Genomic DNA, 72,089 nt, shown 5'->3' on the forward strand with positions numbered 1-72,089 from the left:
ACATGTTGGTTCCACTCGTGGATGTTGGCATAAGGATGTGATTGCCCTGGAAAAGAACCATTGTGAAATATATCATAATTATGTAGTATGTAATTTCATGTAGTATGTTTATGGAGGTTTTTAAATATCGAAAATGGCCAAATCTTAACTAGAACTCGCTGATAATCACATACAGTTTTTATCACTGCACACATAAATGGGCATGTGGGACTACACAAAGATGTTTGGTCCAAACTAATTGTATTCATTGAATAAGATTTGAATAGGAATCCTTTTTCAGATGACATTCCTACTGTGGTATTCTTCCATAGGAGAATGAAAAGGACGATAAAGTCGTATAGTTTGGTCCTGTACCCCCGTTCAAAATGGTCGATAGCAGCGCCCCTGGATGTTGGCAGTGTTGGGATACCTTGACCCTGGGAATCTAAGCACTATCCAGAGACTCGAGAACACGTCTCTGCGCTGTACCCCAAGACATCAGTCTTCTGGATGGGATACTGTAGCAGACGTTAAGTAGTCTGTGGAGGAATCGCTGGTGACGTAGGAAGGAAGAAGTGCCAACTGGACTTTAACAAGAAAGAGGATATTCTGAATCAGCTGCAGCTCGTTGGCGGGAAATCTCGGGGGTGCATTCCGAGCCATGCTGCCTGAAGGTCAAATGGAATTTCTCACTCGAAATTTACATATGTCGTTGAATATTAGAGTACTAAAAACTATTGCAGGAATCTTTAATGTGATAGAAAATAATTCAGGTTTGGCCAATAAAAACTGCAAACGGCTCCATCCCATCCTCTTTGCTCCATAAGGAGAAGTAACCCCAATGAATATTGACATCACTCGTTGACTTCCACCATATCTGAAAAAAAGTAGTAAGACGAAGCGCGGTATATGTTCATACATTCAGCAAAAGTCTAAATTTCATGTATAAACGTTCATATATTAACGAACAAAATATGAAGAAAAACAAAACATTACCACAAAAACATTTTTTTCTTTAGGACTTCTGATTTTTAAGTCTAGGGATAAAATAACTGCATGTGAGAATGTATTGACTGTTTGTATGTAAAATGCCTGTCCTTAACTTTTTACAATGATCGATTATTTCCTTTCTTAAAAATGTGCTACTCTCTAAAAATGATCCTAAAAGGGGTCAAGCTAGCCTTGCCACTTCTTTAGCATCTTCTCGGGTGCTGGCATCAAAATATAGAAATGTTAAAGGTGGATAATTTTTTTTGGAGGCACTAATGACCAGTGCTCCCTTTTGGAACCTGATATTGGCATAACTTCAGTTCAAAACGAGATAAAAAAAAACAGTTATTGTCACATGTATTTCTTCGGAATTGTGTCCCCATTTACAAAGTCCCGGATCCACACTTGATAAAATAGCACTTTCAAAAGTTCTATTAGTTTACGAACTTGCAGAATTTGTCCATGGTTCTGGATAAAATGGGAGTGTAAATGATAGGCTATAATTGTAAGTTTATCTTTGCGTGCGAAGGTTCATTCCGACAGAGGATATCGCCCACCAACGACTTGCTGCATTTCAGGAGGAAGACAAAATTCTGGGGAAGAAGTAGAAAGACAGACAGACGGAGAGAGAGAGAGAGAGAAAGAGAGAGAGAGAGAGAGAGAGAGAGAGAGAGAGAGAGAGACTCTTAGGTGGAAGGCAATATCCTTGAGGAGGTTCATGAAAGGTTGAAAGGAAAACCCATACCCACTTCTCAAAGTACCCCTTTTCTCTTTCCTATCACGTGCTACCGAATGAACTACGTGTACTTTGGAGGACCAAACCCTCCTCCTTGGCAATGCAAAATAGAGCATGCTTGCAGTCAGAGTGTTGTAAGGTTTTTGTGAATAAACTTCATCCTACAGACAATGGTGAATTAAACATGATAAATGTAGTTATAGACTTGTTCACATTGATTTCTATCATCACAGCCCATCTTTAGTAACAGGCCTACCACTTATCATCTCTCACACTCTCTCAATGTCCAGGAGTGGAATTCCACTTTCGGGAGGGGGGGGGGGGGGGGGGGGGTCATGTAAGGGCAATCCAACCCTTGTCACAAGTTGGTTTTTGTATGAAAGCAGAAAAATAACAGAAACAGAATGAAAAAAGTTTGAAATGAATCGAACCAACAGTAAGGAAGTTATTAACGTTTGAAATAGGAGATCTCTTAGTCTTTGCGAATCTCAAATTGGTAGGTTGGTCAGTGGATTGTGACGCGTAGGACGTGGATAACTCTCCCATTGCCGTGTACAAACACATCAATACTTTCTGTTTTTCTCGTAAGTTCCTTCTCCCCTGGGACACTACTCAAAAATATATTATAGATAGCAAGTATCATAGGTCCTCTAAAAATAATAGACCCTCCTGAGCCATTATCTTTAGTCATTTTATATGTTGGTACAAACGGTAAAGTAATCCGGCGGTACAACCCATTAACATTACCGCTTCAGTCAATTTGAAGTGCCCATACGTACAATGATTACTACTTTTAAAAAAAATCATAACTTTGTTATATTGAGTCAAATTTAATTGAAGCCTTTATTAGTTTGCTTCTCTGGTTGTCCTGCTTTCTTTTGGAGTAGTTGTCTATTTAGGTTAGATTTTCCATTAAGGATTCCTGTTTGGAGTGCAATGTCAAGAAAAACACAGAAAGAACTGTGTATTTATGTTGTTGATGACATTGCGAGTTGATACCGCTTTTGCGAGTGATATCCACTCGTAAACGATATATATACGGAGCGGATTCTAGTGTAATTTGGAACAAATGTAACTCAAGAGGAAAGCGGCTAGACGGATAGGAACATGTGTATCTATCTGACCCAGACGCAGCGGTGATATTTCTAGCCCCCCCCCCCCCGCAAATCAATGAATGGGAAACCGTTAGAATACAGTACGAAGAATATCCTCGAGAGCATTTTGATCTTCTTTCTACCATTGCTCTTCCGTTAACAAAATTAGATTGAACAGCTTAGAGTGCGTTTATGGATTATTATTTTGTCATCATGTTCACATTGGCAGACCTTTCCTGCAACACGATTGCCCAAACTTTCGAGAAATCAGCCTAGGGGCAATACCCTACTGCAATGCCTGTATAAATCATGGTTGGGTTACGTGACATGCCACTGTCCATGCCTGCCTGCACTAATTGAATTCCAAACTTCAACCTCCCTGGACAAAACACTATACCTAACCCTGATTTTAAGCGAACATTCACCCAAATGTTACCTGAACGCCGTAGCTTTGACGAATTAAGGCCACTGTTCCAATTGTCAACATGTAGGACTATACATTCCGATCCCATGTCCATTCTGGAGCAAAATTGTGAAATGCAACTGGTTAATGAATCATTTAATATGAACATTTTCCTGCAAGGTGCTGGCAAAAAATCATCGAAATAAGATTGGAAACGCTCAATTTTGTTCCTTTCTTGGATAAGGTAGAAAAGTGACATTAATTCGAACATTTTATGACTTTTTTTAATGACTAACGATTACATTGATAATGCTAATATTATGTTCAATGTCATTATCACTCTGATGTTTAGCTGGAAAATGTCATTATTTTCATTTAATTTCATTTATCTATCGACTTTATAGGTCATTCTTCACATGGCTATGCCCATCATCTTCGTATTTCTATGAGAACTTTCGCTCCGTTTAACAAAACCATCTTCTATACTTCGAGAAAAAAAAAATATCATGTAAAAGTATGGGCCTACCCCGTTTCAACGGCTAGACACAAACATAGTTGTACTGTCGGCTCTAGACTGAACACGCCAGATGTCTGTATCAAATAACAACATCAGTACCATTCACACAGCCCGTTCATGACAAACGTAATGAACTTCAATTTCCAGACGATAGCATGCCCTTGCGATTAGGCGAGAGATTTGTGCAAGTATAATGGCGCGAACTACATGTTTTCTCTAATCAATGTCCGACTAATACTTCCTCTATTCCGCAATCAATTTGTTATGTCTGTACAATTTTCACCACTGTTGAGAGAAGTTTTCCAGTTGCATGAAATACATACATGTAAGCTTTTGAACACTACACTAGTATACATTATGCCTCTATTAAAGTTGCCTACCACCTGTCTTTCTTTAGTCATACAAGTTGCAGAGTGGCGAATCGACCGATTAAGAAACTTTGAAAGTTGGCGATGTGCATGACCGCTAGACGGAAATGGAACTGTCACGCACGCGCGCGTTATCATTTCACTAACCAATAGGGCAGCCTCGCACAATTCAGCGGATTAAATACTTGCACAATCCACACAGACGACACACGACTGGCACGAGCGCGCAAAACTTCTTTACGTGCGAAAGTTTGTTGTCGCTGAAACTCGTTAGAGATTGGGGAGGGTCGGGTGATGTTTGATCTCGATCTTCATTCTATCTCGGCCAGTCTGACAATTTGCTGAATGTGTTGACTTTTGTTTTTTTTAACCTGTGCCAACCACCTGGCATTGGCAGTCATGAAACATTATGGTGGAGGATATCACTGAGCTTTAGCGACGACTAAATATCACTCGAACTCAACTGACCAAATTCGTGATTGGATAATACTTCTTGTGATTTTTGGATTGACTTTTCGGTGTTTTGTTCGTAGAGAAAACCAGAAGTCTTGCTCCTGTGAGCTTGTGTTGAATAGCAGCTGATCTAAAGATGGATTTACAGGGACTCTTGCGCTATCCAATGCGGATTGTTATTATTGGCTTTCTTCTCTATTCGTCACTATTTTTAGGTGAGTATTTAGGAATGTCGTTATTTATCTCCTTTCTCATCGATGAAATTAATGATAATCCTTTGCATTTTTTTTTTCTTCTCTCTTTTTCTGTTGTTTATAAAAAAGTTATGCTGTATCTTTGTTGTGCTTGCAATTGAACGTTATGTACGATTTCAAACTTGTCACCACTTTTGCGTAGAAATCATTATTTCCATTATTTCCTATGATTTATGATGTCTAAATGACACAGAATTCTCCCTCTCATCTCTCTCTCTCTCTCTCTCTCTCTCTCTCTCTTACACGTATTCCCAAGAATGTACTATAGCCTGTGAAGTTTCACTATTCCTTTCAGTTATAATGTTTGAAACGTTTTTTGATGGAAGTTAGCAAAAACGATGTTCAATATATCAAAAGCATTATTCACAAAATATATTTAATTTCCTTTTATGCGTTGGTTATCTTGTATCAAACTGCATACTTTGGGCGTAGGCCCCACCTCGAAATGAATTGCAAAATCAGTCAATTACCTTGGACAAGATACTCACAGTTCTAAGATGCTGTGAAGTTTTCCCTGTTTAGAAATGATCAAGTTACAACTTACAAGAGAGTCCTGATAATAATCACGTTACTTACTTGATATTTTCCCTTTCTTTTTGTAACAGTCGTCAAGGATTTTGGTACATGGAGAATGTTAAGTATTAGGCTATGTAAAAGATAAATAGGCCTAGGCCTTTATCCATAATAAGATCCGGAGGTGCACTCTGTTTCACGTTCATGCTATTTTCTTTACTCATGTAAACAGGCTGAATGTTATAAGTAAAACGCAAACGTCATCGGTCTTTGTAATATTTATTTTATAAGGACTGCCACATTCTGCCGTATCGCAAACACAGTAAAACTGTTATAAAAAAACATACCACTGACTTTTTGATGCGTTGGTTCGCGTTAAATTGGTAACAAAACAGGCTTAATTTTGCAGAAAATTCTCATAATAAATATGATCATTGAGTGAAACCAGTTTGTCGGATGTGGGGAGCGATAGCCGAAATGCCAATGTCATTTCTGATAAGAATTTAGTCTTTCGTAAATACCAGGCAGTTTGAATATCGATCATCGATTGAGGATGATGTCCTTCACTAGATCAAGGGATATATAAATGAATTTGATTATCGAAACTATTGCCTATGTTCATTATTCCTAAATTGTGTATGTGGGTGGTGGTGTGTATGTGTGCGCGCGTGGGTGTGCGTGTGTGTGTGTGCGTGTGTGTGTTCGTGGGAGGTATTTGCTTAGCTATTGAAACAAATGTTTATGCGGAAATTGCCTCAAAAATATGATTTTGACGATAAAACACACAATATACTTTTATAATACAACAATATACGTCGCTGTTTTCACGAAGTGACGGTTACGACGTTACGATTTTCCTCACTACCGTCACTTCGTGGAAACAAGGACAAATTGTACCATATCTTCTTTTCTTTGCTTTCATATTGTACATCTCATGTAATTCAGCCCGTGGGCCACCGGATGGATATAATGTTGTATTTGGAAAAAAACAAGTTCTGTAGTGTGTTCTCCATTTATCAATTTTTCATTAGCAGGTTTCGACAGCTTCATTCTGATGTATACGTATTCTATGTAGTAAAACGAGCGCAAAGACTTTATAGAAATCGACTCAAGTGCAATCTCAAACCATATTGTAGGCATGTTGCTTATAGAAATCATGTTCGGGTTGTAAGCAATTTAATTTTCATGTTCGCAACATATAAACAGACAGCACTCGGCTGGGAAATTGCCTGATGCTGATCATATTAATGTTTTGAGAATCTTTGCAATCTTGTTCATGTCGATTACGTTAGTAATTCCTAAAGATTTGAAAGGCTCAAACAGGGCCAATAATAATAACACACAAACACAATCTTCGATCGAAAACTGGTGTTGGGGTGCCTTTGCCTTTGACATATCCGTGTGATGCCTAAGTCACATCGCCAAACCAAGTCCACGTCGATCCCATACCGCTCGATTCTTTCCATTGGGGGTATTGTTCGGTGTGTACAGTTGTCAATATAGTGTTGGTTTGGTTGGTGTGACTGAGGTCCCAATGCACCCCATGGGGAGAGGGATCTGCCCCCCCCCCTCCCGCCCCTCCCCCACTAAAGTCACCATCTTGTATAATATCACATGGGAGATTTGGAATGAAGACACACAGCACACAACAGATGGTTAAGGTATCACTGCCGAGTAGTTTCCAACGGACGTGATGCGGTAGGCACGCCTGGTATGCAGGACTTGAACTTAACCTCTAAAGCTCCCAGTTTAAAACGTGATGATGCTATACTCGCTTCGCGCATGTTTGAGAAAGTGAGATGCGATAGACAAGTTTAAAGGTAAAGCCGGAAAGTAGTCAAGCGAACATTGTGACATAAACTGTCCGGAAGCAGCTAGGAAAGATTAAGTTTGTAGTGAATACATTTCAGAATTGACACTGATTGATCAAAACAATCAGAAATGGACGCAGTCTTGCTTAATATTACATTGACTGCACACCGCAAAGGTATATGGGACTACAAACACATTTAACATGAATACTTAGTTTAAGCTTTCCTTTTTTTTCTAGTCATATTATTTCAAATATGAGGGCTTTTGTAGAGCTGTCCTTTTTCAAAGGACTTTATTTTGTTTTAAGATGTTCTCTCAAACTGGCCTAAAGCGAAAGAATGTGAAAGCTCACGAAGATTGCTCACTCTTACCAGATCACAACGTTCTCTTTAATAGGAAGAAGAGGCCTGTTCGTTATTAGATTGATGGTATCTAGTTGGTAGACGGACAATGTGAGACTCTTGCTTATGGCCTTTGTTTGTGTTGTTGCTACTGCGACAGTCTTTAACGTTACAGAGACCTTTTCATAGGCCTATGATGCCGATATCTCAATCAAAGATATGGGCGAGTAGGTCATACTCATTGACTTATAAAGCACAATTCGTAGTGAAAAATATGTGCTCTTGTTAGATAGATAGATAGATAAAGAGTCGGAGAGAGCGAGAGAGAGAGAGAGAGAGAGATGGCAATATATAGATAGATAGATGGAAATAGAAAGATAGATATATAGATGGATGGATGGGTAGACAGGCAGACAGATGGATAGATAGATAGATAGATAGGTACAAGATATAAAGTAACATTTGAAGTAAAAGAGAGTACGCCCCTTTTTCTGGAGATTATAAAACAGCGCTTATGACATCAGTATACCAATGACATCAATATAGCAATGTCACTTCCTTCCACATATTTTTTTGTTATATTTCTCCTTTCCCTGATGACATTATAATGGTATAGTTATGTCGGTGAAGAAGACAAACTTATGTTGCGTTTATTTTTCATTCTATTTCATTTTTTGAGAATACGGCAGCAAAGTTTATGACAAGGATTAATCTTTCTTAGACTCGGAAACTATCAAGAAAAGAATAAATAATTGTTGAGAGTCTCGACTCGTGCTACTATTCGTTCCTTTAAAAGAATATGATATTAATCGTATGCATCTGGTCGATGTGGGTATGAGCTATAGGGGGTGTATAATGACCACACCTATTGTGACGTAAGCAATTCATGAAATATGTACGTGGGCTTGGTATATTTTAGTCCCGGGTTCTCGAGGGTACATTTGTACTACTGATATATGTGTGTATCATCCTTTGGTTCAATGATGTTGATAAATTCTTTAAAAATACATGTCATTCTTAATATCTCACGTTTAATAGAACATGAATGGAAAACACGATCTCAAAGACTTTAAAAAACCAAACTAGACAATGCAAAAAAACAACCAAAGAAAAAAAAAAAAAAAAAATCAATATAAAGAAAAAAGCAAACAACCTAAGACAATGTTAATTGAATTGTTTAGCGCTTTTTGAATGCCGATGATTTCTACAGGCAATTTCATTTCATTTCATTTCATTTTTATTTTTTCATTTCTAACAGAATACGATACATAATAACGAATACAATGTAAAATCTATACAGAACAGTTACGTTTGTAATAAACAAATCTTAATAGTTATTTATACATTTGAGTAAGACAAAAATTGATTTTATTTTATTTATTTATTTTTGTATTTTTTAAATATAAATTTAACTGCATTTATATTTTGAGGAAATGGAGAGGTACACTGAAAAGCAATTAAATGCCCCCTACAAAACAGTAACATTTGTAATAAACAAATCTTAATAGTAATTTATACATTTGAGGAAGACAAACAAAAAATTGCATTTTTAAATTTAACTGCATTTATATTTTGGGGAAATGGAGAGGTCCTATGACATAGGCAATTTAATTTACCCTTGATTTGGTTCATTGACAGCCTTTCCGATAGTGCTAGAAACATTTCTAAGGACTGGGTGAAGATTTTTTGGTGGCAGACACTTGGAAATTCAGTCACATCAACCATTCAAAACACATCTCAGACTCGTGCTTCTGCCTGGCTTTTGTTTCTGAACCGAGAAAGTAAAATTGAAAACCCAAGTCACACGAACGGGATCGACACCATGGCCCTGTCTTGTAAACAGTTGCGATTAATCGCAGCTGTTTGTAAGAAGGGGCCCACTGACCAACAACAGACCAGACAAACCTTACCTTCCATGGACAAGGATCGGTCGGTTTGGAGTCGGTGAACAATGGAGTCGGCTCGGCTGATTGTAAATAGTTGCGATTAATCGCAGCTGTTTTTTAAGAAGGGGCCACTGACCAACAACAGACCAGACAAACCTTACCTTCCATGGACAAGGATCGGTCGGTTTGGAGTCGGTGTACAATGGAGTTGGCTCGTCTGATTGTAAATAGTTGCGATTAAAGATAAACTTGAGTTCTGGTCATGCGATTACATTGTGAAAGAAAAGGTGTGGAATGCATCAGAAAAAGTTGATCATGTAGCATGTAAGTATTGGTGTGCACTGCAAGGTTCTAGAGTCATCAAATTCATAACAAATTTGGCTCAGTCTTGGTAAAGTAACAAGCACACTACACAGAAAGATGTATATGGGACAACACAAATGGTGTCGGGGCTGGTACTACTTGATTTCCTTATCGTTCTATGCTCATTACTCAGCCAGTATACATTTTCTTCCAAAATTGTTTGGCACATGACATTTATTTGTAATCTTGAACATTCAGTGTATGTTTCGTTAGATTCTGTGAAAATTGATTTTCTTTTTTTAACCAGAACTAAAGTTTATCTTTAATCGCAGCTGTTTGTAAGAAGGTGCCACTGACCAACAACAGACCGGACAAAGTACCTTCCATGGACAAGGATCAATCGGTTTGGAGTCGGTGAACAATGGAGTCGGCTCGGCTGATTGTAAATAGTTGCGATTAATCGCAGCTGTTTGTGAGAAGGGGCCACTGACCAACAACAGACCAGACAAACCTTACCTTCCATGGACAAGGATCGGTCGGTTTGATTTGATTTGATTTGATTGATTTGATTTGATTTATTTATTTCTGTTTGATTTTCTTTTTCTTTTGCATTTTTACAAATATATAACAAACAAATATTGCAAATTTACACATGACAAAAGAATAAATGTAGAATAAGGTAAGGCTGGGTGTAACTAATCGAGAACATCAAACAGGAGGGTTGACAAAATAAGCAAAGCTTGATAGTATGACTACCCTCAAAGGATACATAATAATACAAATATGGAGGAACAAAATATTGGTAAAAAGGGGGAAAAGACAGAAAAAAGAAGAGAAAAGAAAGAGGGGATGCACATCAATATTCACAGACCTATGTGGAAGTTGGATTTCAAATTGATATATAAGGTGTTCAATGGAGTCGGCTCGTCTGATTGCAAGGAGATCACGACATATGTTTTTCAAATACTTTGTACGGTCTGTGTGTCATCTGTCAACTATATCGCACGTTTCACTAACCGAGCGTGAATTTTTTTCATAAGCAATCTCAAACTCATATTTCACCTTTTTTATGTTCATTTTACAACGTTTTTCTGTGAGCAAATAGTAACATTTTTCGCATTATCGTGTTATTACGCTAAAGTCACCTTTTGGGCTAATTCGGATTTTATGTAATCAAAATGCTCCTTTATTCTTGACCGGGAAATACTTCAGATCAATGGATTCTGTATAAGTTATTAGGGAAGAAATGAAAACTTGTTGAATCCTAGAAATGTCGAACTATCTGAGAATATTAATATTATTTCAGTCATTCATGCACCTGTTTCCTCAGTATTGTTAACACCCACGCGAAAGCATCTTTGCAACTGAACCTTTGTCTCTATCACCCGTCATTATTTCCCATTCCCTAAACGCATTTCATACGTCAGTGAAACTGGACAATTTCCTTTTCACAGTGTAGGAACAACAACAAACCTTCTCACATCATGAACCTCATCGAAAGTCCGGTAATAAATAGACAAAACAAGTCTCACCAGATTTGAAACATCAAAACCTGCTTCATCTGCAAATAGTGTGTGCGTGTATTTCACTTTTCGTCCGCGGATAACTCGAATAATTATGCTAGTGATATCAACAACACAGACATGTTTCCGTATCTTATTTGCTATCATGATTTATACTTTCCTCAAATATTGTGAGCATGAATGATATTTCCTCCTCAGTAAGTTTCAGTTTCTATGTATTCTACCTCTCTCAATGTAACATGTTATAGTTCGGCTCAGGGCGTTCTTCGCGAAAGGGGGAAATGGGAGGGGGGGGGGGGCTAAAACGCTTCATATGATTGGCGCATTGTATTTTCTATATTAAATCAAATGATTTCTATACACTTCAGCAATTAGTTAATGTGTAGTGAAGTGGTCACGGATGTTGATCTTATACGAAATTTATTTTCCTTAATCATCTATCAAGGGCGTCAGTCAGATGATGAATGCGGTAGAAAAATACCCCCCCCCCCAAAAAAAAAGCACGCAACAACAACAACAAAACGAATATAGTAGAAGAAACTGATATCACAAAAAAAAAATCATCTCATTTCCCATAGTTTTCCTACAGTTATTATCTATAGCGTAAGTTTACTTCAAATTTGGTATTCAATAGCCAAAGGCGTATCAATAAACACAGAATGCATTACTAGTACTATGATTTCACATACTACTAATCTTATGAGGCCAAGGGCGGTCCTAGGAGAATATATATCTATATAGCTATATATTCTTTGGAGGAGGAGGGGGGGGGGGCTGTAGCCTTCGGAAGACATTTGGGTTTTTTGCATTCCGTTTCTACATTTGCCTTGCTTAAATTAATTTCTAATCAGTAAACATTATTGGCCGGCTTGAACATTTGGGAAAGTAGGTGGGTTTGACCCCCCCCCCCCCCCTCCTCCCCCCTCCATCTCCTCTCTCTGAAGCTTCCACTACATTGTATTGTAACCTTTGAAGAACAATCATCCTTGTGATCACCTCATGGTCTGCATTCCTTCATCGTTGATTACCGAGCTCGTGTTAGTCATCTCCAAACCGCCATATGTCTTCCAATTAAACCGAATGGGAAAAATGATATGTCATCGTCGCTCATCCATACACCCCATAACATCGTCAGTCGTAAGACCATACCACCTGCTGTTCACAAACATACACAAACAAAATCAAAATATTAAAGTATCTCAGAGGTGTCACGCCAAAGCGCCCAGTGGTTCATTCACTTGACTATCAACTAAAGGGTTGCGGGTTCGAATCCTAGCGACGTCGTTTGGAAAGACCACTCTCCACACAGATGTAAGTGTGGACCCGATGTACTACATCGCTACATCTCTTCACAAGCTATAACATAAGCCAACATGATTATTATTCATAACAAAGTTGTCCATGTGCGCTTTTAAAATAGTGATTAGGCGGGATTCTTGCAGTGGACGAAGAAGTGTACATATTCAAATAATGATCGACTCATAGAACGCTGTCAACTTTGTGAGTTAATTGTTTCTCAAACAAAAACAAACAAACACAAACACAAAAACTACCAAAGACCAAAACAAATTATGAAACTAGAGCATGGACAGGACTTGAACATGTCGAATGCACTTGGTGATTATGATGTACATGTAGAATATAACAAATTTAATATTTTAACAAAAACTTATCTGTAATGACCTGGTGTTTGATGAGTTAATTCAGTAAATTTCTTCTTACTTTTGAACATTAAATTGTGTTTGTGTAGCAATAATTAAAGTCTCCAATGAATGATTTGATATTATATGAGTTATCTAATTTAACTTGATACCTTTGAACAAAGAACTTATTATGTCGACACCCATCTCGAACTACACAAATTTAATATGTCATCGCTTGCATCATTGTTTCCTGGCACACAGGTTCATGTTGTTCGCTTTGGCGGATTTAGTTGGTGCTTAAATGAAGTAATAAATGAATTCCGTCGCCAATATGCCCTAACATTTCTTCATCTGATGATTATGTTATTCAACGTATAGTCTGACACTGGTCAGGGTTTGATTCTTCAGAACTGCATAAGGCTTTCTTCTATTACGTCAATCAAGAGTCTCGGGTTGATTAGCGGTTTCCACTTGCTGACCACGACGCAGTGTGGGACTAATTCAGTTTCTTGCCATGCCTTTAAAGGTACTATGTCCCATTTGCAGGCCAAACAAAAATGAAAAGGTTAAATTCCAACGGCATTTGAAAGACAATACTAATTTAGAACTTCCCTCTAAACGAAAGGGCTTGAAAATGGCTTTTTGTGGGATAATAACGACCATTAGTTGTCGAATCGACTTAAGTGATTGCAGTCACCTAAGCAATAGTCTGATTCAGACCTTTTTACCGACTGGTCGTACGTTTTGTGCTGCACAAGATTCAATCAGTTTAATTTTGGCCATTATATGTAGTGGGTTTATGATGTAGACAAGTACCCGTTACAGCTCATTTAATGTATGTTATTACCAAAGAAAAAAGATGTCAGTCAATCACTCAATATTGTCTGACAGTGAAGTCTAGAAGGTAAACGGGTTTCCTTGCATAATTCGAATACTAGGACACTGCTGATGTTTAAATTTCACAGATAGGACATATTAATTCCTGCAAATTTCTATAGAATTTGATGTTGGCTGCAAACGGGACAGAGTATCTTGAAGAGAAGGTGGAGCTCTCGTAAAAGTGAAAAATTATTTGTAAGCTTTCTCATTCTTTTAATGTCAAGGTTGGAAGAAAAAGTCTAAATAAAAACTTTCCTCCTGAAAGAGATTGCTCTTCAAATGCCCTCATACTCAGCTGAAGTGTTTGGACCGAACAGTCATGCCACTTTTTTGTTTAGTTCCATATACCCATGTCTGCGTGCAACCTATGTTCTTTTTCAACAACAACAAAATCGTCAATTTCTTATCACCTTGCTCATTTCGAAACCTAACAATAGGCCTATACTAATTCCTATATGCACCTTGTAGTACATAATTAACCTACTGAGATAGCCTCCTGATTGTTTCATAAGCTTATCATATAACATGACCAAAACTCAATTTTATCTTTAAACGATTTACATGTTACCTTCAGCTAAAAAACAACAACAACCTAATCATGCATGATCTAATTGTACAGGTATATTGTTTAATGCTCTGGCCCTCTAGTGAGGTGATTAATATTTCATAACTCGATTCCCCGCACTTCATTTATAATCTAATCAGGCGATAAGTGATTTGAATTAATAGTATTAAATGAGGCAATAATTGCAACTAGGCGCTAGTAGAAAACATGATAGGTGGGTGGTAAGTGTTTCGATTGTTCAAAAAGTTCTGATTAAATTAGACGCAAAAATAAATTTATCACACCAGGGGATCTTGCAAGGTGAAACATTGATGACATCAAGCGAACAAAGAGATTTGGAGAATGCTTTCTTCGAGAACGGGAAGTATGGAATTACTAGCTTAACATGAAGCCAAGTTAATCGCTCAGCGGTATATAAGATGGCTTGAATTATTGCAAAGTATCCAACGGAGGGATGAAGCAATTGTGAAATTAATATTTTATTTAAAAAAAGAATTCTCACGAGATTGTAATCATTGTAAGTTGTTTGTGCTTCATTTGTAGGGAGGAATCTTTGAATTAATTTGGGGTTCTGGTGGAGAAATTTCATTTTGAAGGAAAATATTAAATTTTCGGTTGTTTCCATGTATCAAGAGTCTTTCTAACTCAGAAAGACTCACGCAGAAAATCACACCTTATATAAGGGCAAATATTTACAGATTATACTGTTTGACAAGACTATAAATTATGATTATGCATCGAAATAATAGATCGTTTCAAGGGGAAACCAGTGTCATATTTCATAGCATAATTATGAAGAGTCTCACATTATATTCTTTCATCTGTGTACCAGGACATTGCAGCACAATAATCAACGAGAAAGCGCTTAAAGTAAATTTATCGTAAAACAAATGATTTTCAGTTCTCCAACCATGCGTGACCTTGATTTTCAGTTGATAACTTTCAGAAACTGATAATATAAAGGACAAAATGTTTAAATAATGTAAAACAACAATACGAAGACATGAGTTGCGCACAAGCTCGCGATTGCATCAACACACATGAGTAAACGTTGATAATCAAACTATGAGAGAGTATGATTTTTTTCAATGCATTCATAATAAAATTGATGGTCTCGCTACTCTCCTAGTGTACCATCTTAAAGATTGACATTCATCTAAAAATCACAATATAAGTATGATACAAACGTAAACCAATTTGCCAGGTGAGAGGATTCGTGTCGGATCATAAAGGGATTCAAAGGGGATTAACAGGGGGTAAACGAGGGCACCTTGCGGTAGGTTGAAAATAAAGAAGTGGGTATAAATGAGTCAATGATTAATCATCAAAAAAACAACATCAAGACGATCAAGATACCTGGCGTTTTATCTAGAGTTAGCGTTCCTACATTTCTAATTCTGCAAATGAATAGCTCCAATCTTTTTAAAACTATGTAAGCGAATTTAAAATAGTTCTTGCAAATGGGCCGATACGCGGAATAAGTTCACTAAAGATTATAAAGTATATAATGCACGTAAGCAAGTTAGTAAATCAGATGTAAATACTACGAATTTGCAGCACTTCATTTTTTCAACAAAATACCTATACATTAACATGGAGACTTAATCCTGTCACTCAAGTCTCCGAGAAAATTCAATCACATTTCTGTAGAATAATTTACCCGACACTTGAGCAGGTGTGAAACAAAGGAAGCCTTGAAGATTATAGTGAACTTTACTAATAGTAATTACTTGTGATCTTAGAACCTGCAGTATTACTCGTCTGGCGAAAGATCAATTTGTAATTACGATGACTTCTGCTGGGATAAGAAAAAACTCATGGGGCTGAGAGGCCAATAAACTGAAGGTTTTGTTCTCGGAGATATTCTGGAAAACTTTTATAGTCAGAAGGTACTTTTCGGTCTGTTTAGTCGGAACCGAGACCGAGATCGAGAGACCACACCGAGGAAAGGTTCACAAGAAAAACAACTGAAAAGCACAAAGTTTTCGGTCTCTTTAACCGTTTTGCAAGTGATTGGGAGGTTCACTATACAGTTGTCTTGGTAAACCCTTGATTGCTCGATGTAACAGAGCCTAGGGGCATTTCCAATCTTTCAATTTAATTTAATTTCGATTTTTATCATATTTTAAAAAACATGACGAAAGTCTGAAGACTAACATTGTCATATTCACTCTTTTTTGTTTAATTTGAACAAAAAAAATCAACACGAAAACCCAACAACTCTGAAACAAGCTTGTACAAATTTAAATTGTCATCTGATTATAGTTCTAGCACGGTCCGGAGATGATATACTGATATAAAAATTTAAAAAACGGCTCAACGCAGAATTGCAGAATCTTGGGTAAAGGGCAGAGTTCCATGTCAATGCGTAACAATGGCTGATTTTTTTTGGAAAAATGGAAACTAAGAAAGAGAGAGAGAGAAAAACATAGTTTGAAGTAAGTGTCGGTCATGCTAAGTCGGTTGTTTTCATCAGCTAACCAGCGGTATTTTCTCCCCCACAGTCCCTGGGCATTCTACCAATCAATTTCCGAGTTACAATGACAATGACGAACGGCGTAATATGGGCAATTTCCTCGGCAAAATTGATACCTGTTTTCAGACACATTAACAGCATCACGTGGGGTATTCCCACACGTCTAGGCGGTATGCTGCAAAGGCTTTGGTTTCCAAAGATATGCGTGTCATTACTAATAGACGTCAAGGTGCTCCCTTATTTCCCTCGTAATTAATTGTATTTCTGGAGCATTTCATACAAGTATACAGTTTCGGCCGATGGTGTACAGCTTGCTTCTGCACCAAATTTCCCTACAGACGCTCGTTTTATGTTTTATAGCTGTATCGTCGGCTGGATTTGAATAATAATGATAATACTGATAATATCCTCCGTTTCTAAAACGCCTTTTCTTGATGTTGATACAAAGCGCTTACAAAAGAACACAAATTCATTCCAATTCAAGAGATTCAAATTGTTTATGAACTCGTCTTCAACTCGTAAGTATAAAAGTCTCCTCGGAAAAAAACCCTCTCCACAAGTCATCATCTTCTTATCAATTCTAAAAGAAATTTGATGAAAAGTTGGTCTAGCTGTCTAATTAGCCTGGGGAGGTCCGATTTGTATGTGGGGTTCAAAACAACTTTGCGTTTATCATCTGATTCTGGCTGTTTATGATTTATCACCTTAAACATTTGCCTGAAAGACGTTTGAAAACGCTGATTCTAGGCAAAAAATGGGATAATAAGAGTGTAATTTGGTTTTAAAAGTGCTATCACTCAAGATCCTTTAGAAGGATGATCTTCCATGAAAACCCTATGATGGGTGTAATTCGCCCTCCCCTCCAATTGTCCCCACCCACCTCAACTCTTTGCATCAATATCCAGTCCTTCAGACATATATGTCACACTCGCTACCACCAAAATGTATAACGAGACAGCAAATAAAGGGTTTGGAATGGGGAGGGGGAGGGGGAGGGGGAGTGGGGCAGGCGCGTACACAGGGGGGGGGGGGGGGGTTTGGGGGTTAAACCCCCCCTTTGGTAATTTTTTGTGTGTAAAGCCCCCCCCCCCCTAAATTTCTCTAAAACCCCCTCCTTTTGTTTTTTGTTTTTTGTTTTTTTATTTAAAAAAAAATATATATATATATATATATATATATATATATTCCCATGGTTGACCTAAAAAAGCTGACCTAACCCCCCCCCCAACGGAGCAAAATGTCAAATGTTCAAATTTCGAGACCAAAAAAAAAAAAATGTGTCCTCTTACCCCCTCCCCCCCCCCCCCCCGCTTATTCAGCGGTCGGCTGTGTCGTTGCGATTTTTTTGGGACCAAAAAAAAAAAAAGAAGTGACCTCTTACCCCCCCCCCCCGCTTATTCAGCGGCTGGCTGAGTCGTTGCGAAATTTTCGGCCCGATTTATAAATGTTAAACCCGCCCCCCCCCCCCCCCTTGAAAAAATCCTGCGTACGCGCCTGGAGTGGGGTAACATCTGATGCCTTAGTACTAACAAAAGTCACATGACATGTTAATCAATGAGCTCGAAATTGTTTCCAAACATTTGGGGACACTATAGCTTTGGATTTCCAAGGAGGCTGAAGACTGCTGAACTGAAAACCTTGTCCATAATTCAAGAATAATTAAACTAACGTTCTCTCCTTCCGTGAGTTGTTACATTTTGAGTAGAACTTAAAGGTAAAGACCAGTATTGGAAACGCCCCAATTTAAAAAAATGAAATGGAAGCTCTCATTACCAATCATGTGAAAGAATATGTTTTGACTAATACATGATGATAAAAAATTTGCCGGGAAACCGCCTACTAATTTATATATTTGGTAAATTTGTTTCTCTCATGGTCTGTGAGAGATATAGGGTAGTCCCATATACATCTTTCTGTGTATAGTGCTTGTAACTTTACGAAGAATGGGACAAATTTCTTATCATTTTGATGATTCCAGAACCTTGCAGATGCTAGATGCTAGACGATCAACCTTTTCTGATCGATTCCACAACGTTTTTTTCACAATGCAATCGCATGACCATAACTGGTCTTTACCTTTAAGTAACTTATGAATAAACAATAGTTTTGATGGTTCGTTGCAAAATAACGTACCGGACCATTCTTTTAAACGAAACAGTCAGTAACGAAAGGAGGGGGTGACCTGACAGCTTTTACGATTGTTTCTCGACATAGCAACATCACATGCATGCAACGTCCCCTCAGAAGAGATATATCTTTCATACAGTGAGCTCAGATGGGTTTATGCACAGGCAAGTTCGAACTATTTTGTCCCACGCATTACCTACCACATCTAAGCTCTGATAACTTCATAAATGTGATAACCCTACAAGAATTTACTTCAAATAGATGATGTCATAATTGTAACTTTACAATGCTTATAAGTTGTAACACATGGGACATCAAATGAACAAATACCTTGGACTTGGCAACGTAATATAATCGTTCTTATTTTGTGATCTAAGCCAAATGGTTGCTCAGGTTTGTGTCTCAGTGGGCCGAATATTGTATACCTCCATCGTGGATATGATATCGTCCAAAAATTAGTTTAGTCCGAGTTACGGGATGGTAAACGGGAAGTTTCCTGAATAAATTACTGGCAAGGAAGCCTATGGCGTAACGGGGCATCACATGACCACTATGTGCCTACTTCATCCCCAGTCGGTGGACTCGGCAACGGGTACATCCTTGCTGCTCAGTCCTTGACCAACTAAAAATGGTTTGGGTGTATGCCAAGTGAAATTTGAAAACATCTTTCACTCCTCTCTCTCTCTCTCTCTCTTTCTTGCCCCCGCCCCTATCCCCTTCTCGTACTCTTTTTCTCTCCGTCTATGTCTACATCTCTCTCTCTCTCTCTCTCTTGCATTTGTTCACCACTGGCTTTCATTCGTAGGTAATTAAGTATTGCATTTTGAGAGAAACTAAAAATGATTTTTTTTTTCTGTGCTGGCTGTTGATGTAGTAGATGCGTTCTGGACCAGCAAAATACATGTATAACAAACTTCTGACATCTCGATCGAAATTGCGTTTACAAAAAAGAAAAATCGCGTCTCATATTTATACACGTTGGACTACTACTTCGATTTTAGTAGCTGTCTGCTCATTTCTCATGTCCAATACATTTGCTTTCAAAATCGTTTAGAAGATATACTTTATATGTCGTAAGACCATTACGAGCAAATTTATCGTTTGATTTTTTTTCTCTCGAGCAAGTGATTGTACCTTTAATGTTAAATGCAGTGGATTTGTAGACGGTAATTTACCCAACAGATGAGGAGAATTACACTTCACTCTATTTTCGTATCATTGCATTCGACACTTGCCATTGCTGTCTTGGGATTTTTAATTCCTTTTCAACATGTTAAAAAGTTATTTCCCTGTAAATTGAGGCAATATCTATTTTTTTATATTCAAAATTCACTTTCCTTCCCTCTCTTTCTTTCATTTCTATTACTACGTACTGATTCTGTTTCTCCTAATCCGTCAACTTTAATCTTTCTCTCATTGGGATACTTTCAACATGTTTTCAATTTACAATAATCTATTCTCGAGATATTCTACTCTTCTTTCCGCTGAAAACTGTTTACACATGTTGTCTTGTCAGATAACGTTTTTGTAAAAATCTGTCTTGAAAGCTGCGATGCTTACTATTTCTTTGGGCATTTTCTAAATTGTTTTGAAAGTACTTTAAAGTGATGTAAGATGTGTTAAAGGCAACCAGACGCAATCGTTTTTATTGAAGTTTCCTTCTTACCTGAGGCTATTCATATTATTACCTTGGTGAATAAAACATTTGAAGAAAGATTTACAAATTCAAGAGGTTAGAAAGAATAACTGAGTTCGAAATTATTATCAGATGAACGATGTATCCTATCATAAGCTCATTTAAACAAAATCTTAAAGGCCCACTGCACTACTTGTAGCTACTTGCGCCCTCTATATAACAAACAATGCCTAATCGGTGACCATTGGTCCCCTATGATCCTCTTTTTCTTATGTTAACTGAGAGCTGAGTTAATGAGATAACCACCTGTCCAGTGACCTTGCAGGCCGGTGTAATCCCTCCTGTAAACTATGGCAGATAAGCTTTAAAGTTAAAATGAGTATGCATGGATAATTATGTACACCAACAATGTTTGGTACTAGAAAAATCGAATAAGATTGGGAAATATATACTTTACCAAGACTTTCAACTTTCTTGCAATTTCATCCTATAGGCACGAAGGAATAAACTTTAGTTTTTTGTTCAAATCATTTTTGAATACTACTAATTAATATAATTATTTAATCGTTTAAACAGTTCATGATGATAATGATGCGGGAACGCATATCCTGCTATATTCATGTAGACTGGTATCACACGTGAATTTGTAAATAACAGGATTTTAACACCTTTAATTTGTACATGCAATAACTTTTGAAACTCCACTTTGCTTTAAAAGATGGGGCATTTTGATTATTTAGTTGTTTATCAAGTTAAACAAAAATACATCTGACATACTAACGTGGGTTTTGTTTCCTGGGTAGATTAGTTGTAAGGGGGAAAAAAGAATTGGGAAATGATTTTTAACACCCGATCGCGTTGTGAATTTTGGAGTTTGATTTCCTCTGCTGTCAAATAGCAGAACACTGTTTTCTAGTTAATGTTTGATTCTGGATTTTATGTATCATATCCTTTAAATGGCTTTGAAGCGTATTGTTGGTACCAATATTTATTCTTGACGCATAATAATAACAACAATAATTTTCAGCGCAGGATGGAGTCGAGGTACGCCCCCCCCCCCTTATTTGAATATATATTATTTGCAATATGTATTTACGTTAGTTGGGACTAGCCAGGTACATGGAACATTCTGTTCCCTTCCTCAGCAGGGAACTCCATACCTCATTTAAACATTATTCTATATTTTTCATTCATGGACAATCCTACCGAGCGCATTTATTTCTTTCTGGATACGCCAATGAAAAATCATCAATTTAGAGTGTTATCAGAAACATGATCACGATGACCAAACACTGTCACAGCATTATTTCTACCAAAAAATTAAATAATTAAATCTAATCATTTTTGTATTCAAACAGATTTCGAAAACAAGTGAAACATGCCTGAGCCAAATATCTTTATAAAACACAGCCCTTGAAAATGTTTTAGATGATTTGACATTCTGCAGAATTCAGCCATTTTCATTTTCATTTGATTTTTTGTGTGAAAAAGTGCCCCCCCCCCACATACACACACACTCTCTCTGTCTCTCACTCTCTCTCTGTTTCTTACTTTTTGAACGACCTACAACCCATTATTGTTCATCACACTGACTTGTAATCACATTATATTAACAAAGTCTGGTGTAGGTGAACATTTAAGAAATCAGTGAACATCCGAGATGATTTGTAAATCCTTGAAATAACTAAGAAGTTCCGTTGACGAATTGATTCATACAAAATGCTCTAGCATAGAAAGCACAAAGATAAACGAGTAAAACGGAACAACGTGATATATATGTCTGCAGCTGCATCGTACATCGACATGTGCGCAGCGCATCTTAGGGAGAGAAAGAAAGAGGGGCCTCTCACTCAAAATAGATCAGACAAGAGGCGTCTCTAAACGACACCCAGATAATATTAGCTTAATCAACGTTGATAGTAATGTAACGGTATAATATACAAATATACACTGTCCTGAGAGGTTCTGGTTAAAACTATGCGCAAGAGGTGACTCCAATAGTAAATGGTAGTATTGAAGTACCTCGAAAAGAAGGCATGGTTTATTAGTATCATATCATTCTTTAAAATATATATTTTTTTTGTAATGATTACAAATAAAAACGAATTATTCAAATAAGATTTGAAGAAAAAAAAAAAATCGACAAAAAAAAATCAAAAAAAAAAAAAAAAAAATCAAATCAAATTTGAAAAAAAAAAGAAAAAAAACTCCCGAATAGTACTTTCTCAGAGCAACCTTAAAATAGTTGAATTATTTCTGGTCATGTGACGAGCTCTCAACCAATCAAAAGCTAATCATTTTTTGATGCAGGATATAATATTGTTTTGCACTTTAAAGCACTTGTTAAGCTTTTAAAACTTATTTGGATGACTTGTGCATTAATTTTTTTTTGGAAGGATGATTTCCAATTAACATTGAATCCTCTCCGTGCCATGGGCACAAATTTACGCCAATTTAGAGTTAAAATATGAACCTAAGCAGGAACCCACATTGTGAAGTTGATTCCAATGTAATATATTTCATGCCCAAGTTGACATTAGCACAAGAATGTTACGAAAACAAATTAACCTTCGTATGTGTAGGTTTCATTAACATCTAATCAAAAGCTTGATGGCGAAGAAATGGTTAACCGAAGGGATCATCTTGAATTATTTCGATTCGACATTTTCTTATTTATCCATCGATCATAAATATTAGTCTGCGTTTACTAATACCTAACGTCCATACTAACATGGTTTTAACCATTCAACAATGCCTTAAATACAGAAGCAAATTTATTTTTTAAAAATGAAAAATTTGTATACATTGATACAATTTGAGTTATGCAGCGCTGCAACAAATTATATAATTATTGCAAACACTCTTTTTTTCTTCTTTGAAAGCGAAATGCTTATTTTTAGTTTGTAAAGACAATAATATATAGATACATCAAATTCATTTCAACATCGTATTATAAATAATTAGATTTTAAACAAAGACTTCAACCAATCTTATTGGCTCATTACCTTGTATGATCGATGTATTGACATTTCAATTGACTATATCACTGATTATTAAACAGTACCTCTAAAATTAGGCTTATAATTTAAAGATGAATCATTTAGATAGACTAACCTTAGCTGCTGGTGAAGGGTAAAGTAAAATTTACGATTTTCCTATTATTCATTTGACCCCCTCATGATATACTTCTCAGAACAATGGAATCAAGGACGAACAAGTCATTAATTTAGGAACAGATTTAATCCTTAGTATTGCGTGTCATTTGAATCATCGCTTTTCAGTAATTTCGGCATTTGTCATCCGAATAAACTCCGATCTATGTCTTGGCTTATCAAAGTGGGGCACACGAAAGGAAAGCTTTAATTCTGACATCACTCGATGCCTCGACAGAAATACAAAGAATTCTTGCAATGAGGGAGAAACATCGACGAGATCATCCAGCCCAAGAATTAGTTAGATTATCCCCGACTTATGATCTCAATCTTCGATTTCTTGACAAAACCCATGAAGATTTTCATAATGTCGTCATAGAGATTCTGCTTACAAGACAGATAGACTGTCACTTCGTTTGTAATATCCTGTTGCACTTAGGTTGATATACTGGGCGTGCATAACCCCTTTTTATACCGTGTGCTCGTAAAATGTAAAAGCACAATCATACAATGTCAGTTTAAAAAAAAACATTTACAATAGTTTTGATACATGTCAAAATAGATACTCGTAGAAAGGATGGTGAATTTTTTTTCCCACAAATTAAGAATAAATGTGCAAAACTTATTTAATGACGGTTTAAGAAATCTTCACGAGTGAACATTGACGATTAAAAATGAGTTCAGAGTGTACCATTAATGGTTTGGGTATATTATGAATTTTGATCATTAAAAAACGTAGGAGAGTTGTTCAGCACTGGACAGATACGGATAAAATAAAGTGTTTGGGCCTCCACCCTGTAGGTGATAACGTCTGAAATACAATGTCTTCTCGTTTTTACTTCCAATATCAAAATTGACAAAATGTGGGCGTTATTGACGCAAATTTATTTGGTGTTTCTGCCTTCACAGAACTATTGTCGCTCCATATTCTGGATATTGTGGTTGGAAGATGGATTCATTTCGTAAAATATAGGTTAAGGATTAGGGTTGCAATCGGGTCTTTAGGTTAGATTTCGGTTTAGATTTAGTATTACGTCGATGCAATTGGCCCATGGTTGAAGTTGAAATGCGCTCAGTATACTACATTGACCTAGGAAATATTGGCTAGTTGGTTTGTTTTACCTGACTGGTAAGAAAGCATGTGTCTGCTTGTAGGGGACCGACAGCTTTAAATACTCTCTGAGGGACTTTGCAATGAGAATTGATGCCTCATCAAAGGGCATGTGCGTATTGTCGCGAGAACATCGGACATCCCAATAAGCATGATGAGGCAGAGAGAACGCGCCTTTAAACCCGGATCAAAACTATATTGTTTTTCACCAACAACAAAAAGATGATGGTGGGACTTAATGATGAGTCGTTCAAGGTTTTCACCGCGAGTGAGTAATCAGATGCTTATATCGAATCTTACGATTGCGCGTCTCAATATACTGAGATTATGTACACAATAATGACAGAAGGATTTACCCCCTTATTAGTCTTTCCTCAGTTTAAGATGTTCTGTTTTATATATTTTTTTGCGTGTGCCACAAAATAACAATTTACTCTCCATTTTTTTCAACACCTACTAACAGAAATTTAAAACAATTTCTTTGCTATTTCGGTTATAACGCTGTGATCTGTTTAGCGTTTTGAAGTTTAGTCATTATTACAAAAAAGAAAAGACATTCTTCGGAATATTGCAAAAACAAAAAACAAACAAACAAACCTAGTTTTGCCGTGAGGGTCCAACCTTGAAACTTGGATCGTAGAGAGAATACAAGGACTTTCTATTTGTTCTCCCCATTTCAAAAGGGGGTCATTGATATTGTTTAATTTACTTTTGTGCGAGGACACGTGTTATAACAGGCATTCTAGGAGAGGTGCAAGAGAGTGACTTTTTTAAAATAATGAAAAAAGAAAAAAAAAGAAAGAAGAGGTGAGTGCGTGTGTGTATGCGTGTGAGGGAGGGAGAGAGAGAGGGGGAGGGGGAGAGAGAGAGGGGGAGGGGAGAGAGAGAGAGAGAGAGAGAGAGAGAGAATGGGTAGGGAGAGAGGGAGGAGATAAGGGGGTGAAAGGGAAACAGGGAAAAAGGACAGGAAGAAAGAGGTATTAGAGAGGTAGGGGGAGAGAGAGAGAGAGAGAGAAGGGGGGGGGGGTAGAAAAGGGGAAAGGGAGAGGGGGAGGATAGAGAATGGGAAACAAGAGATATATAGACAGACTAAAACAGGGCAACAGGAAACAGGGACAGAATGAAAGAGGCAGAGAGGTAGAAAAAGAGACAGAGAGAAAGGAAGAAAGAGAGAGGGGAGGGAAGAAGAAGGAGATAGAGAGAGAGAGAGAGAGAGAGAGAGGAGAATGGCTTGAAAGAGAGATATAGACAGACTAAAACAGGGAAACAGGAAACAGTGACAGAAAGGAGTAAAGAGGTAAAGAGAGATAGAGAGGGGGAGTGGAAGAGAGAGAGAAGAGAAGACGGAGAAAGAGGGGGAGAATGGGAAGAAAGAGGGGGAGAAAGAGAGATATAGGCAGACAAAACAAGCGAGACAGGAAACAGGGACAGAAAGAAAGAGGTAGAGCGGTAGAGAAAGAAAGAGAGAGAGAGAGAGAGAGAGAGAGAGAGAGAGAGAGAGAGAGAGAGTGGGGAGAAAGAGAAATGAAAGGGGGAGAAAGAGAGAGGAGAAGGGGGAGAAAGAGAGTGGAGAAGTTGGGGAAAGAAAGTTTTAGACAGACTACAAAAGGGAAACAGGAAACAGGGGCAGAAAGAAAGATGGAGAGAAAGGGAGAGAGAGAGAGAGAGATAACAAAAACTGAGAAAGAGGCAGATAGGTGAGAGTTTGTGAAACTAATTATGCACAATTTCTTCTCTTCTTGTCTCTAAAATACTCCCTTCTCGTAAATTTTATCCTAACCAGATGACAGGAATGATAAAATGGTGAGTTTGATTGAGACAATGATTCCATGAAGCTAAGCCATTCACGCAAGGAATAATAATAACAATAATAATAATAATTCAGTTCTTGTATAGCGCATATAACATCTCTATGCGCTTCCGAAGAGCTATGAAATGTATTACCCTTGCTTTAGCTCCGGCAGCCTTATCAGCGCACAGTGCATTTCAAGGAATGATCCTACCAAGAAGTCCTACCAGGTACCCATTTACCTCACCTGGGTTGAGTGGCAAATGCAGATCAATGTCTTGCCAAAGGACATTAGTGCCGCGGCGGGACTCGAACCGCGGACCTTGTGATCTTGAAATTTATGTCGATGAAACCCTCAGCACTATTGTCTAAAACCTTGTGAACTTCGCGACTTTTTTTGTTAACCTTGTGGTGGCAAATTGACATATCTCAAGGCAGTTGTTGTTGTTAATTTGGACAATGTTTGTCCCTCTTCCCTATTCAAAATATTCTAGGCTATGGTATTGCAGCTTTTATGAAAAAGAATGTCATCATAATAATAGTTTATCCAATGTTTATCATTCTTTTGCATGTATTTCTTTTAAATAATGTTAACAGAGCTCATTGGAAGACGTATGTGTGTTTCATATACATTTACTTTATTCTAAATCATTTTTCATGTATTCTTTGTCTTACATTTAAATAATTTTTGTGGAATTGTTTGCAACTGAGCTGAACAGACTTTTATATGTAGCTTGAATGACTGAAGTTATACCTCACAATCCTTGCATGAACATGAATATTAAATATCCCGGGAAAAAAAGTCAAAATCGAATTAAATTGAATTAAAAAAAATATAAAAAAGCATTTGTAAAACTTGTTATTTAAAATCCGTTGATGACCTGGTACATTACCAACTACAGGGGCAACAGTTGTGCAATCTACGGCTCAACTATGGTTCTAGATCTTACTTCAAGGGACATTTACATTGACTATGCTATGTTCTCAGGTTAATTTGAAGGTTTGTGACTAATGGTTCAGTCAGAATTACATAGGACTTTAAAGGTAAAGACCAGTTATGGTCATGCGATTGCATTGTGAAAGAAACGTTGTGGAATCGATCAGAAAAGGTTGATCATCTAGCATCTAGCATCTGCAAGGTTCTGGAATCATCAAAATGATAAGAAATTTGGCCCATTCTTTGTAAAGTTACAAGCACTATACACAGAAAGATGTATATGGGACTACCCTATATCTCTCACAGACCATGAGAGAAACAAATTTTCCAAATATATGAATTAGTAGGCGGTTTCCCGGCAAATTTTGTATCATCATGTATTAGTCAAAACATATTCTTTCACATGATTGGTAATGAGAGCTTCCATTTCATTTTTTGAAATAGGGGCGTTTCCGATACTGGTCTTTACCTTTAAGTTCATCTCACGTTGAGTGCTAGGAAGAAAGACGGAGGGTAACAAGATATCTAATTAGGGGATAAAATTGATAACCTACTTTCCCTTTTTTCCAAAATAAGAACATAACCTTCGCGCTTGATTTGAGATTGAGGAAGGCGAACAAAAATATGAGGATGGAACGTCTTCCCTTTCTGCCCTCCCATTTCCATTTGGTAGACCTTGGGGGCCCCCGGATAGGTCAGACGGAGAGATAGAGAGAGGGAGAGAGAGAGAGAATGAGAGATAGAGAGAGAGAGAGAGAGAGAGAGAGAGGAAGAGAGGTAGAGAAATGATAGAGAAAGTAGTCACGGTGAGAGGGGAAGATATATAGGAGGTAGAGAGAGACATAGAGAAAGACAGGGGAAGGGATTAGAAGAGTAGATCGAATGAGGGAGATTTATGGAAGGTGGGGAGGGGGACGAGGTGACAGTACTTGACTTTGTTCGCTGATTGATTCTTGAACAACGTTTCTTTTAAAATTTTCTTTTCAATAATTTTTTCCTATGCAAGAAGGTGAGATGAGAGAAGATGTGATGAAAACAAATTCTTTGTGTGAAGTTACTTCGTAAATTTGGATATGTGTATATATTTCGAGACTATTCAACCCAGTTTGCAGTTTCATAGTTTTCCGAATAGGCCTATTCTACATGTTTGGTAAAATTATAATAATTTTGCATACATTGTATAACATTTCTCGGTGTGTACACGGATTACTACATGGATTATTCCCAAAATTGTTTTATTATCACCGTGACAAGTGAAAAGGAAAGAAAGCCATACCGCTATTGACCTTTGATAAAAGGTATATAGAAGATGCAAGTGCAACATGTCACCTCAGAGAATATCCCTAATAACAGATTGTTATGTAGTGTAGACACAGCACGGGAAAGCTCAATATAGCATTATTCGGAAAAGGGTTCTTCCTAAACTACCTTGGGTACTTCAGTCGCAGACAGATGTATCAATGATTTGCCTTTCTCTTATTCTTGCAGTTATTGTTCCACTTCTCCTTCTTACTTCTTCTTCTTCTCGTTCTTCTTCTTTTTCTTCTCTTTCTTCTTCTTCTTCCTGTATCTCAATTTGTTTTCTTTCTTTCTTTCTCCCTCCCTCTCCCTTTCTATTTTATTCGTCTTTTTCTGATGTTGGTTTCCATACAGGCTGAGAATAACGTGAATTTAAACACTATTATTAAACCTATAACTTAGTGTTGGCACTTTAAAATGGATGACAATTAATGAAATTAACGTTAATATATGATATTAACGTATATACCTACATGTACATGATATTCACTATCCAACCTTCCATCCATCCGTCTGTCTACCTGTCTGTGTCTATCTTTTATGTTCCTATATCAGTATGTCTGTAAGTCTACAATCGTATCCCTTTCTCTTCCTCTTGCCCTTCTCTCTTTTATATCAATCATTTCGATGAAGGTTTAGGGGCGTTCTCTAGCTGCTGGCTGAAGACCCGTGGGTGGCAGGCAGGTTCCGCCAGTGGTTTCCCGTTCACGACTGGGTGCTTTCCGCTCTACTGCTTTACTGCGTAATACATTTACAAGAAGATGTCTAAAACCATTTAAATATGTCAGTCAGCTGACAGCGTTTCTTGCAGATATTTCCCTAGCTGCTTGTATTGTTTCTTCTTTTTCTCTCCTTGCTCGCCTGAAAACCTTCATGTGGGCTTCTATAGCCAAGCTTTTACATAACCAATATTTGCCTCCATGGTGTGCATAGATACATTCATACCTCGTGCGAATGTATTTATAAATCCATGTACTCATATAGGACGATGAGAAAAAGTTATAAATTAATAAAAAGGACAACAATTGTGAAATGGGACATTAACAAAACGAAAAGATTCAAACAAAGTGAAATAAAGTATTAGGGCAGAAAAGAAAGTACTTACTTTTTTAGCTCATCGTTTGACATATTTGAGCTTCTTTTTTAGTGTGTGTGTCATAAATAGTTTTAAACGTTCCTTTAGATTGTTTTTATCGAATTTGTACTCAGCAACTTGAATATCATATTTGATTTATGACGTATATATTTGTATATATTTTGTTTTGGTATTATGCTTATTCTTATCTTCTTAATGTGATGTTTATTATGTACTTTCTTTAGGGGTCAACGTTCAGCAAGGCTAAATGCTCCTTTTTGTTGACCCCTCATTCGACATAAATTTGCTTTCTGAACTTATTTCCTGTTAATTTTATTGTATTATTACTATCTGTAATGTTACCCTTCTACATGTATTGATGTATTTTCAATTTTTTTAAATACTCTGTATGTTTTGTATATGTTTTTTTTTAATGAAGAATGAAATAAATACCATACCGAACCATACCATAATTATCATTAACTAGCTTGATCGCTGTAAAGAGAAAGAGGAAAGTGATTGTATCCGGTCGGAATCAATTCACTTCTTGATTAGGGGTGTTAATTCATGACAAATCATTCTAGGATTAGTGAGGAATATGATGGGTATAATCAGTTGATCTTGATCAGTAAAACGTCATCTTCTCTCTAATTGACATTTTGTATATTAAATCAATTTTGAAATCATGTAAGTTTGTTGTTAAACGTATAGGCATTGAAACTGGAGGAGATGGTCGGATAATTTATATTAAATCTGCTTTTTTTCTTGTTCTTCATTTCGAACATATTTTAGTTCATTTCCTTTCTCCCTATTTTGCTCTTTTTCATTTTTTTCTTTTTTAATTACGTAATTCTACTTCTTCCTCATTCTCAATATTTTATTCAAATAATCCCCCTCTCTAGGGTTTTTTAATATCCTCGTATTTTACTCCAAACTGTTTTCAATAGGGCTTAATTAATTTCTGATTGTCTTGCGCCGCCTTCGAATTTCTGCTTCTTTTCTTCTTCGGATGTTTCTTAATATTTGATCTTTTAAAATTACTCCATTCCATCAGTAATGACATTTTAGTTTGTTTGCATTCTGTGAGTGTGTCTGATTTTATTGCCACGATTTTAAAGCCAATCTGTACTAGTGTACATGAGGGATTAGACCACCCTGCAAGGTCACTGGACAGATGGTTATCTCATCAAATCAGCTCTAAATTAACATAAGAAAAAGGGGGTCATGGGGGAGCAATGGTCACCTATAACCCATTTTGTTATATAGAGGGCGCAAGTAGCTATAAGTAGTGCAGTGGAGCTTTAAGCAAGGAAATCATCTACGAATGAATACGTTAATCAGTATGGTTTGGAATATGCACAATTATAGAGGGTTTTCCAAACTTGAGGCCTCTAAAGCAATATCCTGAATAATTTAGGTAAAATCTTTTATTTTTGTTTCTCCTTTGTCAAACAGAAGTATCTTCGCAGAGTGGAACTGCCAGTTTCTCACGGACTACCATCACATCCTCCAGAAGAACAATCAGCCGAACAAGAACGACCATCGTACGGAGCAGGCAACGTAAGTTGAAAAGGCCGAAAAGATTTGATGAAAAGTAGATCACACATTAAAGGTACTATGTCCCATTTGGAGGCCAAAATAATGAAAAGTTTAAATTCAAACGGCGTTTGAAAGATAATACTGATTTAGAACTTCCCTAAAAAAAGGGGGCCTAAAAATGTCTTTAAAATAATGACCACTAGCAGTTAGTTGTCGAATCGACTTTAGTGATTACAATCCATTTAGAAATAGTCTGATTTTCAGACCCTTGTACTCAATGGTCTTGCGTTTTGTGCTGCGCAAAGATTCAATCAGTTTAATTTGGGCCATTACAAGAAGTGGGTGATTAACGTAAACAAAATTAATGCTCATTTACCCTTTTCAGCTCATACCAAAGGGAAAAAGTCAGTCAGCCACTTAATAGTGTCTGACAGTGAAGTCTAAAATTAAACGGGTTTCCTTGCATAATTTGAATATTAGGACACTGCTAACGTTTAAATTTCAAAGATAGGAAATACGTGACATATTCATAGTTCCTGCAAACTTCTACAACATTTGATATTGGCTGCGAATGGGACATTGTACCTTTAAAAAAACAATGCATTTATATACTCCACGTAAATTTTTCTTGTAAATTGCGTGAGTAATTTTTTGGTATAACTCCTTATCATATTGGTTGTGTTGTAGTAGTTTCGCGTGGTGAGAGCGCTTCCCACTGATATTTGAAGGGGAAACGTTAGTTATTGCTTTAGCAATATTTGAGAATCTATTCATCAAGTAAACGACTCCAATCCCTTTCGAAAAAAGAGAAGATTCCCAGGATTGTCAAAATCCTTGCATTAGACACGGAAAATGTAGTCTTCTTGATGGTTGCTGTTTTGAAATAACCTAAACCCTAAATAGGTTACGGCTTAACAAAATAAAATGGGATAGGCATCGGAGGAGGTGATATGTTGTTTGGACTTCCCGCAATTGATATTCACCGGATCCAGATGATACAGCACATTGCAGCGAGACTGGTCACTCGCACTCCACGCCAACAAAGTATAACTAGTACTCTTAAGAAACTACACTGGCTTCCTGTAGATAAGCACATCATATTCAAACTCTTATTAATTACATTTAAAGCAATGTAACACAGTTCTTTCCCTTCATACCTGACTGATTTGCTCAAACAATACCAGCCACCCCAAACCCTCCGTTCAAGCAATCAAGCATTTGTGTACCAAAAACCAATACTATATTCTATGGGGGCAGATCTTTTGCAGTTGATGGACCAAAACTTTGGAACAATCTTCCCAAATTCATACGACAGGCACCCACTTCTGCAACGTTCAAATCTTTAATAAAAACGAAACTCTTTGGCCTTAATTAATTAGCTTAAACTATCCTTACTTACGTTATTTGTTTTGGCCATGTAAGCTACCTTTTTATTATGTTATTTACTATGTGAAGTTAGTCATTTCAGTAGTTATACGATTTATATATTTATCTTTGTTGATTCCTTTTATGTACAGCGCATGGAGAAACTTGTGTTTATTATGCGCTTGTATAAATATTGTATTACTTTTATTATTATATGATTCTAAGTTATTCAGCAAGTTTTTATTGCGGAAAGGCAATATTTGTCTCTTCGGCCTTATCACCAAAGTTACAATCTTGTTTGAGCTGATTTACTTTCGATTACGTTTGAAAGAAGAAGGCGACAAAACCACAAGAGTTTTGTCGATTCTCTTCGAGATAACCGTCGACTGATCATATCCAAAACAAAAAATAAGGATTATACCATAAAAGGTCGACATATTGCGAATAATATGATATCATTCTGAGGAAATTTCTTTCGATTTGTTTTGTTTTCGGAATTAATTCAGAATTAGACACATATGGCCGTTATCCGGTTATATGATTGTAAACATGTGCTATATTTAGTGTGGTTTTCCATTTAAAAGTAAAGACGGGGGTTTCTTTGGGAGTAATTCGATTTACAGCCAGAGAAGATCTAATTCGGCGGAGATATTAGACTTAATCTCTGTTTTTTGGTATCTTCATAATCACAATCCGAAATTATTTAGGCTTAATCTGGACGCAAGCCTTTTCAAAATGTTGTTTAATTCAATCGCATTTGGAAATAGATGGTCGGTTCAAGTACAATCTCTCTGTCTGAGTTTTCTTGTAAGTCGAACACGAATACGAATATGAATATGAATATGAGTATGAATATGAGTATGAATATTGATATGGATAGGAATATGACTATGAATATGACTATGAATATGAATACGAATACGAATATGGATATAGATATTAATATGAATATGAATTGGAATGTCTTTTCGTGCCAATGAAACTTCTATACACTTGGCTTTTTTTATTTCTTCAAAGAAAAGCTTGTTTCCAAAATCCGTCATATACCTAGACAACTAATATGACGTAAAACAAGCAACTATTCTGACCTTCTCTTGATCGTATCAAACTAATTTCTATAGCCGCCTTCTCAATTACAGACGAGCAGCGACAAAAAGTATTTGTCTAGAATTATAGATTAATAACCAAGTGAAAAGAAAGAGGTTAGTTTCATACATGCACCTCATAAATGAAAGGCAAAGCCTCGGAAGCACTTGATCAGAAACAAGATATGGATTTAGATAAGGATTCGAGGTGTCCTTCAGAAATGACGAACCCGTTTGGCGAAGCTTTAAAAAAAAAGCGCAATGTTTGTTCGATAGAATAAATGAAAAATGGTTATTATAACCCGCTAAATACATAAATTACATTATACACATTCCCCGCGTATTTTAAATTGTTAAAGAGACCGTTCCAGATTTTGTTCGATGATTATGCATCTGTAGCCTCTCGCTTTTAATAATATCTTTAACTATCCTACACCCACCCCCTCTTCCTCCTCTCTTTTCCTACAGGTCGATTAATCTTCTTCTTTATCATTGCCTGCCTCCTTCTCTCTCTTTTCTCTCTCCAATTTACACCCACTGCGCTATCCCATTGATTTTTACAATCATGAAAATGATATGACCGTAATCCGGCAAATTAATACCCAATATACATGCTCAATCTAAATCATTTTTCCTTTTCTTCCATTTTGCGTCTTACAAAAAGGTATACCGTCGGGCATGGCTTCTTCAGACACTCGACCCTGCTTGCGACCACCGACTCTAACTGGTCTGATCCAGTTCATTACGGTTGATCAGAATGCCAACATCACCGAGAATGGCAAGACCTTCCCGGCTGGAACCGCCATCACGCATGCGTGTCAAGACCCCGGAAGGGCTCGACTCTTCGGGTCAACGACACGGACCTGTATTTTAGGAGTATGGACAGCGCCCGCACCAACATGCCGTAAGTCTCTTGATATTATAGGCGTTGTGGCGTGCGCCTGTAATCCAGCTAAAAAGTGGAAGTTACAAACTGATTCAGCCGAGGACGCAGGTTCGAAACTGAGTCACGTCTTTCGGATGGTGACGTTTAAAGGTCGGTCCCAGACGTAAATAATCAGATCTGATTGATACACGTCTGTAAAAACCCAATACACACACACACATTATAACATTTGAAAACAAACAAAGATATAAAACAACTTAAAGGGTTTATACTAGCCTGGTGAATACAGAATAAAAACCAAGGAGGTATGAATCGAAATAAAGAATTCCATTTCTCCATTTCAAAAGCGATACGTCACTCACTTTATAACCCTTTGGACATGAACCTATAATAGGACAGCAAGCTATACCAGGGCATTCTGACATTTTTGCGATATTTTGCCGAGGTCTCTCGAGTAACCCAGAAATGGATATCATAACAGGATATCGTGACATCAAAGGTGTAGAAAAATATCTGAAAATATTGGATGAAAGAACAGCCGTTCCACTTAGTTCCCAAAGCTTATTAAAGTTTGATTAACAAAACATTGGTCTGTTTGAAGTATAGAGAGAGAGAGAGAGAGAGAGAGAGGGGGGAGGGGGGGGGGGGAGAAATGTCGATTGTGTTAGTATTAATGATACCAGTAATTTTCAATTTCCAGAAAGTAATATGCATCGTCCAACAATCGTCTTTAAGAAGGCGAGGTTAGCAGGAAAGTGCTTCACGTACGAAGAAACTAAACATATAAGAACCTCACATTAATTCAGACGCAATGCGGAAACAATAACTTCAATTGCTACTCGTTATCCGTCACGCACCAGACAAAAAACAAACGTTAATTCATAAACATATCCGCCTCATACATAACACCCATGTTTCATTCAACAGATTTGGTAAGAGAATAGAGAGTTTGATACACTTTATATTACCACACATGCTTCAGCGACAATGCCTTTGGGTCACTGCTTCACCAGTCAAAATTCTCTATTAATCTATTAAAGCTAAAGACCAGTTATGGTCATGCGATTGCATTGTGAAAGAAACATTGTAAAATCGATTGGTAATAAGAGCTTCCATTTCATTTTTTGAAATTGGGGCGTTTCCAATACTGGTCTTTACCTTTAATCGGGGACCACAATACTTACATTTAACTTTAACTCTGACCCTAAACCTACTCTCAAACCAAATCGCCTAATTAACACTACCACTACATGATTTTAGATAACATCGAACCCGGGATTCCCCGACGCCATGAAGGTTATTGTTTATAACTAATGGCCTCCCTCCCTGTTTTTTTACCACAATTTCGTCCAGTCATTGCTAGAGGAACAACGCCTTTTTAGTTTTAAGAATGGTCCTTTTTTTCCCAGGGTCACCCAGAATGTACGAAGGGTGGTTCACGATGGCGGACCTAGGGGAACACCAGGGCCACGTGCCCCATCCCACCAAAAAAAAAGGGTAAGGGGGGGGGGGGTCATAGAATTTTGAAAATAAAAGGACACATCGAAACACTGATGGTTGTTTTTTTCCCTGTCACAATCTTTTAGAACTTGTCCCCTTCCCGTTACAAAATCCTGGCACTGGTTTATCGTGCATTCACTTCACTTTGGTGACGTTTTTAATCCCAAACAGTGGCGGATCTAGGGTAAACTGGGAGCACGAGCCCCCTCCCACCTTAAAGATAAAAGAGTGGGGGTGATTTTGTTAATTTGTTTTTCATAGATTTTTTTGAATAAATGGAGACACATCAAAACACTGATGATTTTTGCTCGCTTGTCACAATGTTTTAGAACATGTCCCCTCCCCGTTACGAAATCCTCGATAGGTCACTGGTGTATTGTGCATTCACTTATCTTTGGTTATGTTTTCACTCCAAAACGACACGTCAAAGACTCAGTCCTGTATAAGGCAAATAACGCCTCGTGTGTAACTGACTTAAGGTCATCAAACTTCTTGTAAGTTTGTCTCGAGTGGCTCTTACATAGGTGTCATTGAGTAGAGAATCTTCTGCAAAATATTATCTTCTTGAGTCTCATCTTTGGTTTTGAGCAGAAGGAAATGGCGTGTTACACGACCCTCTCCTTCCCCAACTTGTTGCCGGATATAATCATGATGATACTGTAATTCATCTACAACAAATTGTGAGCAAAAGGCATTGACCGGGGCGGTAAAACATATTAACGGGCAGATCAATTTTTCGACTATTTGACGTTAATGCTAAAGCTCTATTCCAAACGCATTTGAGATAAACATAATCATATATGGATTTCCCAAATAACTGGCATTGATTGAAATCATTGATTAATATGGTGTTATTGGTGTTTTGTACTACAATCACAATAATATGTCCCTTTTCGAATGAAGAAGCAACAAAATCTTAACTTTAAAAACTATCTGAAACAGATCTTTTATGTTCTAGTGATTTAATGAAAATATCCTGTACGGCCTGAAATAGAAGAAGCCTATTAAAGTCGGCAGTCATCCTAACAAATTATTATTGGGTGGGATTTGTGTACATGTGCATGTACATGTATTAACGTTGACTAGTATGTACAGATGGCATGTTGACGCTGGAACATTGATTATATATATATATAGTAATGACTTAATGGGAGTCATATTATGCCAAGCGTTACGAGACAGACGCGTTAAAAATTCCTAACCTTGGTTGTGTAACTGAAGCCAGCCAATGTTTCGTGGTGATCAGGTTCGGTCGAATTGCGGCGTTGCTGATTGAAGGAGGCAGAAAAAGGGCATAGATGAGGACTACTAAATATTGCTGTCCGCTTGAATGTCTATTTCATAAAGCGATGGAGACTTCTGGCGTCTGCTTTAATATAGTGTTGACATCATGAAGACCATTTTGGTCACGGGAGAGGTATAAACGTATCAGAAATTCATTTTCTTCCCTCTGATGGATAACACTATCATGGCTATTTCACCCCGTAAAAAGAGTAATGCTTGTACCGCTATTTTCCTCACATCCTCGCCCTCTTTCTTCTTCTTCTTACATTTTCTATTTTCCTTCCTTATCCCTTTTCTTTTTTGCTTCAAGCGTGCTCAAAAATGTTATCGATTTCCTTTGTTTCGAAAAGGTCACTCTGCCATGATGAATCTTGGCCACTTATTGCTCATAACTATGCCAAATAAACTTTGCTAATTAAATTCTCCAATAGAGGTGAGAATAACCAGGTATAAGTTTAAATCTAAATTGCAATGGGAAGATACGAAGGAAAGCCATATAGGGGAACTTGGGAAAATAGTACATTGAAATGAAATAGGAACAGCCATGAATTTTGGAATACAAATTAAATGATGACCTCTTATTCAGTCTAATGTTATACCCAGGACGGACGGCAGGAAAACAAAACAAGAACGTTAGACTATAAAGACTACATGTACTACTGTTGGTACTGGTGCTGTTGCTACTGCTACCAATATTACTACAACTACATCCAGTACTTTTACTACTACAACTACTACTACTACTACTACTACTACTACTACTACTACTACTACTACTTCTACTACTACTACTACTACTACTACTACTACTACTACTACTACTACTACTACTACTACTACTACTAATACTACTGCTACTTCTACTACTACTACCACTACTACTACTACTACTACTACTACTACTACTACTACTACTACTACTACGACGACGACGACGACGAGGACGACTACTACTACTACTACTACTACTACTACCGCTACAAGAACAAGAACAACAACTGCTACTATACTACTACTACTGCGATGATGAAAAATACTAATACTACTACTACATCAACAACAACAACTACTACTACTACTACTACTACTACTACTACAACTAATAATACTACTACTACCTCCACTGCTACTAGGCTACCACTACTACTACTACTACTACTACTACTACCGCTGCTGCTGCTGCTGCTTTTGCTACTACTAATAACTACTACTACTACTACTACTACTACTACTACTACTACTACTACTACTACAACTACGACGATTTATACTGCTACTACCACTACTGCTACTTCTACTTCTGTAATATTACAATTGACACGTCTGCGAATCATACTATTTCACTTACATGTATCTGTTTTTCTTTCTCAAAACCAACGTTTTACTTTTAGCTGTAATTGTTCTTGAAGTAGCAATAATTGAGTAATACATTCCCTCTCAAGCCTAGTTTCCGCTAGTACACTATCAGAAGTTGTTATCGTCTGAGTATTAAATCTTTTGAGGCAAAGATCACCTTGACTGTTCCTGGCATGGCATCGGAGGCCTAGTTATTTTTTCTGGAATTGAGTCACATATTATGGGGGCGTCAATTTACGGTCAGTAGGTTGGGGTGAAAGGGGCACTCCGGAAAACAATCGGCGAACTAACAAATATTTTGTTTAACTTTGAACGACTATTTCGACCAAAGTAGATATCTAAAAGGAGATCCCAGAATTTCATCGCTATCATTGCTCCAATAATAGTTGTCAAGCACTAGACATTGGCAATCCCATCTCTAAAAACAAAAAACGTTAGGGTGCCCCTTTTACAAATGTAGCCCTTTCTCACATACCCTCTTTCGAGACAAACAGGAGAAGACTTTTTTGACAAACAATAGACTGCTCATTTCCGGACAGTAGTGATGAATACCTGGTGTTTATTGTTCTAGAAATTGGTCCCGGAAATAGTCGGGTTACAGTCGACAAGATCAGTCCTGTAATACGCAACTGATAACTTCCGACATTCTAGCAATGTTCTAGTTCCGAGCTTGTTAAAGTCTCGGTACAGTTTTGGTAAGTTTCCAGATCACAGCTTTAACTTTGATTCTAGTCGCTGGATAGCAATATATTCCCGTTTCTTAAACTTGTTCATTTGTGTGTGTTCTGAATGAGTAAAGATATGGCGGGTATTAAAAATAAGTATGGGCGGAGCCTATGAAAAACTCATTTGCATGTAAACGAAAAAATGGACCATAAATTAACATCAGTAGCAGTGACTGCATTATAATAAACGAAAAATGGCTTCAGTCTTCCATATTTTGGTGGTTATGCCCGTTGTATACGAGGCGGCATTTCTATTTCGCTAATATTAATAAGTGCTTGCACCAATATTTCAAAGTATTGTTTGCACGGTCAGTTTATGGTTGATTTTACATTAACATATTGTACGACGTCACTTTCGTATGGTGCGTCAAAGGCCGCGCCAGTTACTGACGCAGTCCTACATGTACGTCCAGGCGCGTACACTAGGGGGGGGGGGAGGGGGAGGGGGGTTAACCCCCCCCCCTTTGGTATTTTTCTGTGTGTAAACCCCCCCCCCATAACCCCCCTTTTTTTTTCTTTCTTTTTTTAATTATTTATTTTAAAAAACTGAGCAAAATGTCAATTTTTCAAATTTCGAGACCAAAAAATTAAAGTGTCCTCTTACCCCCTCCCCCCCCGCTTATTCAGCGGTCAGCTGAGTCGTTGCGATTTTTTTGGGATAAAATAAAAATAATAAAAAAAGTTTCCTATTACCCCTCCCCCCTCCCCCCTCCCCCCCCCCCGCTTATTCAGCGGCTGGCTGAGTCGTTGCGAAATTTTCGGCCCGATTTATAAATGTAAACCCCCCCCCCCTTGAAAAAATCCTGCGTACGCGCCTGTGTACGTCAGACAATGACGAATCGAGTGCCACGGGCATTAAAGAGAATACTCCCAGCCCCACCCCCTCCCCCAGCTACACCAACATTCATACAAGCTCGATATACCCCAGTCAAGTTTTGTCTCACCCCTTGTCTAGAGTGCGAACAAATAATTGTTTATAAATCGAGATGATTACAAAATTGCAATATCTGGTTTTCATATTTTCACGATTCATTTGTGTCGACCGGGAATGCATGCGCCATTAATCATCAAACATAATGGCCTTGCCAGCAGGCTACTTACGCAGTGTTAATTAAACGGCGAAGATGAGTCTGTACATTACTCACGAGACAACATGGCCATGTAAACATACTTTATACTGATTCAGGATGTGTGCCGTACATGGCTCTACGCTGCCGATGTATCAGAAGTTCAATCATCGTTCAATTGTCAACAAACTATTATAATCCAAGGCATAGTTTTGTTCAATGCATGATATAGAAATCAGTTGCTTTGAAAATTATTGAAGGGTTGGTGTTCCGTTTTGTAGAACGTAACAATGGGATTACTAGAAGACCGTACCATGCGTTAAAAATATATATTTATAATTCGTAACAGTCACATTTCAATTCTACAAGGCTAGGGTTCTTCTAGCCGTTACCGTTGTACCGATACAGTATTTTCTTTTGCTCAATCAGTGAATATGTATGTTTGCACAATTGTCTGTTAGTGTTAAACCTTGCCGACTCGCAGCATGTAAAACCTTCCGAATGGAGTAATACATATTTACATGTAGTGGCCTGGAAATATAAGCATGAAGTATCATTATCGAAAATTTCAGGATAGCGAGGACACGCTCAGTTGAAGACAAGGAAGGGAAAATTGACCAGATGGGCAACAAAAAACAAAAAAGTAGTAGAGGTATAGAAAAATGGAGTTGGTTACACGTCATTAACATAACGCCGTTGTTGGCGCTATACAATTATTTGGTTAGGTGTATAGTCAAAGTCAAACTTTCATTATAATGATCTTGACACGTTAAAGTTGACGTCTTCGTGGTATGTTAGAGTTGGTGTATTGATGAGAAGTTGGCATATTCCTATATAGGCCAGAAATACTGATTTTGTACAGACAACGTTACAAATTACATTTTCAGAAGGTTACAGAACCTTTAGTATCATCTTCGAAATATACATATTTGGGAACGATAACTATATTACAAATGAGAGTTTTTATAGTATAATGTACCAATGATAAATATATCGGCAGTCCTGGGCCCTGTCCAAATAAATCGCAAGTCCTCTAATCAATCGCAAGTTTGCAATCTCCTTTCTTTTATGTACATAGTTGCGATTGATATCAATTGCAATTAATTTGCAATTGATATCAACTCTTTGTAATACAGGGCCCTGGTGTGAATGTCTATTTTTTTCATAAATTGCTTACAAGTCTCGGTTGGATATAAACAAGAAAAGACAAGTATCAATGCGATCTCAAAGACTTTCGGAAATACAAACTCAATGGCAATTTCAATACTCCGCTGTTTATCCCATATGAATTATGTTCGGATTACGTAAAAACGTCTTTGCAATATTCGCACATTTCAAAATGTGATATACAGGGCCATTAAAGGCACACTGTCCTATTTGTAGCTACTTGCTCCCTCTATATAGAAAACTTCCACAATCGGTGCCTGTTGGCCCCCATGATCCTCTTTTTCTTATGTTAAATGAGAGCTGGGTTAATGAGATAGCCACCTGTCGCAGTGACCTAGCTGGCTCGCTGGGTGGTCTAATCCCTTCTAGCTGAAGTAGTAAAGCCTGCCTTTAAAACTGCGTTACTGTGATTTATTCAACGATTTTGCGATCGTATTTGTCATGAATGTAATGGGCTTTTAAAAATCTATATTTCAGAAACTACTCGAGTTCAGTTTGCACTAGCGACTACACCAACCCTCCCGCAATCGTCCACAAGCGACGGCTCGTACGCAATCTTTCTCACCCCCTACGTCACCAGCATCGACATCTCTTGCATCATCAACCAAGGTGGTAGGCCCGAGCTGGTAGCCAATCACATCTCGGACACATCGCCACGTACTGTGTTTCTCAACGAGGTGGTGGGAGGTCGACAGATGAAGAAAATAAGGATCACCTCTCCGGTCCCTTCCGATGGCGGGACCTTCACGTGTGTCGATTTGAGCAGGGCGAATGAAATGCACTCTATTGATCTGGTTTTTGATGGTAAGAATAGCTGGAAATCTTGTCATATCTTTATGAAAATACATGTTAAAGATAAACTTGAGTTCTGGTAAAAAAAAAGAAAATTAATTCTCATAGAATCAAACGAAACTTACACTGAATGTTCAAGATTACAAATAAATGACATGTGCCAAACAATTTTGGAAGAAAATGTATACTGGCTGAGTAATGAGCATAGAAAGACAAGGAAATCAAGGTAGTACCAGCCCCGACACCATGTGTGTTGTCCCATATATAGCTTTCTGTGTCAGTGCTTGTTACTTTACCAAGACTCGGTCAAATTTATTATGATTTTGATGACTCCAGAACCTTGCAGTGCACACCAATACTTACATGCTACATGATCAACTGTTTCTGATCCTTTCCACACCTTTTCTTTCACAATGCAATCGCATTACCAGTACTAAAGTTTCTCTTTAATGTCAGACTAATAAGTCTTGTAGTTCCAAAAGAAGCAAAGTAGTGAAAACGGGCGTGCTGCTGTACAAATATATGTGAATATGAAAGATTTTACAATAAGTCGTCAAATGGTAGAATAATCCGCAACTATATACTTCTTTGTTATTGTTAAACAAACATGTTAGTGGTTTTCATTGTTATAGTCGATTTGTTTTCCTCTATAAATGATACTTAGGAAGGCGGGCTACAAGTAGCCCATTACAAAATATGATTCTTTTAGTTTATCAATAAATACATACATCTCAGATAAGAGCGATATTTGTTGATTTATGTTTATTACATCAACTTTAATCTATCTGAGTTTGTTTTTATCTTTTAAATATTTGTTTGTATAGATGAAAGATATGCACTTGGTGACCCTTGCCCATCAGACATCACTGTACCCACTGATTTCAACTCGACCCACACCACTGTCACATGGGACATTCCGTCATTGGCCAATAACTACGGCGACACTCGACTGCTTTCGTACTATAAACCGGGCAATCGTTTCAACCTCGGAAAGACCGATGTTGTATACAACGCTTCGGATATCTTCGGAATGGTCGAAGTTTGTGTATTCACGGTAACGGTTCAAGGTGAGTGTTTCCTAGTGTTTTAGCTGGACAACGGTACTGTTCACAGAGTTCCTATAAAGACCGTGTGTGCCGTTTGAACGTAATGTTTTCGAAGGTGTCACACGCTGACATAATTATTAAGAGCCCAAAATGCGTCAGAATGGTCTTAGGGGACATTACGGACAAAATTCAAGAGCGTGATAAGCCATACAAAATTATAGGGATCCAAAAACAAGCTCATGAACAAACTTACCAACCAACCAACCAATCAACCAACCAGCCATAATATAGACAAAATAACTGACTAATCATGCAATCAGCCAACAACTAATCAGCAAAGCAATCAACTTTAACCATTCAACCAACCAACCACCTCTCTCTCTCTTGGAATTGACGATCAACCAACTAGTCAACCTACTAACCTACCACCTGAACGATCAACCAACCATCCATAACCCTACCATCCAACCAACAACCAACCAACGAACCAACCAGCCAACCAGCCAACCAACCAGCCAACCAATCAGCCAACTAAGCAACCAACAACCAAATCACCAATCCATATATGCAACCAACAACCCAAACAACCATCCACTCAACCAACAACCTAAACCAATTAGTTAATAAATTGACCAAGCCAACCAACCAACCAGTCAGCCAAAAGTACCGATCAAGTACCTGATCAATCCAATCGTTATACAAATTAATCCAACCAAACTTTGTTTTTGTATTTATTTCTCCACCAGATGTTGAGCCGCCTACCATCCTTGGATGCTCCGATGACATGTCGGTCCCGACTGACCCGGGTCGGGCCATGGCCCAGGTGTCTTGGATTGACCCTGTTGCTATCGACAACTCTGGCCAGGTTGATCTCGTGACAAAGGCTCTTCCTGGCACCTACTATGGTATCGGATCATTCACCATCGTCTACACAGCAACTGATCTAGCGGGCAATGAGGCCACTTGCTCGTTCAGTATAATGATTGAAGGTGAGAGGTCGTACCAAACTATACATTGGTTGACTTTTTTTGTCCATTTCGTTTTAAAAGTTAATCATTTACGATTAATGGTACATATACACGCGAAACAACATGTCTTAAAAAAGAACTAGAATGTTTTTAGAGCAATGCTTCTCTAGAGACAATATTTGAATTAGACATAGGTTTTTACATATGGTCGGTTTAAATTTAGTATGCAGCTGTGTAGTATCAGCGTCTTTGAAGAGCCAAATAGATATTGGAGCACTTCAATTCCCAGATTTCATGTTACATTTCATAGCAAAATTATTTACAGATATAAGCAAGACACGCTTAGGTGGGAAGACCTGAGCTCTGTTTCATACAACTTGTTATAAATAATAACATTATAAGCTACTGAAATTCTGACACTTGATTGGCTACGGGCAGATTCGTCATTGATCTGCGACAGATGTTAATGATAACAAGTTTTAAAAAACGGCCCCTTGGAAATATAAATTCTTCCTATGTTTCACATTGCAGACAGAGAACCGCCTCGGCTGACCTGTCCTGACGACATCGTAGTGGATACCATCCCGGGCACTTCTCATTCCCGTGCGAGCTGGACAAGACCTACTGCCACCGACAACTCGGGTCGAACAGTCATCTTGAAGGATCCAGGAACAGACGGTGTGTTCATCTACGGTATCTCCTACCGCACCTACTCGATGCAAGATGGCACGGGTAACCTTGCCAATTGCACCTTCTCCATCCAAGTCAGAGGTAAAAATACCGTGTCTCTTTGGACCCTTTTCTAACCACAAATATAGTATTTGTTCTGCTGTCTTAGTCTCAAGGGGATCACCAAGTAGGGCCTAAATCACCATTCGTAGATTAAGTCATGGAAACAATAAACCACATTTTGTTTTGAGTCAGCTGGTAGCCACCAGCACGGCCTGTAAAATCCTCATACAGCCACACATACTCACCCACCCACATCACCAAACACACACACCCGTATACACCCTCACTCACACAAACATGGTACTTACCGTGTTTGTGTGAATATATACATGGCTTGTAATTGCCTACATAGAATGGTGTCAAGGGTATATACTTTCGAACTAACATCGAAAACCTTCGGGGTTACATATGTTATGTAAATAATGGGCTTGACATTGGTTTAAATACGATAAAATACCTTTGCCTGCAACCCCGTCCGTTCTCTTACAATTTGTATCAATGTATGTATATCGGTATACATTGCAGTGTGTTTGGTATAGAGGTCTGATTGTCTACTTATCTGTCTGTATATGTTTGTCTATATACTATACATGATGACGCACAACGTTATCCTTGTTTTCCTTCTGTCATAGACTCTGAACCACCACGCTTCATGAACTGCCCACGCAACGTTCGGCGATACATCGAAACATATCGTGAAAATTCGACCTCGGTCCGGTGGGAAGAACCGATCGCCGATGATAACGTTGGAATATCCTGGCCGTGGTTCAGGTCCCACGCGCCTGGTACAAAGTTTGCCGTTGGCGACCACCATGTCTCCTACGTAGTCAACGACCTCGCTGGAAATAACGTCACTTGCGATTTCGACGTTTCTATCATTGAAGGTATGGATCATTACGTCGTTCGGATCAAGTTTGATGATGAAGATTAAAGTTATCTTTGTTCCATAGTAGCTGTAATAGGCAAATCATTGACATGATTCAAAACATGATTCATCTACAATCAACTACATCTATCTATATCTCACCTCAAAATCTTTCCCGTTCTTGAGCATAAGATACGACTCATCGGAACATGGGGTGTCTTTTTATGACCCTCGTTTCAATATCAGCAACATTTACACATTATGTGTGCGTGTGTGTATTCCTCGCAGGAAGTGGTGGAGGGGGGGGGGGGCAAAGCGTCTGTAGTACCGTTGACTGTCCGCCAGAAGACCGTAACTACCACTAACCATATAAAGCTATCGATTCCGGCCTTCTTGCGGCCAGCCGAAGATAGTACAGACGATTTGTCCCACCCCCTCTCCCTGCGAGGAAAGTTCATAACATCTATTTAAAATAATTGTTTTATTTTGGGATATTTAGCGATATGTCCTTCGGATAGGACGACGACCGGAGGAGAAACATTCACATGGCCCTCTACGATGACGAGTACTCTGGCGGAGTCAGAAGAACGATGTCCCGTCAACACTGCTTACGGTAAGTTTGATCCATTTGTGTAAACTCTAGCCACCCAATCTTGTCTTGGATCTTGAGACAAAAATGTTGCACAGCTGAAAGGACAATGAACATTATTGAACGCTACATTGGTCTCTCGTAGTTACTCTAATACCGTTTAGACGATTCCAGAGCTACTATCCGAGGCTCCAGTTTACACAGAGACCCGATTTGCCCCAGTTGATCGCAACTTAAATTGAAATTATCTTAATATAGGTATTTGTAAGTTGGAAGATCGCTTCGGCTCAGTCGCAACTCATTCATGTCTTTCTGAGGGCCCTAAATTTCCCCAACTTGGAACAATTAGCCATCTCAGGTAATGGTGTTATAATTTCTGATGGGTTTGATCAGATATGGTAGCCAGAAACGCTGATAATATGTTTTTAGTAAAAATACAAGGATCATGGTGACATCCGGACGTTTCCAAAACTTACCCCATCCATCAAGGTCGCTTGTCAGAATCTGACGTTGCGAATGTGTTCTTCTTTCATATGGCGAAGGTGAATGATATCGATATGCCGATAGCACCTCTGGGTCAGGAAAGTAAGTGATTCGTTGTCGTTCTCGTGCCCTACGTCCTTATTACTTATGTCGAGGGAAAAATGGATGGAAACAGGAGTATTATCATGTCACTGGAACTACCATCGTTTTTTTTCAGCATCCTGATTACTTTTAACATAAAAGGATAGTCACAAAGTATACGTTGCTTCTTCCTTTCCATCTTAATGTTACAGGTGGACACCCAGTGGCTATCCGTTACTGTCAGTTTGACTACGCTGATGTCGGGCTGTGGCAAAGCGTAAAGATTAGGACCTGTGGCAGGGACATCACACCACTTGATTTCAGGGATCTTAGTAAAGTAAGTGATGACTCTCATTCTCAATATCTATCTTCTCTCTCTTTCTCTCATCTCTCTCTCTCTCTCTCTATCTCTCTCCCTTTTGATCCCCATTCTGTGTGACTATAAATCTATCATTTCTTTCCATGCTCTACGAGTCTTTAAGAAAAAACATCCCAAGGACTATCATCACTAGATTTCTACACCGAAAACTAAAATTTAGGACAGTTATATAGTCCCCTAGGACAAATGACCCAATGGCAATCCTCCCCCCCCCCCCCAAAAAAAAAAATGACGAGGATAGTTGTCTTAGAAAAATATGGAGATAGCAGTCTTATGGGTGGTTGTGAGATGAGGGGTATGTTCTCGTTTGTCATTTCTTTGAGTCAGCGTTAAATCCCATTGTGTGTCATATTGCTTTACGTTTGTATACAGGTCCCCGTTTCCAAGTACAACGTTGTGTATCATATATCTTTACGTTGTTATACAGGTCCCCGTTTCCAAGTACAACGTTGTGTATCATATATCTTTACGTTGTTATACAGGTCCCAGTTTCCAAGTACAACGTTGTGTGTCATATTTCTTTACGTTTGTTATACAGGTCCCCGTTTCCAAGTACAACGTTGTGTGTCATATTTCTTTACGTTTGTTATACAGGTCCCCGTTTCCAAGTACAACGTTGTGTGTCATATTTCTTTACGTTTGTTATACAGGTCCCCGTTTCCAAGTACAACGTTGTGTGTCATATTTCTTTACGTTTTTTATACAGGTCCCCGTTTCTAAGTACAACGTAAAAGAAGTAGCCGAATACGTGGAGGCTGTCGTTGTGAACCAAACCGAATTCGAGCGAGAAGACATCATGTTCCTCTCCGACACCTTGCAGAACATGGCCGACGTGGAATCTTCTTCAAAAACAGTAAGTGGAAATACTAATGAATGAATACTTATTTGCTAAGTTTGACCGAATGTTTATTAAATGACACGGTTTAATAGAAATTCGAGATCGCAAAGTTTTACTATACCTGTTTCCAAACCTCTCCAACAGTTCCACCCAGGCACTTTAGTCTTCTTTCTTCCAGCCATTTCTTCAATCTTTCTACCTAAAGTACTCTTCTGCCTCATCCACCCCTACTCACCCCGTCGACCTTTCGGGCCAGTGTCAGAATAGGTCAACCTTCTTTCCAAGTATGCCCAATTGGGCTCATCTGCCTCATCCTTATCTAACAAAATAGTTGTCGCTTTTATAATTCAGTAATTCTCAAAATGTCCTTCTTTCTCAATCTATTCATTCCCATCATCCTTATCATTCTTCCAAGTACTGTTAATTAACAATTTTGGAGACATTTATAAGTACAAATTTACTTTGTATTTACCTCACTCCCATAGGTTTCCAATGCATTTGTCCAAATCGTTGACCAAGTCGCCGAATCTGATATACCCGCAACTACCAGGGACGAAGTCGGGCACGAACTTGGCACTATCCTCCAAACTCTAGACCGCCAGCTAATGGAGAGCGCCCACTGCGACAAGAAACTCAACGTCGCGACCGCTTTCATCGCGGTGCGAACCGCGTCGTTTCGCCCTGATGATGTCACAATGGGATTGACATTTGCCCCCGTGACCTCTGATAAGGATAACAATGACGGAGAGGAAGAGGAGGAAGAAGAAGATGATTTGCTAAGGACCATCATCAAGAACGATACAGCCCCAATGCAGAAACATCTCCAGATGGAAGCATCCATTCAGCTGCCTTCTGAAGTGTTTGAAGGTAAGACGAAAAAAAAAGTCTTTCTCGCAGCCTAGTAACAGATGCCCAGATGCCAGGGGTCCATGGTCAATAACCACAACAATTTGATAAATGTATGTACTTAGCTTGAGTCAGTCTTTACTTGATAATGTTTGTTGGTTTATGGTTGAACATTTTCCAATTTGTCGTTATGATTTCATTGAACATTGACCTAAAATGTGATCTATGTAGACTTAGTTTAGTTGGTCAGTGACTTACAAACAAAGGGTACCCGTAGAGTCATCTGTCTGCGAGTGATAATTTAAAGATGGCCTATACTTTTAATAGGTTTTATGTCGTGTTTGAAACTATTTCCTTTTCTACCGTTTGGACTCCCGTGTATTTAATTAAACCTATAATGTATATGTCAACCATTTCCAGTGGTCATTGTTATATCGAAGATATGGCCTCATTTCAGTCGATGTAAATCACTCGAAGGTACAGTTTTGGATCCCAGTAATATCCATTCTCCCTTATAAAGCTGCCTTCAACGGTTTCATCTGAAAGCTATCACAATCGACATCATACTATTCAAGACTTTTGATATGTTAAAATTGTGAACAATTTCCTTGATTTCGTTTTGGACTCATGTCTTTTTCTACCAGCCCGAGTATTAGGTATTTGATGAATTTCCTAACATCACGAGACTGTCTTTGAGAACCTTTTTTGTATCGATATTATGTTCTTCCTAATTGAATACTAGATCTTGATTCATTTTGGATGCCATGAATTTAAATTTTCTTTTCTTTTCTCACAAAGTTGCCTTCAACGGTACCGCAATCCCGGTTAGCTTTGTTGTCTTCAAAGACGACACTCTCTTCCCATCCGAGCGCCTACGCCGTCGGCAAGAGAACTACACCCAGAGCGTAGCCGCTGGTACAACGGGGCCATCTGGTGACAATGGCTACAGTGTAGCCCCTCAGTCCCATCGATTCACTAAGGTGTTAGGACCAATATTGTCCGCATCAGTCGCCGGTGGCATGACCATCATCAATCTCAGTGATCCGGTTGTGATCGAATTTGGAACTGAAGAGGTAGGTATTTCCCTTTGAACAAACACACAAACTACAAAGCTAGAAAAGAGAACAAAACAAAATAAAAGAGCCCTAACAAAATTATCAAAAAACATTAAATGAACAAAAAAATACAAATTGTGGTATTAAAAGCTAAAAGCCCTCAATTTATTAATTGATTAACAAAGATGTAATATGAAATAGTGAATAACCTCCTTTAAGGATATATTTCGATTAGACTAAGTTTTTGTCAAATATTTCCACTTTTAGAAGCGTGAACATGACATTTCGACTCTCGACCGGGAACTGGCAATGGCAAACGTATTTGAGATGATTTTATCAGAGCTTGAAAAACTAAATACAGAATAGAAAACTGAAAGAAATTTAAAGGAATCACTTAAAACGTTTTTTTTTTGTTCATCTCGAAATTATTTTGAGATGATTTCATCAGAGCTTGAAATACTACTACAGGATAAAGAACTGAAAGAAGATTGCGGTGTAGTTTTCCGTCGAAATTACACAAATCTTTTCTTAGCCATTTGATGCCTAACTACATTCATGGCTAGATCTGTATCTTGTATAATAGAAAGATTAACAGATTTTAGAGAAAATACTCAAGGCTTTAATTCTTGCCCGTTTCCTCTCTAAAATCCAAATAGATGGGATTTTGAAAGTTAGTGGTTAGCTACCGTGTTCACAGGCGTATGCCGGCTTCTCAATCGAATGGGAAATATAATGATAAGGAAAAAGCTGGAGAAAAGGTCAAACGAGCTGGCAAAGGAGGGAGGAGGAGAGAGAAATAGAGAGAGATAGTGAGGGAGTGAACAAGAGAAGGTGTGTGAGAGGGAGAGAGAGGGAGAGAGAGAGGGGGGTAGTGAGATGGAAGAGAGGGAGATACGGAGAAAGGGAGGGAGAAAGTTAGAGAGAGAGAGGGGAGTGAAAGAGAGAGAGTGTGTGGGCGAGAGAAGAGAGAGTGAGTGAGCGTGTGAGAGGAAATGAGAGAGAGAGGGAGAGAGAGAGAGTGTGTGTGTATGTGGGTGAGAGGGAATGAGAGAGAGATAGAGAGAGAGAGAGGGGGAGAGCTGCCTGAAGAAAGACGATACTGCATTTGACAGTAAAGCTCGTCTTTTTGCGGGCAGCCGACCTTTTTTATTATTTTATCCATCCGTTTGATTTTTGTTCAGTATTTTTACTTCACTTTTACAAAGGCGTAAAGGCACTTTTTAGGCCCAGAGGAAAAGGCCGTCTTCGCTTCCACGAATATTAAATTTATATCGTCTTTACAGACAATAAAGCAACATATCAGGAATAGTTACATAAATGAGAGGCAGTTTGTATAATTGCTAACAAAACTGACAAATTCAATGCAAAATTGATACATTTTGAGAGGATTTTGATCGTTTGATAGTACTACTATTTAATCGAATTTCCCAAATTATTTTCATTCACGATGATGCTTTGTTTCTATTCTGGAAAAATATAAATATAATTATATACATTTTTTTTTTTATTTTTTTTTTTTGGGGGGGGGGGGGTGTATTTTTTAAAATTATTATTATTATTATTATATTAATATAATTTTTTAATTTTTTTATTATCATGCTGTGTGTGTACAGAGTGATCATTATCATATTATTATAAGTATGCTATGCTTTCAGTCATCGCTTTTAATGGTTGATATTCATTATGTATATCTCATTCTAAAGTTTTATATATTTATTTGTACATGTATTCAAATATGTTATTCAGAATCGCACGAATATCATTGGTAATTTCAGTGTGAAATCACAGTTCACACTGTGAATGAGTGTGAATGAGTGTGTTCTTTCCAGCAGGGTCACCTTGACCTTTCCATATGAAATGTGCTTATTCTTCTTCATCTGTGCGTTTCATGTTCAGGTTTTAAAGAAATAGATTTAGTTTAATCCACAATTAAATTGTTAATATTTCGTTCCAAGTAGTAATGGTTATTTCAATTATTTTGCATTTCAATTATCTTTTTCTGTATGTGAACGACAACAGTAATCCCCTAATGGAAAAACTAGTGCAGATATATACACAAATGAAAAACGAGCGGTAGAAGCGGCTGCTATTATCACTTTTAGGATTCAAATGATTGTATTTTCAATACAAGGATTTCCTTTTTCCATTAGACAACCCACGTCAGATCATGCATAAATCTTTCAACTGCGGCTCAATCATTTCGCGAATGAATAAATGCCAAGAGACAATACTTTCCACCGCGTTTGCCCTTCGGATGTATTTTAAGTTTGTATATTAATTCTGTTACCATGGCTGCAAGAAGGGAATATCCCAGAAATGGCCTAGATTTCATATTCGTCAATCTTACAAGCTAAATCTTTAGTGATTACAGTGTGATTTCTATACTTTTAACAGTATTTTAAAGGAACTGTTATTCTCACTGGTCCGCTGCAAGCTTTCTCCTAGCACCAAGAAGCCTCACTTTTGTTATGTAAATAAAAACATGTTGCATACGGCTATTGAGGGACAAGTCGTGTTGTACAACGTTATTCTTTATCCCCCTCCGATAGAGAATTCCAGATCATCCTAGTTTTTAGGAAACTTGTTTACAGTCTGTGCAAGAATAACAAATAAATTGTAATCACAACCTTTTTGTTATTGATAATAGTTATCTGTTCATAACTTTTTCGCTCTAGGGTTTGAATTATTCCAACATTGAGTGTGTGTTCTGGGATTTCGGACTGAACCAAGGGCGAGGTGATTGGTCGAATGAAGGGTGCCAATTTGCTGGTCGTCGCACCGATGGCGGTATTATTTGTTTCTGCAACCATCTGACAAATTTCGCTGTGTTAGTGGTAGGTATTGAATTTGTAGTCGATATTGTGCGTAATTACAATTGTATACAATACAATAGTATTTTTTTTAATGTCCAAAGTCGGTAAGACATAGTTCCCAGGTGCTGGACAATTATATATATATAGGTGCAGCAAGAAAGAGGCTTCTGAACAGGCTATTGCGAATAAAAATGTGTTATACTACCACAATTGAACGCTTGAGAAACCTGAATTCTAAATCATGCTCAAAAGACCATCATTCTTTAAACAACACGGTCGCAAAAACGTTCTAAACGTCAACCTAAGGCAATTTTAATAACCTCGTGCGTCACTCCTTTTGAAATGTACAAACATAACAAAGACACAATATGTAAACTGATGATTATTCCTTCTGTATTATTATGCAATTCTATATAGAACGGTTTATTGGTATTGGCTCATGAAGGTCTTTGAACTCGTGGGCGTCGTTCAACTATCCATTCGTGTGCTATTGATATTCATGATTGCTTCAAGAAAATATCTGACTCGGGTTTTTTTTTCACAAAGATCCTAAGTTGAACTTATTTATAAGTTGGACTTAAAAATAATGAAAAGCCGTTAGCATCTTTGAAAATATTTTGTAAAACTTATTTTTTAAAGGCATCAAATGTTAATTCAAATCATTCATATTTTCTATTATCAAGGAAATTTCATGTTATTGATGTGTAATTTATGAAAAGTCTAAAATACTTGATTTTTTTTATTTGAATGTATTTTGTTTTAAGGCTACAAATGGATCTCTATAATGTTTAAGTCCAACTTAGAGTTAAGTTCGACTCAGGATCTCTGTGAAACACCCCGGGAATATTTTACCGTTTCTTCACCCAGCTAAGTTTCAAAGAACTTTGTGCATCCGTTGAAATTGGCACTGAGCGGAATCAAATCTGTAATTTCATTAATTTCTGTTTTCTTTGATAGGATATCCATGGTCAATTAGACATCAACCAGAAGGAAAAGTTCGCTCTAGACATCATTACAAGAATTGGCTGTTTCTTGTCCATTGCTGGTCTTTCTTTCACCATACTGACCTTCCTCTTATTCAAGTAAGATTATTTTTGAATCTTGGTTATGACGACAAGTAGAACTACTCTCGGTAGTTCCGTTGGTTGCTTGGATACAAATCTGCAGTTGTTTTGAAAAGATTTCTGCTAACCTCGACAAACTACAGAAATCGGTATATCCAATAATTTCACAGCTTACTAGTTGGTTATGAATCTTGAATAAAACATATATATGTTACGTGTTTTTTTAATATTTTTCTTCTCTTCTCTTCTCTTTTGAAAACTGAAAATATTTTGTTTACAAGTTTTAACTGCATGATATTTGATGACACATTTTTTCAATTCTAAAATTTCTTTCCTGTGACTATGCAAAAGTACGAATATATATGGTAATGATGTCAAAAGACTTACTTGTTGTTATAGATCCTGCGTTCCGAACATGAGTTTTGCTTTCCACCTATCACCTCCTTCTACTGTCTACTGTTCACTGCATTTGATTATTTATAGTTGTAATAGCGTTTGTCAAATGGAACTTCGGCTGTGAATTTCATTAAAAAAAGGTTAACTCTAAACAAAAAATCAATTTCCACTCCTTTGTCTCGGTGGTGAAGAAAAATAAAAGGCATTTATCACAATTTACACTCAATTTTGAAAACTGTAGTTAAATTATCGCTTACTGATAAGTGAACAGAATATAAGCAAAGAGATCTAATGCCAAAAAACAGTGTCGGACTTGATGGATTGGGCATCCGGCAGGTACCCCCCTTGAAACCCAAGTGACATACCTAAAGTAAAACTCCCCCTTTTTGAGGTGATAAAACTTTGGTGTTGTTCACTTTCATTTTATTTTTTGGAGTAAGCTAAAAAGGGACCTCAAAATTTGAAAGGCCTTTTTTTTTTGTCCGTCAAAAATGTTCTCACCATTATGTTACTTCTTTCCCCGAAATAATAAAGACTTATGAGGACGTCGATATTGCATGACCAACTATTTAGGTTAGTAAGTTTGTTTTTCTCGGAGATTTAGACCAATTCTTTTAATTGGCAGAAGTAACTCGATTTGATATCTTAAACCGATTTGTCTCCCACAGATCTCTGCGTACCAATCGTTCTCGTCAAATCCTAATCCACCTCTGTATCGCTCTCCTCATCCTCTACGTCGTGTTCATATGTGGGATCGTCGCGACGCGCATCCAGTACGCCTGCATGGTCGTGGCTGCCTTGCTTCACTATCTCGTCCTGGTCACTATCATGTGGATGGGGGTTGAAGCGCGTCATATGTACGTCATGCTCGTCAAAGTCTTCAAGAGCGAGAGGTCAAGGTTCGTCATCAAGGCCGCCCTCGTCGCCTGGGGTACGTACAAGCTGAAAGGGTTCTCCCGATGACGTAAACAGAGAAACAAACTTTTTGTATATGCCACTGCGGCTACAATTACTCGGATCAACTGTGATTTTCTACACTAACCAGAGACATAGGCCTTACTTCATTCCTATACCCAACACTATACCTAACCCTAAACCTATACCTTGGACGAAATTAAACTCGGAGCAATTGTTGCCGGACCAAATTTGGATCACCGTATTATAGGCCAAAATTCTTCCAAGCGCCTTTAAACAAGACTTTTTTTAATTTGAACACCTTAAGAATTCAATGTTATCCTTCCTTCATATTCCTGTAATGTATTTGTTTATATGTCAAGACGTTACCCTGTGTAAGTCATATTTCCTATCTTTATTAGGGTTTGATTAATTTCTACAGCTCTCAGTTTCAATAACCCCCTAATTGCTTCTGTTACCTGTGCTACATGTTACCATTCTCGGTGCACCGGTAATGGAATATTAATAATGAAATGCCTCGAGTAATACGACGACATGTCGCTAAGGACCATTTTTTTCATAGCTTTGATTAAAACGTGACTCGTAGTTCTATTTTGCAGAAAGATTTCTTGAAAGATAGAAAGTCATATTATTCTCCGCATCCCCGCAATAAATGAATAGTCCCATTCGTGTTATTACAAACAACAACAGCTTATTCAAAGACTTCTAACATGTACTTTTGCTTGTATGATAATAACAACAACTTGATTTCATATTATTGTTTTATTTGTTTCTTTCGTACTAGGTATTCCAGTAATCCCTGTAGCCATTGCTGTAGGATTGTCCACCGAAAGCTATCGAAACAAAAGCTAGTGAGTTATCATACCTTAGTAACTTTAATTCTATACTTACTAATTCTATACTTACTGATTCTTATTGAACATATAGAATGATGTAATTGTGTTTTTTATAGAAATAATGTCAGGTTTATCGAGTTTCTGATGACCCGTTGTTATTATTGGATTCCCTATAGAGGTTTTACCTCCCCCAAAATTTGTGATTTTCATCTGTGTCCTGAATGACTTAGGTGTGCGTTCGTGTGTGCGCGTAACAATGTGCTGTGTGTTGTGTGTAGGGGGGGGGGGGGCTTGCGTGTGCCTCCCACACATGCAAACGAACTGACATGAGATGAGCTTTGTGATGGAGTACTTTTTACCGTTCTTAACAAGTCACCCGGGAGGCGTTATTTTTTCGGCGGCATAGATTGGGGTTAGGTGCGTGTTGGGGTTAGGGTTAGGGTTAAATCAAGGCCTCTTTTAAAAAAAAAAGCCCCAATCTGTGCCGCAGAAGAAAAGAATGCACCCGGGAGATAATACTGTATAAGCCCATTGGTCGATTGTAACTGATAAAGCGCTCTGTAAAACACAGTTATTATTATCAAGAGATACATAGACAAATGTCATAGCCTATGGGTCACATTCCACAAGGAAATAAATGATTTTTGCAATTATCACTGAATATTGTATTGATCTTTCCCTCTCTTTCAGCTGTTTTCTGATGCCTAGTCACGTGATGTACTATGGATTGCTTCTCCCGATCGGTGTGATTTTACTTCATAACATCATCACGTTCAGTTTGGCCATTAGAAACTTGCTTTGTTCTGATATGAGCGGCAACTCCGTCAACAAAACAAAGAGAGAGCAGGTGAGTGGGGGATGCTCAAGCAACAATAGGGACTTTTAGATTCTGCACGACGAGAACGTGGACTGCCCTTTTAAGGCAATGTGACGTCACTGCGAGTGCCTTAAAAGGACGTCACATTGCCTTAAAAGGGCAGTCCACGTTCTCGTCGTGCAGAATCTAAAAGTCCCTATTATTGTGCTCCAGCATGTTTTTTTTCGTGATGTGGTCTAGCATATCCGTATGTTCACTGAGGTTTCCCGTTCATAATAAAAACTACTACTGATCCTCTCCCGTGTAATAAATGATCTTCATTATACTAGACAGTACTGCCAGTGGCGTATTGAGCAAAAACGAATCACATATTTTCTCAACTGTAAAATATTTTGCTATTTTTCATTTAAAATGCCTGTAACAGCTTCTCTGGCAACCTTTGGTCTGGCTTTTTTTTAGCTGTTGATTACAACGGTTCTGTTACAATTAATTTTCATTATATTGATTTTTGTGGGATGGATTTTAATAGTAACCAAAAATAATATCTGTACATTATGATAAGGTTTTATCACAATCATTGTTTCTATGCTTTCTTCCTATCCAAAACACGTAATGTCTTCCAGGTGATATCCAGGCTTCAGAACGCTGTCTGCATGTCTGTCCTGCTTGGTCTGACGTGGTCGTTTGGCTTCCTAGCCGTGGGCGACGCCACCTTCGCCTTCCGTCTCCTCTTCTGCATCTTCAACAGTTTCCAAGGCTTTATCATCTTCGCCCTGTTCTGCGTCCGGTCCAAAGAGGTCCGCAGCGCCTGGAGTTCCCTCTCTATCATCGAGTGTAACATCCGCAGTCAGTCGTACCGTGTCAAGGAGAAGAGCTACCACGCGAACTCCGAGTCAGCTTGGAACGGGCCGTGCGTCATCGACTGGGGCGACGCACCCGGATTGGACGCCTACCTGCAAGCCAACAAGCAGAGGTTTCGCGACAGCGCCAACAGCGACGAGTCCCGGAATGCGACGTACAGTGTGAGCGCGAGCGCGCTGAATACGAACAATAAGATTAATAATGGCTGGTGACGGGCCGACATAGAAAGCACGGAGGAGAGTGGTGTAAATATATTTATTCCAAGGTAGACTAGAGAGACTGATGAGATAGAGATTTTGGACAAAGCCATGAGCAGCTTCCATATCTGGGCTATCTATGAATATAGGCTACAGGTCGTGTGAATATGCACAACAGCCACTGAGTCAAGAAAAAATAAATACTATGGTATGTATTATTAAATAAATTTAACGTAGGTAGATGGCGATTTAGAAATTATATTATAAACATTTTATTTTACCATTTCTATAATGATACTGATTTCTCGGGAGGAATTCAATTATATGTATATACTGATGTTCTATCGTACTTCTCCCTAAGGATATCACAATGTGCATTCGAGAAATGATTTATGTATAACTACTTTTGCGTGTTTGCTAAAATAATTTCCTGTTGAGAGTAATGGATTGTTTTACAGACCGAACTAATAAATCTGTATGAATTCATTGATATCCTGAAAAAAAGAACATAATATCTGGAGAGTCCCCGACGAACTTACTTCCATCATGTCCATATGATAAGCAAGTCCTGGTAGCAACAAGAAAATAATAATTAAAGTTAAACTTGTCTAGTATGGGTCCTGTAATACAAACAAATTACGATTCATTGTATCTCACCCCAAAGGAACCTCCTTCAATAAATCGCACCTTTACAGTAGGAAGTAAATTACAATTGATTGAAGTCACAGATGGGAACACATCAAACAATTGATGGTATAATACAATTTATAGCAGCAAAGTTGGAGATACAATAAATTTTGAAGACTGATTGTACGTCGATTTTTATGTTACAGCTATGGCTATGGTCCACTTGCATCATAAAGTACATGTACCAGTTATGTTTAAGTTCCGTCCACGTTTCCCGATAAAATAGAGTGTAAACATTTGAACAAAACTCCAGATCTAGGCTATATTATTGAACTATTTTTTTTCCTTACTAGCTGCGAGGAATAAAGACTTAGCTTCGCCAAACATAGAATATGACGGAACCTCAGAAGATGGGGCGGGCTAGGTTTTTAAGCAAACTGGAAAATAAAGAAATTTTATTGAATAAACGTTATCGGAATGAGGGCTTAGATAATGTACATAGCCTAAATATTTTGCCCGTAAAACAGGTGACAGTCGACATCGATTTATGAAATATTTGAGTCTGTTTCCAACATCCAGTAAATTCTCAATATAACTGTCTTGTTGTATTGTTCATATTGATATAATACAAGAACTAAAAGAACTGAATTTGCTCTATTTAAGGGACTAGAATGACTCGTACTATTATTGTTATGATGTAAATAAAAGTGTAATGATAATGAAAAAACATCGCAAATAGTCTTTTCTTTGTTATTGCTATGGCTGGTAATTTAATAAGTGGAAGATTTGAAATCAGAAAGTGTGTCCAAATATTGCAAAGGCCCAGAGGGACTTTCGTAAACGGAAGCTTGTTTGGGAGGAGCTGTCGGTCAATCCAAACTTGTGTATGGGGAGGGAGGGGCGAACTGTAGAATTGGGACGTGTGTATGAGGGAGGAGCTATTGGTAGAATGGAAGCTTGTGTATGAGGGAGGAGCTACTAGTAAAATGGAAGCTTGTGTATGATGGAGGGGCTACTGGTAGAATGGAAGCTTGTGTATGAGGGAGGAGCTACTGGTATAATGGAAGCTTGTGTATGAGGGAGGGGCGAACTGTAGAATTGGGACGTGTGTATGAGGGAGGAGCTACTGGTATAATGGAAACTTGTGTATGAGGGAGTGGCTACTGGTAGAATGGAAACTTGTGTATGAGGGAGTGGCTACTGGTATGAGGGAGTGGCTACTGGTAGAATGGAGGCTTGTGTATGAGGGAGTGGCTACTGGTAGATTGGAGGCTTGTGTATGAGGGAGTGGCTCATGGTAGCATTGAAGCTTGTGTATGAGGGAGGGGCTACTGGTATAATGGAAGCTTGTGTATGAGAGAGGGGCTACTGCTATAATGGAGGCTTGTGTATGAGGGAGTGGCTCATGGTAGCATTGAAGCTTGTGTATGAGGGAGGGGCTACTGGTATAATGGAAGCTTGTGTATGAGGGAGTGGCTACTGGTAGAATGGGGGCTTGTGTATGAGGGAGGGGCTGCTGGTAGAATGGAAGCCTGTGTATGAGGGAGGGGCTGCTGGTAGAATGGAAGCTTGTGTATGAGGGAGTGGCTACTGGTATAATGGAAGCTTGTGTATGAGGGAGGGGCTGCTGGTAGAATGGAAGCCTGTGTATGAGGGAGTGACTTTCGTAAATGGAAGCTTGTTTGGGAGGAGCTGTCGGTCAGTCCAAACTTGTGTATGGGGAGGGGGTGGCGATTGATAGAATGGAAGCTTGTGTATGAGGGAGGGGCGAACTGTAGAATTGGGACGTGTGTATTAGGGAGGAGCTACTGGTAGAATGGAAGCTTGTGTATGAGGGAGGAGCTACTGGTAGAATGGAAGCTTGTGTTTAAGGGAGGGATGGAAGCTTGTGTATGAGGGAGGAGCTACTAGTAAAATGGAAGCTTGTGTATGATGGAGGGGCTACTGGTAGAATGGAAGCTTGTGTATGAGGGAAGAGCTACTGGTATAATGGAAGCTTGTGTATTTGGGAGGGGCGAACTGTAGAATTGGGACGTGTGTATGAGGGAGGAGCTACTGGTATAATGGAAACTTGTGTATGAGGGAGTGACTACGGGTAGAATGGAAGCCTGTGTATGAGGTAGAGGCTACTGGTATGAGGGAGTGGCTACTGGTAGAATGGAGGCTTGTGTATGAGGGAGTGGCTCATGTTAGCATTGAAGCTTGTGTATGAGGGAGGGGCTAATGGTATAATGGAAGCTTGTGTATGAGGAAAGGGCTACTAGTAGAATGGAAGCTTGTGTATAAGGGAGGGACTACTGTTAGAATTGAAGCTTGTGTATAAGGGAGGGGCTGCTGGTAGAATGGAAGCTCGTGTATGAGAGAGGGGCTACTGCTAGAATTGAAGCTTGTGTATAAGGGAGGGATGGAAGCTTGTGTATGAGGGAGGAGCTACTGGTATAATGGACGCTTGTGTATGAGGGAGTGGCTACTGGTAGAATGGAAACTTGTGTTTGAGGGAGAGGCTACTGGTGGCTACTGGTAGAATGGAGGCTTGTGTATGGGAGAGAGGCTACTGGTAGAATGGAGGTTTGTGTATGAGGGAGTGGCTCATTGTAGCATTGAAGCTTGTGTATGAGGGAGGGGCTACTGGTATAATGGAAGCTTGTGCATGAGCAAAGGGCTACTAGTAGAATGGAAGCTTGTGTATAAGGGAGGGACTACTGGTAGAATGGAAGCTTGTGTATAAGGGAGGGGCTGCTGGTAGAATGGAAGCTTGTGTATGAGGGAGGGGCTACTGGTATAATGGAAGCTTGTGTATGAGAGAGGGGCTACTGCTAGAATTGAAGCTTGTGTATAAGGGAGGGATGGAGGCTTGTGTATGAGGGAGGAGCTACTGGTATAATGGACGCTTGTGTATGAGGGAGTGGCTACTGGTAGAATGGAGGCTTGTGTATGAGGGAGGGGCTACTGGTATAATGGAAGCTTGTGTATGAGGGAGGGGCTGCTGGTAGAATGGAAGCCTGTGTATGAGGGAGTGGCTACTGGTAGAATGGAGGCTTGTGTATGAGGGAGGGGCTGCTGGTAGAATGGAAGCCTGTGTATGAGGGAGGGGCTACTGGTAGAATGGAAGCCTGTGTATGAGGGAGTGGCTACTGGTAGAATGGAAGCCTGTGTATGAGGGAGGGGCTGCTGGTAGAATGAAAGCTTGTGTATGAGGGAGGAGCTACTGGTAGCCACGCTGTTGTCACGCTAGACTGGAGTTAACACAATAATCAAATTCACAAGAAAATAAAGCAACACATACATTTATTTGTGTACCAGCCTTTCAACGACAGCAGTGTACATATTTCAGACGTTATATTGTCTTGTACAGAAGAAAAACAACAATATTCTATATGCTCAACAAAATATCGTATTGAACTGTCACATACAAAGTGGTTTATCTAAAAAGATGAACAAATCATGTGGTAATGACATCTAACACCTCGTTAAAAATCAACCTTCTAAATACCACATTACTCATTAGCCAATTTTCGAGAGGGCCAGTCGGCACAAACTGAACAATTGGTAATAATTATTAAACCAGCAAAACAAAAAGGTCTTAATAAGACATGTTACATAAGATTAATTCAAATATGAATTATCTAAGAAATATCAAAATATGAACCATGAATTAGTTTAAAACGTTTTATGAAAAGAAAAGGTAGCGAAATGGCATTTTATGATTGGCACATGAAGAGGTAATTTGTACGGACTGAGGTTTACCCTTGATCATTATCCAAATACAGGGGCGGCGATCCCGGGGGACGGGGAACATGTTCCCCCCCCCCCCCTCGCAGAAAATTTAAAAGAGTGCAAACAAAAATGCATAGCAAATACTGACTTGAGACTGCAACACACTTTTAGGCTCGGGGGGGGGGGGGCAAGAGTGCAGCATGTAGACTTATAAAAATGCAGAAAACTTCTCGTAGTGTATTTACGCTCTCTCGCATAATTTACTTCAAAATGTACAAGCAAATATTGTAAAAAATCTTGCATTTCGTCCCCCCGGTCATGAAAAGAAATCGCCGCCCCTGCCCAAATATAAAATCGAAAGAAATATCATTGTTGAAATATCAAGGCAAAGATGGGGCACTTCTGAAGAAAAAAAAAGAATCGGGTCTTTCTTTTATCCTTCAAGTTATTGTTCGAGTATTTGCATTGCATCTCGATACTCTCATCCCAAATGATGAGATAATGAACACTAAATGTTTTTTCTTCTCCCATCAAACATTACATGTTATTGTTAATCCGAATAAGTAGGTCTTGGGTATAGATAGCAGATACAGCACAATCAAAGCAATTGATAACAACAAATAACCCCGATAACAAAGTCGGGCGTTCACATACGAAGAAAAATAGGTACCGCAACACCAAAACCCATTATATAGTACACGAATAATTAATCAGTAGTGATGGTGCTGGTAGTAATAGCAGAATCAGCAGCTGCAGTAGTAGTAGTAGTAGTAGTAGTAGTAGTACAGTAGTAGTAGTAGTAGTAGTAGTAGTATAACACGAAGAAATAGTAGTAGCAGAATTAGCTAAATTAAATAGTATAGTAGTAGTAGTAGTAGTAGTAGTAGCTGCGTACGCGCCTGACTGTACTAGTAGAAGTAGAAGAAATAGTGACTTTTGTTGTTGTGGAGAAACAGATGGTGGTCTTAGACAGAGAAAATGCAATATATTTTAATGATATATATACAAACATAAATCAGACATGAGCATTGATTATTCGCCACACTGCTATATGCTGTTACATTAATTCACAAAATGTACCTCTTTAACTTTAAACAGAGCACGTATACCATACTGATAACAATGTACAAATGATAACATTGGACACCACATCGGCCCCTCCCCTGGTGTTAACATTCCTTTGTATTAGGCTATGTATCTTTATTCAGGCTGGGTATAATTCTTGCTTATACGAAACCGTTTTGACAAGTGGCGTACTGTAATGCATGTATATGCTTGTGCTCCAATATACATATCGTCGGCGATTTTCAATGAGTACATTTTGATATAATAAATACTGAATAACAAACTATTTTCAGACATTTTCAAGACTAAATGATTGTCTAAATATTAAGACTAAAGACTCCGATTACAATAATACGCATGTATAATGTCCTTAATTGCAACAGCTAATGCAAAATCATGGTAGTAGAACCTTCATATATTTTTTTCAGGAGGCCCACGGAACTGTCATTGTAGCTCTTGCGGGCCGTTGGTCGTATTCTTTTCGGTCTCATTGGCCCGAATTCACAAAGGAGGTTTGTTGACAAACCTTGGTTTTCGTACGTCATATGATGCGTTTTACGCGTTTTTTACAAACCTGGTTTGTAAAGAACAAAAGGAGGTTTGACGAAACAAAAGGAGGTTTGAGCTCAAACCTTAGTCTGAGCTCAAACCTTGCTTTGTGAATTCGGGCCATTGTGTTGTAGCTAGATTCAGGCCCACTTTTCTTCTATGGGAAATAACTAACATGAAGTTTAGTCTGCTCGTTTCATATAAAAGTACTGAAAAATAGCAAACACTGCTGATTTGAAGGACATACATTTTTGGCAAAGTTAATGTTATTTAAAAATGTAAAAAATATGTTCAACATAATCATATAAGGACCCATAGATGAACATGATGAATAGCATGAGACAAAAATGTTTGAAACTAACACATTTCTGACACTTAACTTTGTCGGTGTACTGATGTACAGCTAACAAAATGTAGGCTTGACGTTCATCTTATAGTTCATAACAACTAGTAAGTAGGTCCGCCTATAGAATAGAGTGATTACAAAACGACTATGATATTGATATAGGCCCACATATTCATTTACATAATGAGGACACTTTCATAGACACAAGGATAAGATATGAATTAAACGATTTTTAAATGCCTAACAACAAGATTGATAAATACATCTCATACGATTGACTGGTACACAATGATCACTGATGATGCGATTTCAAATATGTACATAATGATAGAACTGACGTATTACAAATACATAATGACTGCGGTGACGACTAATTATAAGACTTAATTAATACGTAGCAAAGCATTTATAATTATGATAATATCTCTCATGGAGAATTTCTTCTCCAAGGATAGGTCGAGATCTCCTCGTGGAATCATTCATAATCTTTTGCGCAGAAAAGTTTGGTGTGACGTCACACTTCTCAGAGTGACATTTGTTTTAAATACTATTTTTCCTCCGACTGCGTCACGATTCTCGCAAAAGCTATCGATATTTATCACTGACATTTGTAATTTCTATCGCATTTGAGATCGATATAACTCAAAGGTTTCTTTTTGTTTTTCTCTCTTTCTTAATTTACGGTACAGCGCGGCGATCACGTCTTACATAACATAACAAAATTGAGCGTGCGGTCAATTTCTACAATAAAGTGTACATAATACAATTATGTTTGACTAAAATGTTGGGATACTTGTTGTGTTCTAATCAAAATCTTACTTACTTTGCCTTCGATTTGTGGTTTAATTCCCTTACATTAAAATATCAGCATCGGTTACTTCTATACAGAGATTTTGCAAGTTCAGAAACCCCCGAAGCTACCCTTTAATATTCTTATGTGGTTTCAAAAGTGGTTGAGTAGAGTGTTCTACCCACTTATTTTCGTAGAAATAGGCCAAATAATAATAAACTCGTTTTTATTTTTTTCTCCGTCATGCTCTTCAATTCTTAACAATTATATATGAATTTTGTATTTCTTCTCTTTTTACAATACAAAATGTATATCTTGTTGGGTACTTATTGGTCCTCTATAAATATAATGAAATGTTAATGTGATACTGTGATAGTTACAACAAATGCCTTGGTGACAATTTCTAATTCTAGCAAATTTTCAAAACTCCAATCGGAATCCTGGTTCTCATACCTAACAGTAATTCTAAACCTAACATTAAACTCGCAACCCTCGCCCTCACTCAAATCCTATATAGTTAACTACTAAACTATACATATCCTAAGCAAGTTCTTACATATTTTATAAAACATTTGAATAAATTATTTGTCTCAATTTATGTTTCTTGAGAAGGTGACGTATCGAAGCTTACATCGAAAAGTATTCAACAAAGGCCCAAATTCAACCAATCCACCTTTCGTTCTTTAGCTATGAAAAACAAAAAAACACATCAAGTTTACAGGGGTATGAATACTTTAGATGTTAACTGTATGTAACAGCCCGCAACAATTGTCGTCGGAGTATTTGTCGGGATCACCTCAGAATTATCACATTCTTGTGATTACATCATCTCTTTTGCTGTCATAACTGTCGATAGTACGAATAACCTGTCCACCGCTGCTGGTATAATGCAGCACGTTGGCGGAAGGGTCGACGCAGTCGTTGGACGACTTCCTGATGGACGTCGTAGACGATTTCGCGGGCATGCCCTGGACCCACAATTGCCAGACGCGGAGGTTGCACATAAACGCCAGAAAGATGAAGGCGCCTTGCAGGGAATTGAGGACTACGAAGATGTACCAGACAACCTGGGTCTTGACGTAGGCGGCGACGAAACCAATCACCCACGTAAATCCCATCAAAGTCGAAATCTAAGAAGAAGGAAGTGTATAAATTCACGTGACATGTGTGAGTAGACTAGTTTGAAGTTGGTGCCTTTTAAAATGATCCCAATTTCAGGGGCGGCGATCCCGGGGGATGGTGGATACCGGGGGATACATCACACTCAATTTGTTGGGGGGGGGGGGGGGGGGGTAGTCCCCCCGGAAATGTTTAAAAATTGCAAACAAATAAAATATATAGCAATTGCTGACTAAAGACTGCAACACACTTTTAGGCTCTGGAGGGCCTAAGAGTGCAGCGTTTAGACTAATAAAAATGCAAAAGTCTTTGCTCCTGCCCAATACCCATAGACAAGGCTATACATCGAGAGGTCCCAATATGTGCATTAAACAATGAAAGATTTACTTCTCCTTTTTCTTCTTGAAAAACCTCCCAAAACTTCTGCTACGTACAATGGGATTAATCGTCGGTACATGCATGTAAAGTATTTTAAAAATCATTCAATGCACAATCACTTATCCAGAGTTTTTTTCTCGATTGAATTTGCCATTTTATGCCAATAACCATTTCCTACTAACGGGTAGGTCATCGAACAGGCTAGTCATATTACTTGATTTTATCGAATTTGTTTATTATAGTAAACAATTGTTGATAATGGACAAAATTTGATTAAGGTGAAAAAACTATCGGTTGCTGTATACGATATCAACAGATCTTTAAATGCCAATATAACCAGCTTTTTCCATGATGATAACTCAGGTATTATTGATAGAAAATGGCTTTATTTTGATTTGTTTTAAAAAAAACTGCTCAATTCCATCGAGATCAACAATCTTAGAAGACATGTTTAAGTCTTCCAGGTACACAATAACTGATGTGTACAAGAGTCTGCATTAAATAGTGTCCATGTGCGCATAGGCTAGAATTGACATTCATCAGCTTCACTTTGATTAGTAAGCAAATAATTACCGTTGGTGAAGGTGATGGGACAAACTATCACTTCCGAGGCGATCTGGATGTAGCTATCTTTCCGAAGCGAAGCTAAGGAAAGATAGCGTATATATTCTGATCGACGAGGAAGTGATAGTTTGCCATCGCCTGAAAACCAAAAGGTGATTATTTGCTTTATATTCCACATCTAAAACAATTTAATTACAAAAAGAAAAGGACGTGTATGCATCTACATAAAAAACACCTAGGCCCAAATTTACACCAAAAAAGTTTAAGTTTAACCCAACCCCTTGAGGGTAAGGTGCGTGCATGTGTTTTCTTTAATTGCGCTCATCGGTAAAGCGCGCTTAATTACGCCTGTTTTAGTGCGCGTTTGGATAATCTTCAGTGAAAGTGCGTTGCCCTTTGTAGATAGTACCTCTATCGTCAATGAAAGTGCGTTGCACTGTGTAGATAGTAGTACTATCTACACAGTGTAACAAACTTTTTGCTTCTCCCATCAATAATGGGCGAACTATCTTTCCTCACGTGATTTACTTTTCACCAATCGTAGAGCAAGATTCTTAGTATGTGGGATATAATGTTATATTGCACAATTACCTTAAAGTAGATAAGCAGCTCTCTCATGTTCTCAGTGTACGTCGGCTTACGCAGATGATGCAGGAGTAACTTCCTGGATAGGCGCTTGGCATTGAAGATAGCGAACACAGTATGAGTGAACAGAACCATGTTGAGACACAGGGTGATGGCCACAGGGACGCCGAATGAAAGGAGCATAGGCACATACCCAGAGAGCCAACAGATACCATCACGAGCGTAGATCACAGTCTCCCTTTTCTGGATTTGGATGATCAGGCAAGGAATGACCACAAGAAGAGGTGTTCCAAACGAATTGGAGAGGTACAAGTAAAGAACCTTTGATCCCTTCTCACTATTTCGAATGATTGATTTTGAACCGAATGTGCGGTTGAGGTCGTATGCTAAGCTGAAGGTCAGGGCAAATGCCACTAGCCAGGTATAGTGGGTCAAGGATGAAACTGCAGTGCAGAGGATCACGTTGTTGTTTGCGAGTCCGCCCAGGAGGAGCAACGCCTGACCAGTGAAAAGGGCGACACATAGACACATGATCAACTTGTTGCATACGCATCGACGCAAAGCCCGGAACCGTGCATAAGTTAAGAAGGTCAGAAACAACGCAACAAGTGACACACAGCAACCGACGGTGCTGGCAATGCTTTGATTCAAAGAGAATGATATATATGTGATTATAGAAGTTGTGTTCTTGATCCCTTCAGTACTAAAGAAATTGCAAACGTGGATATATCCGTTGTCCATTACCCTAAATTCGCCTGGGTAGAAGACTCGTCGGGCTGGCTTGTATTCGATTTCTCCAGTTTCATTTCGAACCTCGGAGAACAAAGATCGTTCAAGGATTACGAACTGACAAGACAGTAAGCTTTCATTGCACACCGATACAGTTCTCAGCTTATTGTGATCTGTGTCGTAGGTGACTCGTTCAACAGCCATGTTTTCGGAATACCATTTGGCCATTTCACTAACGAAGTAATATTTCTCTCCTGTTGGACTGAGCTGAGTGGAACCTAGAGGAAATGTGTGCAGTGGCCCAATGCAACGTTCTTCAAGTGCACTCTTACAGGATTGATATATTTCTGCGTTTAGGATGACACATGCGTCATAAAATTGGGCCTTTGGAGTACTTATCACTTGGACCATAAAGTCATCCAGTACTGTCCAATAAGATTTTCCTAGAAATGTAGATACGTTTACAAGCAAGTCGTATTTGCAATGAAAGCGGACGTTATAGGTCGATAAGATCTTTAACACATCGACATGGATTCCTTTCTCCCGGAGACATTGAAGTAAAAAATAGAGCTTGCCCTCGCAGGATTTGTGGGAATCGGGGTGAAATTGCAGAGACCACTCTTGGATCTGCTTTGGGCAGTACTGGTTGAGAGAATTCGTCTCTGGAACGCAGCTGTCGATGGCCATGACAAATCCTTCGGAACAGGACAGATGTATGCACACCTTTGCCTGAGGGTCAAACACATCTCCACCAGGACACTCAATTTCGATCTCCTTCTGCTGCTCCTCCTTATTAACAACTTTGGTTGAGCCCGTGAAGTCTATGATAACCGATATTGGCACCAGATGTAAATCGTCTATATTTACCTCTTTCTGGGCTTTTACAAGCAGTGCAGTGGGGATTTGTGTAGTGCACAAGACATCGTACCCTGCATTGTTGATGCAACCCTGACAAAACGACTTTTTCAAGTGTTGCTGTTCGAGTCGTGTATCCACTGTCCGTATGTAGGCAGTGACACTGTTGCAGTCGTCTTCCTCTTGATCTGAGAGGGAATCACAGTGGGTCACCTCATACGTGATGCACGTTCTAATCAGTTTGGTTTGGACTTGGCTTGGAGGATACCATGTTACACTCTTATACGTCACGACGTAAAGATAAAAGATGCTCTCCAGAGGGTAATCACCTCTACTTCTACTGGCGTTATTGGTATCATCAATCCTAAGCGACCAGTACACATCGCCGTAATCATCATTGCACAGCGCACAATACTGGTTTTTGTAGGCCATGCCGGTCTGAGAAGAAGTAACGGGTACGTATTGTCTCTTAAAATCTTCATCGTTAGTTTGCGGTGCAGGGGGCTCTAGGGGATTTTCGCACCTGGAATCCCTTTCACCCGCACACTTTGATACTACCCAAAAACCTGACGTCATATGAAAAGCGGCATACGCAAGTGTGTTGCATTCGTACATTTCTAAAGGCAAGCCCAGACGGTCTTCGACGTCAATGACAAGGGAAGGCTGGGCCGTGATTGGTGTAGTCGATGTTTCATAATCCACCAGACACGTCTCCTCATAGTCGTTACAACAGTCGCTGAAGATAAGACACAGGGTATCACAGTAGCAAGCCAAGTATTCAGTTATCGGCTCGTCTAAACACGGAGGGCTTCTAGACCGGCAAAAGTGTGTGTCGTTGCAGTATACCACTCGTGCAGAGTTGACAGTCGCTATTTGAAATGAAAAGAAATGGATGGCCTAATTGTTTCGTCACAACTATCTGTCGTTTATCTCTTTAATGTGCAGTTTTGACAAATTCTAAACAGCTTGTAATACATACGTTATCAATTAAACTGTTGCCCATATATGTTGAATAATTTTTTCTTACCACTTTTCATTAATCGATTGTGACAATACGATTTATTTTTTGATAAATAAGGTTAATAATTTTATTTTCTCAAATTTGTATTGATCAAAACTTGATCAGGAAAATAAACCATCAAATAAAGGTAAGATTTTTTTTCTTCAAAGTTCAAAGGTTTTTAAATCTACTTTATTTATGTAGTTCCCCATTTCCTTTTCTAAATTTGTTTATGAATTATTTTGTACCTTTTGTATCAATGTAATTTTTAATCGAGAATGAAATAAATGCGAATTGAATTGAATTGAATTGAATTGAATTGAATGATTATGAGTACGAATATTATTATTATTATCATCATCATTATTATCATTATTATTTATATCATTATCATTACTACTATCATTCTTTTATCTCTTATTGTGTCAGAGATATGAAATAAATATAAGAAATTAATCTTCATTCTTTGTTTTATATTGTATATTCAACTCGTTTTTGGCAGGAAATGTACTGGTTTTTCGTTTATAACATGTTCCCGAAAGCTTTCGTGTAACTTTATGAAGCCTTGTAAATTAATGCCTTGCGTGGCATGGAATGATTGATGGATTCTATACACCATCATGTTTTAAAATTAACGAACCCACCCCCCCCCCCCCTGTTTCTCAAACGGAACAATTCAATTTTGGGATGAGGCTCGATATTGGAAAAGAAGGGAAACCTCGTCCCAAGAAATACATTTAGTTATTGCCTTCAAGATTCCCTATCGGAGTGTATAAGAGAGGTGTAAACCAAGATGTTCTAGGCATCATGTATAATTTCTCATGAGGACATGTGCATCGCCAATTTCTTGGTAACGGGACGTAAATTGTTTGTCAAGTAAATGTATTCGTAATAATGGATCCTTCATTCCCAGGTGAGTGTGGTGATGAATAAATTATTACATTCACATGCTATGGTATTTTGTACTAACATTGTCAGAACATAAATTGCATAAAAAATAAGTTGTCGCTTTTCTGGGTAAATGGTTTTGCATAAATACAAACAGATTTGCCAACTGCAATGTTTTTGTATTTTTAAATAAACGAGTAAAATGTACTCCCCTAGTACATGTTTATATTTGTCGTCCATACAATTATACAGTTATGATTTCCCCTCATTAAAAAGTAATTGTTTTGTTATTGAATTAAAGCAAAATTCCAACTAGAGCTTGGTGCATGATTCGTGTACAATTTATTCTAGTAACATCACATTAACAACAAAATTGCTGCGCATATGTCATGCTACAAAAGTATTACATCATGTCAAGAATATCTTCATTTATGTATCTCTTGTACACTTTCGTAAGTAATATATTATA

The 72,089-nt window shown here is 38.2% G+C and overlaps 1 protein-coding gene across 1 annotated transcript; it reads left to right on the plus strand.

The window, feature by feature from the left end:
• The first annotated feature begins 4,152 nt into the window (after positions 1-4,152).
• Positions 4,153-59,762, plus strand: LOC592828. The gene is made up of 19 exons (XM_030974267.1): positions 4,153-4,755; positions 31,317-31,421; positions 34,515-34,754; positions 42,313-42,639; positions 43,452-43,694; positions 44,420-44,662; positions 45,173-45,412; positions 46,006-46,257; positions 46,738-46,851; positions 47,604-47,728; positions 48,477-48,623; positions 49,094-49,475; positions 50,253-50,527; positions 53,185-53,343; positions 54,280-54,404; positions 55,451-55,713; positions 56,482-56,548; positions 57,224-57,380; positions 57,974-59,762. Exons 1-19 carry the CDS (start codon positions 4,677-4,679, stop codon positions 58,421-58,423), a joined length of 3,993 nt encoding a protein of 1,330 aa, XP_030830127.1. The 5' UTR covers positions 4,153-4,676; the 3' UTR covers positions 58,424-59,762.
• Positions 59,763-72,089: the final 12,327 nt, after the last annotated feature.

This window comes from Strongylocentrotus purpuratus, unplaced genomic scaffold (genome assembly GCF_000002235.5).
Source record: "Strongylocentrotus purpuratus isolate Spur 01 unplaced genomic scaffold, Spur_5.0 spur5_scaffold_7, whole genome shotgun sequence".
NCBI classification, from domain to species: domain Eukaryota; kingdom Metazoa; phylum Echinodermata; class Echinoidea; order Camarodonta; family Strongylocentrotidae; genus Strongylocentrotus; species Strongylocentrotus purpuratus.

Coding starts and splice junctions, on each gene's coding strand:
- LOC592828 (XM_030974267.1), top strand. CDS start 4,677: ATGGATTTACAGGGACTCTTGCGCTATCCAATGCGGATTGTTATTATT. Junction 50,528..53,184: donor TCGAATTTGGAACTGAAGAG/GTAGGTATTTCC, acceptor TTTTCGCTCTAG/GGTTTGAATTATTCCAACAT. Junction 54,405..55,450: donor CTGACCTTCCTCTTATTCAA/GTAAGATTATTT, acceptor TGTCTCCCACAG/ATCTCTGCGTACCAATCGTT.